Below are 72,089 nucleotides of genomic sequence, written 5' to 3'. Positions count from 1 at the left end.
AAAAGAAATATATTTTTTGGGACACACTATAAGTAAATATGGATTATCCACAACACAAGATAAAGTGGAAGCAATTTTAAAAGCTCCAATTCCAAGGGATATTACCAGTTTGAAGTCATTTTTGGGCCTAGTAAATTATTATGGGAAATTTATTGAACATTTGAGTTCAAAATTATACCCTCTACACTGTTTGTTAAAAAAAAATTCCGTATGGAAGTGGGGTGAAAATCAAAATAAAAGCTTTCAGGACATAAAAAAGGAATTAGTTTCACCCAAAGTACTGGCACATTACGACCCAAAAAAGCCAATAACTTTGGCTTGTGATGCAAGCTCGTATGCAGTGGGGGGAGTTATTTGGCACTTATACGATAACGGAGATGCTCGCCCTATTGCATTCGCTTCGAGAACCTTGACTTCCGCTGAAAAATATTACAGTCAAATGGATAAAGAAGGAGCAGCAATCATATTTTGTTTAAAGAAATTTCATGATTATTTATATGGGAGGCATTTTCTTCTTCTTTGTGACAATAAAGCTTTAGTAAATATTTTTGGTAATAAAAAAGGAATTCCAATCTATGCTGCTAGCAGGTTACAAAGGTGGAGTATTATTTTAGGCACATATAATTACGAAATAAAATACGTTAATTCATCAAAAAATCCTGCAGATGCTCTATCTAGATTACCACTTGAAAATAAAATAGAAACAAAATATGATTATTCCCACATATTTTATTCAGAAGAAAATTTGCCTATTGACTATAAAAAAGTAGCACTTTATACAAAAAAAGATCCCGTTCTTTGCAGAGTGTATGGCTATTGTTTGCACGGGTGGCCCGATGAAAACGAAATTCATGAGAATTTGAAATGATTTTATTCAAAAAAAGATGAATTGCACTTAGAACATGGTTGCATTTCGTGGGGTTTCAGGGTGGTCGTTCCTAGGCGATTACAATCATTTTTATTAGATGAAATTCATATCAGTCATATGGGAGTGAGTAAATGTAAAGCGATGGCAAGATCTTATTTTTGGTGGCCAAAAGTAGACCAAGAGATTGAAAAAATGTGTAAAACTTGTGAAACTTGTAATGCAGTTCAAAATAATCCACCAAAAACAACTCTACATCCGTGGCCCTATGAAAAAACTCCCTGGAGTAGAGTGCATGCAGATTTTTTTGGACCTATTTTTGGAAACAAATATTTGATAATCATAGATTCTTTCAGTAAATGGCCTGTAGTTTTTGAAACAAATCACAGCGATGCTAAAAATATAATAAAAGTTTTGAACAGACTTTTTTCGGATTTTGGGTTACCTTCCAAATTTGTATCGGATAATGGTCCACCTTTCACTTCTAACGAATTTAGGCATTTTTTGAAGTCAAATGGAATTAGACAATCATTTAATACTCCTAAACACCCCCAAAGTAATGGCCAAGTTGAAAATTCGGTAAAAATTTTCAAATTGGCATTGAGAAAGGCTTTCCTAGAAAACAAAGATTCAGACAATTTTTTGTCCAATACGAGCAATATATGTTGTAAAGCTACTTTCGCCAAATTTAAATGGTTCCAACTTTCCAATTGACATTTTCAATTTTCATTTATAACTGAACTTAAAACTGATTTCCGACTGCGCCAGTGTGATAACTTGACTTCTTCAATAAACTATTTGAATAATTTCCTTATTTATCAGGTACAAATAAAACCAAACACGTCCCATTTAATAATGACAATCTATTTCCTTTCAAACCCTTGAGAACATAAAAACCTGAAATTTACAATATATAAAAAAACATATAAAATACTGCCGCCGTGACACTGCAATGTTGGGACTTATACCCCGTGGCACAAATCCAAATAAATCTCAAATATATGTTTGTAATAAATATTCTCTAGGACAATAAAACTATAAAATTCACTATATCCTGCAATGATGAAATTTTCAATGATAACCTCACCTTTTTTTTTATTCAATAAAATTCAATTTTAATTTTCCATCACCACTTAACAGCACTATTTTCCAATTTTAATTTAATTAAAATTCTATGAAAAGTCATAAAAATTTAACTATCTTTTTACATCTTAAGTTTCTTTACATTACATCTATTCATAATTATGAATTTTATTTTAAATCTACCGCTGGTAAAGATCACGTGATTCAAAACCAATGAGATCGTAGAGGGGAAGCGTAGCTACTATGGTGATCGGTGCTCTCACTCACGCCGCCAACTACGTGCAACTTACCTCTTTCTATTTGAAATAAAATTTATTTTCATGTTTGCCGAGAATTATATCCCAAGAAAACTGTCTGGCTTCTTGTAATTAACTTTCTGAATATTTGATTGAGTAGCTGTTAAAATTTCATAATGAATCAAACATTTCATTTTGTTAAAAAAATAATTTTGAGGGAAATTAATTATATGTAAACCCTCTGCCATCTTAAATTATGATTAAAAATTAACTAACCTTTCAATTAAAGTTTGTTGGCCTGTGAATCAAACACTTATTTTGAATTATATTTTTTTACACCTTTCACACAGGTATTCGTACTTCATATTCCACAGATACAAAATTTCAGGGTGCATCAAACACTTCATGAAACATGCGTCACTGGCTCTCTGACTAATATAGCCGAGAGGCAATGATCACTAATAATTAAAGTGAATACGTATATGGTATAAGTGGATACGTATGAGGATACGTATAAGTGGATACAATATTCGGCGTATTTTTTATTAGTTCATCAAAGTGGTTGTGATTTCATTCAGATTTTCATTATTTTGTAAATGAAATATCAATTCGATCATGAAACATTTTTGTATTCAACTCAGTAAGATAACTCTGAAATTTGGAAACACATGGGTTGTTCTATTCGAAAGGGCACTGTAATAACAACATTACATAGGATATCAACATACATTAGAGTAACAAGAATAATAAGACATATTATAGACTGGTTCGATTGAGGTCAGAAAATAATAGAAAATAGTCAAATGGAGATCCCAGAGATTCAATAAGAATACTAGGAGTATATGAAATAATTATGACGTTTTCTGTATTCGAACGACAATAATGAAACAATTCAAGAGAAGTTTTCGTTATGACCAAACAGACAAATCGATAGTTTGGAGTAGCTACACTTTGCCAAATAACATTTTTGACATTGCTTCGACCGGAGGTAAGTTCTGCATAAAACCAGATGATATTATTCGGGGATATAGGGAGGCCAATAGTAATCCATGATTAAGAAAAGAATTTCAACGATAATAAATAGAGCTCAAATATCAGTCAAACTTGTATACGGGCACTTCAACACTCAGATTCTTCTAATAAATCAAGAATAGTCGAATCGAGCAGGAACGAAAACAAGAAGATGTTTGACTTGAAGTCTCATTGGAAATCCAAACATGAAAATTTTCAGTTGATGATTTGCGTATCACAATAAGGTATACCGCTTCGACCAGTTCCTTATCGCCTTTGATGATGTCTGCTGCAATTGAAGACGAAACGTCACCCCTAAAAACCTGCGAATCTCGGCTCTTTAAGTCCGTGAATAGCATATAATCGTTAGCTAAAGTTTTTATTTCACTGATTTTTTTATTTATTCAAATCTACCCTTATATAACAACTAAGAAGATGGTACTCCAGTGAAAAACGAAACCAGCCATCACCGCACACCAACGCCAAGAACGTCGCAGAAGGTGAGTGAACACATAAGGGGGGAAAAGAATAGAGTACAGAAAGGCGTTAAGTGGCCGACTAGGTGCAAACGAGCGGTCCTCTTGTCACGCCCGCGTCACAATAACCGTGTCTGAATCTGAATACGAGACAAAACGGCTTCTTTATGCATACCCCGTCGTTCTGTCAATTACGTTTAATGTGACAAAAGTCTCCCCAGTTAAACATGTTTGCTGAAGTGAAAGGTCGAAAAATATGAAATACACGATTCAGGGTGAGGGTTAGGATAAATTAAATCCCCTCTTAACTGACAGCTCCTGGTTTGTTTTTGATTTTTCAATGTCGCATACTACAATTCAACGCAACATCGATTAATCAGATCACTCCGACATGATTCAAGTAATTCATGGATTTTCATTCAGCGCAACTACAATGTGTCATGTCGTATTCTCGGTATTTTAATTCCATCTTTTTAAAATTAGTGGAGGAGAAGTTTACATTCAGGGGTTCACCTATGATTTTGATATTCAAAATACTATCTGGATTTGTTACTTCTTACTTCAATCAGTTTATCAAGCATTATATCCACGATAATTCGACGAAAAAAATTACATATTATGTGTTCCTCATACTAACTCTTTTCCTAATAAGAAATTACTTTCATCATAGAGCCCTTTTGAATTCATTGATTTTCCAGCATCCATTTCAAAATTGTCATGGGATAATTGGTTTAGATCTAATAAATAAAACAAAGTCCCAAACTCGTGTCAGTAGCATTTACAACTCAATAACGCATACACATAAATAATTTTCATGTTAAAATAGAAGCAAAGTCAATTATATTCATCACAGTATTATTCACAATACCGCGAGTGGACAGACTGAATCTTTCACAACGAAGCCGTTGTGCAATCAGATTGTGGAATATTGCGAATGAATGCACTGCAGGTGAAGAAGGAATCGTACGAGAAGAGCACCATGCTCAGTGCTACCAAAAATTCTCGAGCAACTGTTCTACTGTTTGAGATTCGAAATCTGCTGATAACTCAGTTCACGTTCTATACATATTTGTTGATGATTATACGTAATGGAAATCATTTTGTTCGAAGCACTTATTCATGGATTACATTTTCTATTGGTTTTTGTATCAATCTACAGTATTTTCGACATAATATCCACTTATAACGGTAAAAATTGAATCTTTGGCGTAAAATAAATCCAAAACGAGCACTTTTCCCAATCCTCCAGATTGGAAAATGTGATGAAATGATGTTTACGTGTTCGGAAGTAGACTGTTCTTACCCGCTCTACTATCTAATATATAAATACTGTTGTTGATGATTTTTACCTGAGTTTTTCTTCTTGAATTAACCTCTTCTTCCCGTAAAGGTTTGAAATGTTAAATCTGAAGTTGTCACGGATGAAAACATGCTGAACTGGTTTCCGGGTTTTGATCCGTGTTATGTGCTAGTATCTTCAATCTATCGACGTTTCAACAAAGTCTCATTTGTCATCCTCTGGCTATTATTGTTACGTGTTCGGAAGTCGGCCGACCAGCTCCCTACTATAATGGTGAAATGATACTTACGTGATCGGAAGTAGACTGTCCTTACCTAATAATAAGTTTTGGCTTTCTACTTCTTTATCTTTATACGAAAAAATATGAGAATCTTTCTAAGAAAGGAAGAAAGCAGTAAATTTCAAAAAATTGATTCTATACAAAGATGTGTAAATCATGCGAAGTAGTGCCTTTCAGACACAAACTGAAAAAAAAATCCTCTAGAAACAGATACTTTCATATAAACATTGAATTAGACGAAAAAAAGTTACTTTAGAAACAGCTACTTCAATATAAACACTGAATTATATAAAAAAAATTTTTCTTCATTTCTTATGGAATCATTTATAGGATTGCTACACAATGGAGTGGATGAAAAACGTGAAATTTTACTTACATGGAATACTGTCATTCTCACTGGTGGACATCTGATGTTTAGGAATAAGCCAAATGCCTTATTGTCTCTTCAGCACCAATCTGGATAACATTGTAACATAAAGCACTCATTTGATTAACAAAAATGACTAGAATGAATTGAATCTACTCGGGTTATCGATGACAGTACGTAATGATATTCATTCGCTTAGGCCAGCCATAGGAAGCTTGTTTAAATTGAAAGGGGTATATTTTAAAGGGATAATAGTTTTAAGGAAAAAAGTATTTTGGCCATATACTTCTTCACCTTCAAACAAAAAAAATGTATGAAATTTCCAAACAAAGTAAAAAAGCAATCAGACACAAACTGAAAGAAAAAACCCTCTCGAAACAGCTACTTTCATTAGAATGACAAATATGATTTTTACAAAACTGCATTTTAATGTATTGCATTATTCCCTATGATTCCCAGAAAAAGTTTCTAAGCACTTCTATTGTGCAATATCGTCATTTTTTATTTACGAATCAGAACTCTTCAATATTTTCACAAATTTTCCAGTTAGGTTTTCGAATTTTTTCTACTTTCGGCAGATCTATTGATACTGATTAGTAAAAAACTGACCGCGAGAAAATATTTTTACTGAAACTTAAATATTGAAACATTGGTAGAAATAACCTCTTTGGCGAATAAATTAACTAAGTTTGAATAGAATAATATTTTCATCATCTACTTTTCCATAATTCGACAAATATTGAACACTATCATAAGTACTGACGATACGTTACCGGATATAAAAATTAAAACAGTTATTTAGCTAGTTATTTCCACTGCAGGTTTTTCCGGGTTTTCCTTCAGCAAATGCGCCATTGGAAACAATGAAGTCGCCCCTGAGCGCCAATTAATTTCTATTGTTGTTTCTATTTTTATCGTTGTTTTATAATTTCACAAATAGAAATTTTAATTGAAAATAAAGAAGACGCTACCGTTTTATCAATGATTGTAAACAGTCAGCGTATCATCATATTCAATACACAGTCGAGTTGAACTGACAAAATGAAGTTAGATGTTGCCTTAATAACTGGTCTTTTTTTGTTCCATTTGCCTTTCTTCATGGTTATGGGACAGTGCGATCCAAACAACGAACTATGCTCAATGGAAGAATTGAGGAGAAATTTGATCGACGTTCGCCCAAATAGATGCAGAGAAGGACAGCTGATAGATATCCATGGAAATTGCAGAACTATATCAAGGTCATTGAATTCTACCATAGATGAATCAGAACAAATTAATAAATAATTTGTTAATTTTTTTAATTCAATTATATTCTGATTTTTGAATGTTCGATTAATGTTTGTATAAATTTTGTAGGCTCGCTATTTAAACAACTTCGTTTTGTTTCTGCATGTTTCAAAATTCAAAGATGTTTCACAAAATGAATTTCGTTTTTTCAGGAGTTATATTTATCGATTTAACTGAGAGATCAGAAAAACTGAACACATGAAAAATATAAGGTATGTCCCAAAATATTTGTAATGTATTACATCATAAATGGCAATATTTGTAAATTTCTTTCACCGTATACAGTGATGAGAACTTATTGGTTCGTAAAATTTCTAACCTTCACATCACCTTAGCAACACCAGCTTATCGTAATGACATTTTTTTGTTATATGAGTATGCTCAAAATAGAATTTTGTGGTTTAGAGAAGTGTGGCGACAGTGGGTTTGAGGTAATGTATGTCACAAGTGAATATAATTTAAAACATCCATAATATCGATTCGTTTAACATGTTCATTTTGTATTGGGAAGATGGGCAATATTAGCCCTATCATGCCAACGGGTTTGGATCATATCAATGAATCACCACCCTGTTATAGACGTAGAAGCAAACATGCAAAAATTCCCAAGATAATGTCACGAACTGAATAAATAATTGAAGAAACTATAAACTGCTTTCAGTATTTTACAGGGCGTTCCAACGAAAACTTGACCCCCCTGTAAGTCAGAAACGGACGTGTATTTGAAAATTTCAAAGAGCACGTCTATTTTTATTTCTAGGAGGATCAATCCTGATATGAAAATCATACCTGAAACTTCACACCCCCTGCAGTCAGCAACTACCCCTCCTATTTTTTTCAATGGCATGGGGGGACAAGTGATACATCATTTTAAAGGTCTTTTTTCCCTCTATTACTTCTGTTATTTTTTCCGGAGTTGGTTTATTCGTCATTGAGAAATTGGATATTGAACGTTCTACTAAAAAAAAAACAGAAAATTTGTTGTCGCTGATTTCATTGGGGAAATCAACAAAAGTAATATCAATGGCAACAGAATCAACGGATAAAGTGTTCAAAATGACGTTCATCTAGTTCCATACAATAATACAGTCCACTTTCGAAAGCGTTTCTTGCATTATTGAAGATGTCCGGAGTCAGAAATCGGCATTCCCGAAAAATTATCTGTCGCAGGTCTTCTAGATTTGTAGAATTCATTTAATTAGTAAATGTTTTGAAATACATGCCACCGTTAGTTTTCTCTGCACTGTTAGTTTTTGTTGAATCTAGTTGTCGCAATACAAAATGTAGATAGTTGGCCACTGTCACTTCTTCACGAATTATTATTCAGTTTTCCTTGTTCACTGGATTCCAACATGGTTCATTCTACTGAAGAAAGAATAGAAATTGTTGCAACCTTCTATCGAAATAATGAATGTGCTGAAGTTGATGCAAGAATTTATAATATGAATCATTCAGGCCACAACGTGAGTCATCAATACGGTAAACAATTAATGGATAAGTTTCGAACTCCTGGTTATGTTCACAACAGAAAACATGAAGTATCTCGTCCTGTCATAAATTTCAGAGTTGAAGTTGCAGTTTTAGGACATATACAAATGGATCATAGACAATCTATCAAATAGGTAGCTAGAGAGTCTGGTATATCAGCTATTAGTGTTTTTCAGATTTTGAAAGCCTACAAATTTCATCCTTTCAAAATGAGGCTAACTCAGGAATCAAACGAAGACGATCCTGATCGTCGACTTCAGTTTTGTGGGGTGTTTAGCGAGAAATTGACCAATAACTCAAACCTATTATACTATACATGTTTTTCAGACGAAAGTTCTTTCATGTTGAATGGAGAAGTGAATAGACATAATTGTCGTTACTGGAGTGATGTGAATTCTCATTTGATGATGGAAACACATTCTCGGTAATCATATTGTTGGACCATTCTTCATTGAAGGTAATCTCAATGGAAGCACATACTTGAATCTATTATAGGACTGTGTAGAGCCTATGACTACATGAATTTCAAAAAATGATGTCAATTTAGTAGAAAATGAAATAACATTTCAACAGGATCGTGCATCCCCACATTTTGATATTCGGGTGAGATAGTTTTTGGATAAACGTTCTTCAATGTGTCTGATCGGCATATGGGACTGGTGAGGTAAATCACCTGATCCCACACCCAAGGACTTGTTTCTGTGGAGACACCTGAAGTCGAACGTGTACTCTACTGAGCCTACAAATCTAGAAGACCTGCGATAGAGAATTGTTCGGGAATTCCGGACATTTTGAATAATGTACGGAACGCTTTCGAGAGTAGAGTCTATTATTCTGTTTCCACTGATATTATTTGTTGTTGATTTCCTCATTAAAATGAACGCCAGCAAATTTTTTCTTTTTTCCTCAAATAAAACGTTCAACATTTAATTTCTTAATAACGAATGAAACAATTTCGAAAAAAATCACAGAGGTAATAGGAGGACAAAATACCTTTCAAATGATGTACGTATCACTCGACTCCCCATGCCATTGAAAAAAAATAAAGGGGGTAGTTGCTGACCGCAGGGGGATGAAGTTTCGGATATAATTTTCATATCAGATTGAAATGTTCGATAACACGTCCATTTCTGACTTACAGGGGGAGGTCAAGTTTTCTTTGGAACTCCCTCTATATTTGCTGTGACAATAAAAAAATACATCTATAATACTAATTTTTGGAAATATTGAGTATCAAATTTTGAAAACAAATGAAAAATATATTTCATTTTATGGTTTTTTTCATATTATAGTCTCTTATATTTCATTTTGAAGACATAATTCCCCAAAAAAACGTTGTTAGTCAAAAAGAACTGTATATCTATATAAAAATTAATAGTGAATCGTGTCTGAAACTTTAGAACAAAGAGAGCAACTGAATTTTTCTGTGATTCACAATGGAGTAAGACGTATTTGCACCGAGCTGCTCAGCGTTTATCAAAATTTGAAGAAAAGAGTAAATGATTTCTTGAGAAAAGTTGTATACTGAATGTGATTGCGTAGACAAATATGTACTCGTATACCAGATTCAAATCATCATTGATATTGAATAACGGAGAAAGTTACAATAGGTAGTCGAAAGGGCGAGGATGAACTGCAGCAAGCAGTCAAAACATAGGTGAATTTGTCGAGGAAATCAACACACTGAAAAATGTGAACAAATCATCAACCGGAAAAATTCAAAAGCATGAGCACTCGACTGAGGGTCTTGTAACCAAGATAGACAAATTTGACGGGTTGTCCATAACTAAAAATATTCTGATGTACGATATCGATGAAAATGAATGAGTTTGCCTGAAATATATCACGGATCTGTTTCTGAAAAAAAAATATCTGGATGTATCCCTGTGTAATGCAAAGCATGTGATAGTTCATTCAGTTTTCCACACAATACTACAATACTTACAGTAGAAACAAATATTTGAAGCAGAGTGGTATTTTCATCAATTCAAAATTTAAAAATTTTACTATCACCGTTATGAGTTTCATTATACCTGAAATATCATGTGCTGAGCTTTGCTTTTGGTTATGTGCTTTTGGTTATGTGGAGTGATAAGAGGGATCTCTATGTTGCTAGTAATCTTTGCGTGTCATCCCTTTTGTTCATACTACTAGATCGTTTTTCGATTTCGATAGCCTCATTGATTGCTCGAGAGGAGAAGTTTTCATTGCTTGTGAGTGTTATGGTGTCCTTGGGAACAAACACCGAGCAAAACTATGAAAAAACAGAACGGCTCATCATATCACGTGTTTGGCAGCGCGTCAGCAAGGTACAGGCAAACATGAGGATGAGCAACAATTGTTTGCCGAAAACATACACGGAGTCAGCAATAGAAACCAACCGCCAAGTGTTCATTTCAGTTGTGAGACCTATCATTTATAGACAAGTAAGGCTAGAATATCCCAGGATATTCGACGAATTTTCAACAAGAAATCCTGAGGTACAAATTGATAATTAAATTAGGATATGTCAAAGGAATTATGTGGTATATGGGTAAGTGTTATGTGAAATTACTTTTACAATTGTTCAAATGGTAGTATTTCGGGAATGATGATTCGTGAAAAAGAGTATATACACAATTTTTGTAGACAATTCTATGATTCACAACTATCATCTGACCAATATTCAAGGTAACAGCGTTACCAAGGAAAATGTAAAATCAGTATTTTTTAAGGAGTTGTTACATTTTTACAGATCCAATAATTCCATAAAAATTCATCAAAATTGAACTACGTTTTGTATGAAATAATATACCTAACATAGATTGATGTAACTTCAATAGACCTAATGAGAATTTCTGTCACCGGCTATTGTGCTAACTTTTTTCATATCATGGGATACGCCAATATTGATGCTGATCATTCATTAGGTTGAAATGATTTTATCAATGTGAAATTAAACGCCCACTATTGGAATCTTCCAGTCATTCAAGAAAAAAAATAGAGATTATAACCAGATTGCAACCAAAGTAGAACACGGCAAAACCCTGAAATCAACCAAAACGTTGATGCCAGCCGTGATTGTGAAAATACCTAAGAAGAGATCGTTGGGAAACTGTGATACTCATTACAAAAACGAAGAATTTCATTGAATATATCGTAAGTTATCATTGAATTTTTTCGTATGGGATCAGAAAAAGCCTATGTAGAAAGGATTTCACTAATATGCTGGATATTATTCAATTTTGATAAACTTTTTTTGCGTATTGAAGGTAAATTTCTGGAAATGAATGGTGTCCATCTCAAAAACCCTTATATTCATAAAAAATATTATTTTGTGTTTTCAAAAATAATACTCTCAATATTCATAATGTCTAGCATGATTGTTCATCAAGCATATCATATCTCAATTTATTCGTCTAATCCCATACAAATATCGCTTGAAAAGAAGAAAATGGAATATGGATCCAGCTATTTGCCAGAAAAATGCCATTAAAGTTAATAGTCCTGTATCCAACCAGTGTTACATTTCGGAAATATCTCTGACGTACGTCACTACGTAGGACAAGTTCTGTCGAGATAAGCCCTTGAACAATCATTGTTATTTGACTTAGGGCTTTCAGTAACCGCAGCCTTCAGATGTTTGTCCTCAGATATCCCAATTACTTAAGTGAACTGGGTCGAACGGGAAAAGGAATGATAAATTGAGAATGTAGGTTGACAACGGCAAGAGGAAGAGAGAGTCTCTTAAAAACTCGAGCAATTTTGCTCGAGTGTTTGATCAAAGTTTTTAGTTCGTTTGGTTCGTTGATGAGAAAGTTTATATATTCTGAAAGGCGCTTTCAAAAATTTATTTCACTTTTGTCTCAGTAGGTACTTGATCTGAAATCGCTATGAATGCAATGACCAATCAATTTTTTTCCTGAATAACTAAAAGATTTCAGTAGTGAGCGTTCAATTTTACAGTAATGAAATCATTACAACCCAATGAATGATCAGCATCAATGATCACTTGATATGCAAAAAAAATAGCACAATAGCCAGTATAAAAAATCCGGATTAGATCTATTGAAGTGTTTCCAACCGACGGTAGGTGTATTCCGTAGCTGTAGAGTAGGGAGGGTGAGTGTAAGCCCACGCACTTAGGCCACATGTGACCCTCCCGAGGAGTTGTCCTCCTAGGTCATCGTCCATCCTGTCCTTTCCAGGAAGGTGGACAGGTCGCTGGGAGACATCTCCTTTATATCGACAGGTGTAGGCCAAGACTCGCCGAACACACACTCTCTTATTGACGATAACTCCGAGCACTTGCACAGGACATGCCTGACAGTCTCATCTTCCTGTTCACACATCCTGCATAGAGGTGTGTCCACTAGCCCCATATTATGGGTGTGTTTCCTTAGTTGACAGTGGCCGGTCAGAAATCCTACTGTAAGGCGTAGATTTCTCCTGGTCATCGCCAGATATTTCTTCGGCGCCAGCTTCCCAGGGTCGCCCAAGGTGGTCCTGGCAAGATTACATCCTTTGATTCCATTCCATCCCTTTAAGGATTAAGCATGGGTATAACATTCGACTCGTTTCGCAAATGTCAAAGTCATCAGCCGGTGGGTGCCACGGGGTCCTAAAATTCTCAGTCCAGCCGCTTCCTTGGCTAAAGAGTCGGCAATGCGATTACCTTTACTCCTGTCGTGCCCTTCAACCCACCTCAGGAGAATGTTATTATCTACCGAGGCTTTGGCTAAATCTTGGTGGCACTCTAGTACTAGCCCTGAGGTAACACGCTGTCTGTTCAAAACTGATAGTGCTTGTCTGCTATCAGTGCAGATCGTTATGTTTTTGCCAGAAATTCCTTTCTTGGTTATTTGAGATACTAGCCAGTTCTGTTTGGACCACGCTGGTATTTCTTTCCATTCCCCACGTAATCTTTAGACTAAGTGATCTGGAGTACACTCCACATCCTGAACCTTCTTTGGTTTTTGAGCCGTTAGTATAAATCCGTATCGCATTTGTAGCATCTGAATCTGTGTTCTGCTTGATTTGTATTTTGTAGGGTTTATTGAACACAAACCTGGGTTCAATTGCATCACTTGTTGCCTGCAGCAGAAGTTGCGCAGTAAGCGCTTCTCGCCATAGGCTCAGCCTCAATTGACCCATTCCTACTTCAAAGTTTACACCAGCCGTGCGCAATCGTACCGTGGCCATTAACGCAACCTCCTTAACGTACAGATCCAGAGGGGCAGACCCGTAATTCATTCTATTGCCGCGGTTGGTGTTGTTCTCATGGCCCCTGTGATGTTTGAACAAGCCAGTCGCTGTGTTTGATATAATTTTTGGATGGCCGTTGCTTGTAGAACTCTCGGTCCCCATGCAATGGCTCCATACGTTGACATAGATCTCATTATTCCAGTGTTGATCCAGGTGACCACACGGGGTGAAAGACCCCATGCGCGTCCCACTGTCATCCGACATTCCTCATAAGCCACGTATGCTCTTTTCGCTCCACTCTGTAGATGAGAGTTTCATGTTGGCTTCTTGTCGAGGATAGTACCAAGGTATTTCACCTCTTCAGAGAAGTTTTGTTTGCTCTTGAAGATTTCGGGAGGTGAAAAGGACCATCTCAGTCTTCTTGGAATTGATCGACAGTGAGTGTTCTTCACATCATGTTCTTATTAATTTGAGCCCATCCTGCGCTATACCGCACAGTGTGTTTACAAATTTGCCGGTCTGATAACTACGTCGTCTGCGTATGCCATTGTGTAGAATCCATTTTTGTTGAGGTGATTAATTAGGGTATCCAGAACTATGTTCCAGAGAAGGGGTGATAAGACTCTTCCCTGTGGACATCCCATCATGACCAGTCCTTTTATTGTGATGTCTTCTACATTGATACTTATTGCTCTACTAGAGAGCATCTGGAGTATCCATTCTCCTACTACCAGGGCTACATTCCTGGAGTATATGCCTTCCCGAAGTATATGCATGCTGATTTGGATGAAGTGGGATGTGGATAAGAACTTCATCTCTTATGTACTGCTCACATAGCCTCTTCATGGTTTTTAAGAAAAACGATACGTCACTAATTGAATGCTTCTGGTAGGGTGTAGTCCATCCTTCCTGGTTTGGGTATAAAGACTACTTTTACTTCTCTCCACTTACTGGGAATAAACCTCAGAGCTAGAGATGCAACCAGGTGCATCATAAGAGTGTCCAGTCCCCACTGAAGTAGGGCTGGTCTTATACTGTCAGGTCCTGGTGACTTGAAGGAGGAAAAGTTCGATATAGCCCATCTTATTTTGTCCTCATCAATTACTGCACTAGCATATTGCCAGTCGTATTGTGAGGGTGTTGTTGGTACATCCGTCCAGTTCGTCGTTTCATGAAAGACAGAACCTGGGAAGTGAGTTTCCATAAGAATCTCAGCACTCTCCTGGAGGTTGGCGGCTTTGTCGCCATTTTCCCTCGTCAGGATGCCAATATTCTTGTGGTCATTTGAGAGTGCCTTCTGTAGCCTACAAGCTAGTGGGAAGTCTTCGACTGCCTCACAATAGGCTCTCCAGGCTTCTCTTTGCTTTCGTCTGCAGACTTTTTTGAACTCCCTGAGGTTGACTTGATATATACCTCACTCCTCTTCGGGTCTTGTACGTTTTGCCTTGTGAAAGGTCATTCTTGCTGTCTTCCTGAGGTGTTTTAATTCAGGGCACCACTAGGTATTGGTTGTGCCGTGTGTTTGAACCATCCTCATCGGAAAGGATTCCTTATAGGCAATGTCTATTTTGTTGTGGATAGATACCGTGTACCTTTCCAGTTCTTTATTGTTGCCAGAAGTCAGGACTTCTGTTTCCTGCAGAGCTCCTCTTAAGATTCTTTTGTGGAGAGCTACATCCGTCCTCTTCGGGTCACGGGATTTTACAGTGGTCCTGAAATCCTGGCTCACCTTATAGGTCAGCCAGCGGTGGTCTGACATAAAAATATGGTCCGAGACTTGCCAATCTTGGGTTTTGTTTGATATTTTGGCTGTCGTAACCGTGATATTATTGTTTGCCTGAGGTCGTTAATAAATGTTGGCTCCGTGCCTCTGTTCAAGAATGTTAGATCTTTCTGTATTTTATATTCATATAGTACTTACCTCGGGCGTTGATATCCTTACTGCCCCAGCTCGAGTGGTGAGAGTTTGAGTCGCAACCCAATATGTGCTCCACTCTCTGGTTGAGGCAGTGATACACTAGTACCTCCATTTCTCTGGTCGGTGGTAGAGTGGCTGCACCTGAAGGGAGGTACACCGATGCGATTATCAACGTCATATATTTGCCTTTTCCAACTGGACATTTAACTTTAACCGCAGTGAGGTCTGAGGTGCTGAATTGTGCCATCGGAAACGCTCTGTATTTCCTAGGAGAGTAGACAGCCGTCTTAGGTTTCTGGTTTTTTGGTAAGCTGAAAATTTGACCAGTTAGGCTACTGAAACCAATAATTTTGGCCTTTATTATCCAGGGCTCCTAGATCAAAGCTATTGCCTCCTACAATACATCAAGGTGGCAACATAGTGTTGCCGTTGCCGTCTTTTTGTGTTGGGTGTTGCATTGTGTTATTTTTACTTTTTTCCAACGTCCTTGCCCATGAGACAGTTGTTGGATTCAAAGTTACCTTCAGAGGTCCATCTGCTCCCCCGTTAGGGGGGAGGTGGCCTCGCTGTTTTTGGGTGCCTCCTCCGTCACATCATCGACTGTCATCTGTTCAGATGCTTCGACTTCCTTTTTGGGACCCATGGTGGCCTAGGGGTCAATATCCACTTAAGGTGGCTCGACTTCCAAGGACCTAGGGTCTTCAAAGGTACCCTCTGCACTTTCTTTGGAAAGTGCACCATATTGCTACCGTCAAGTCAGAGTACTGCGCCTTCAACGGCCCAGCACCCTCTTCTTTTCCCTGGATGTCGTCTTGTGGACGTCCTCCGGGATCCAGAGTGAGGCTTTGGTGAACTTTAGGAGCTTATCCACACTAACGACCGCAAGTGATGCCTCCTTCCACGGCTTGATATTTATTATGGCTTTCTTCAGCCACTCTAGCGTCACGTCGTCATCGCAGACTACTCTGATGATTTCACCAGAGTATGTCCACGACTTGAACGTGGGCGGTTTGCTGTTGTTGCTGGAGGCGGAGAAGATGATCTTGTCCAGCTTCTCCAACAGTTGTTTTTTTATGAGACTATCTCTTTCTGCGGTAACTTTACCATACGGGTTAGTCTCATCTATGATGACTACCTTGAGGTGTCTCAAGGCGGCCTCCACGAAGGTTGTGCAGCTTCTTCAACCTTCTTGGGGTTCCCTCCGTGGAGGTACTCGCGTGAGGGCGCTTTCCTGCAGTGGCAACCGGTTCCTTGCCTTTTTTCAAGGCGGAGCTCTTGGGGCCCTCCGCAAGAGGTGTCCTTGTTGTTGGAGATGGAACGGGATAGGGGGAGGGTGCACTCATAGTTGCTGCCACTCCTGCCTCTTTCGCTCTCTTTGTCCTCTTAGCCTCGGCGCCACTAATACGCTTACGCCTTGGCCTACGGTAGGTGTATTATTCCATACAAAACGTATATCACTGGATTTTTTTCCTAACACCAAACCGTTATTTTAACACCTCGAGACGTGTTTCGAAATTACGGTTTAGGGTTGGGAAAAAATTTCAGTAATATTCGATACTATACCAAAGGTTCCAAACAGTGCATCACAAGTACATACAAAATGTGGTTCAATTTTACCGAATTTTGGAGATATCACAACTTGCTGAATGTGTTATGTCATAAATTGGTCAGACAAACATTGTGTCTATACTATTTTTTAAGAATCATCATTCCCGAAATATCACCATTCAAACAGTTGTAAAAGTTTTATTATACATAACACCTACTCATAAGCCACACAGTTCCTTTGACATATCCTAATTTCATTATTCATTTGAACCTCATGATTTCTCGTTGAAAATTTCTCGAAGCTCCTGGACATTCTGGCCTCAGCTCCGGAATGACATCAATATCTATCCAGGTTAATATCTAGGTTTACTATTCAAGAACACCCCCAGCGATGTTGTAGCGTCTCATTTTCAGGATTTTCACGTGAATTTTCTGGGATGATAGGCGGTACCAGCGATGTATTGTTCCTCAATGTTTCTCGATATTGTCTGTCATACGAGGATGATATCGAAACTGTGTTTTGGCATGTATATATTTAAGAAAAATTAATTTAAGTTTCGGCAACACCGCTCTCGGTTTTGATAGAATAAATCTACTCAGTTGAGTTTTTTAGTTTTGAAATTAGAAATATTCGGAACGGCTGGATCGGAAAAGAAATAAGATACGCGCTGGTGATTATGTTGTATAGTATAGACTAATGTGTGCATTGTTCTTTTGTTCAAATAAGTTTTCTTCAACACTGCTTCTCCTAAAACTCCTTGATCCCTCCCTACTTTAGCATAATAGTTTCCCTGAAGCAGTTTGGATCCAACAGCAAAAAAAGAGAAAGGGGTGTAAGTGTCAATCCTGGGTTTATTTAACCATCACTGAGTTATTATTTAATGTATTCTGTGTTTTGAGTTTATCATATCCATTACAGAACATAACATTTGGTCCTATTCGAATCGGATTGATGGTTATAAAATCTTGGATTGTTTTTTCTTTTCTCGAATCAGTTAGCAGTATAAAAAACGGAAGTAGTCAGGTCTTTAGCGGTGTTGTCATATTATTCAGTATATCGTGTATATTTGAATTACGGTCAAATAAAAATATTGAACGGTTTGGTATGATCTGAATTTCGGAAGGTGAAATTTGCAATCGGACATCAAGTTTCCATTGGGAATTATTAAAGTCAAAATGGGTACGGTAGCAGATAGGAAATTTAAAATGTTAACAGCGAAAAAAAATAACTCTTCTCTATTTTGCAGAAACTGTACGATCTATCAAAATCATTGGGAACGGCCCAAGAAGTTGAAGCTTTTAAAATATCATATTTGACTCTAGATACTACTAGAGAAGCTTTGAATTTGGTATTAGATCAGATCAATGAAGTGCAGTTTGAAATAGATGATGAATTTGTACCAGACTATAAGCTTCTTTCAACTATTAATCAATTGTGTTGTCACATTCATATGGCTGCAAAAGGAATTCAAAGACCTCCTGACCAATTAACGCAATCTAATAGTAATAGCGGCAATATTATAGTAGATGATTAACTTCGTTGCCGAAAATTGAATTACCTGAATTTTCGGGAGAAATACGGCAGTGGGAAATATTTCATTCGCTCTTCAAGAGTATGATTCACGATAATGCATCTTTGACAGATTTAGACAAAATTCATTATTTAGTGGGAAGTTTACGAGGACCGGCCTCGGGAATTTGCGCAGGATTTTCTATCACCGGCGATAATTATAATATTTTGTACAAGGCTCTGACCGAAAAGTATGAAAATAAACGGATGTTAGCAGACAGTTATTTACAACAAATTTTTGATTTAAAACCGTTGCAAAGTGAATCGGCAAGAAATTTGGATGTATTTCTAGAAAGATTTGACGTAGCGGTCTCGGCATTGGAAAAATTGAATTTACCAGATTTGACAGACTTCATGTTGTTGTATCAGGCTTTAGCTAAGTTAGATCATAATTCTGTAAAGGTTTTTGAAATGAAACAAGAGAGTTCCAAAATTCTAACTTATGAAGATTTAACAAAATTCATACAAAATCAGGCAAAAATATTACGTCGGGATAAAACAACATCGGTGTCGAATAATAATAATAAGCCGATAAAGACAATCAAAACGTTTGTGGTAAATCAACGGAAAAAAGGAGGAATGATATGCGTTTTCTGTCAGAAAACAGGTCATTACTTGGGTAGATGTGATAAATTCAAGTCTTTGTCACCGGGTACAAAGATATGAAGCGGTTAGGGACAATGGCTGGTGCTACAATTGTTTGTCAAACAAGCACACAGTAAAAAATTGTCCTAACGAGCGGTTGTGTGTGGAGTGTTCCAAAAAACATCACATTTTACTTCATTTGGGAAAACCAAATTCAGTTAGTGGATCGAATGAGGATTCGGCCTCCGGATCAAACATTGAGAGGAGGGAAACGGTTAGTAATGATACACCAACGGTTGATGTGCATTTATGTTCAGAACCTAATGCGGTTTATTTAAAGGATGATTCCAACTATACAACTTTGCTTGCGTCTATGGTTGTTTTCGTGGAAACAAGTTTAATTGCAGTTGCTATAGCTAGATTTATTTTAGATTCGGGTAGTGAAGCCAATTTACTGACAATCGGATGTTGTAAAAGGTTAGGCTTGAAGAATTCAAAAAATTATTCTTCGGTTTAAGGTTTGGGAGGTTCTATTCAGAAAGTTAAGGGAAGTACAATTTTTACAGTTGTTTCACGGTATAATCCACAAAAGAAATATACAGTTAGGGCTCTAGTGCTTGATAAAATCACTAACAAATTGCCAAAATTTGAAGTTGACAGTAGCGCATTTCCCATTTTACAAAAGATGGAATTAGCGGATAATAATTTCGATAAACCTGCGGAAATCGATGGGATTTTGGCAGTGGAAATGTTTGCTAATATATTGGAAGAGGGTCGGATTACGGGGGTATCGGGTTCTCCTGTAGCGGTGAAAACCACTTTAGGTTATGTTGTTATGGGACAATTTCCAATAGTACGACCAAATCAGTCAGTATTTTTCTCAGTGCAGGAGGAAAATTCAATTAATCAACTTGTTCGTAAGTTTTGGGACCTTGAGGAAATAACTAAAGGTTCTGCTATGAATCCCGAAGATATAGAATGTGAAAATATATATACCAGTACCTTTAGTAAGGACTCATCGTGACGATTTACAGTGGCGTTACTGTTCAAATTTCCGCCGGAAGGAAGTTGGGGAAATTCGTGGGATAATGCACAAGTTCGGTTACTTTCTTTGGAAAAAAGACTTGAAAGGGATTCAAAGTTACGGATTGAATACAATAAAGAAATGCTGGATTTCATAGACCAAGGTCATATGAAATTAGTGGATATTGACCCTAATGTATTATATTGGTCATCATCCAGTGATTAAACCAAGTAGTACAAGCACTCCGGTGCGGATAGTGCTAGACGCTAGTGCTCCTACGGATAATAATGTTTTTTTAAATGATATCTTATATCGGGGAGGCAAGTTGCAGGCAAATTTAGTTACTTTACTATTGAATTTTCGGTTGTTCAAGGTAGCATTGACAGCAGATGTTCGGCAGTTATATAGGCAGATCAATGTTATTGAGAATCATTGGCGTTATCAAAGGTTATTGTGGCGTTTTAGTTCAGATCGTCCAATTGACACTTACGAAATAAAAGTTGTAGCTTTTGGAATAAAATCGTCACCTGTTTTGGCTTTACGCACTATCAAACAATTAATTGAAGACAAAAGAGAAAAATTTCCACTGGCGGCGAAATTTGTGTCAAGAGATATCTATATGAATGATTTTTGCACAAGTATAAATTCGGAAAAGGAAGCTGCGCAATTATACAAGGAATCAGTTGATTTATTTCAAGCTGGTTGTTTTGACTTAACAAAATGGGCTACAAATTCAAAGGCACTATTGAATGACATTCCCATAGAAAAGCAGTTAGCAGGAAATGTATTTTTCTCCTCAGATACACAGGTATTAGGTAAACAATGGCATACAAAACTGACGTTTTCAGTTTCAAGGTGCATAAACTGGATCAGAAATGTACAAAACGAACAATGTTGTCGACGGTGGCTAAATGTTATGATCCGATTGGGTTGTTGGCACCTTTCATTTTGTATTTAAGAATATTGATAAAAAATGTTTGGACATTGAAATTGGAATGGAATGAGATGCTTCCAGAGAATATTTTAGAAATTTGGGAAAAGATACGATCGGAATGGGGAGAACTTGAAAAATTTGAAATACCTAGGCATATAGGAGCAATAGAACGAAACCCTGTAATGCTTTTAGCTTTCGCGGATGCTAGTTTCAATACATATGGAGCTGTCGTCTACTTACGCAGTGTACTATCGAATAATGATGTGGAAGTTCAGTTGGTGTGTGCCAAGTCAAAGGTATCTTCGGCCAAACGATTAACCGTTCCACGGTTGGAACTTTTAGCTGCTCTTTTGCTTTCTAATTTGGTTAAATATGTTTTAGAAACCTATGAAGAACGGATTTTCATTACAAAAACTTTAGCTATTTCAGATTCTTCCAGTGTTTTGAGCTGGTTAAAATCTTCTCAATCTAGGGATATATTTGTTGCGAATCGGATCGTTCGAATCCAGGAAAATATACCCGAAGTTTCGTGGTATCACATCGAAGGCATTCAAAACCCGGCCGATTGTTTATCGCGTGGTTTACTTCCTGAACAATTAGTTAGACATCCTCAGTGGTTACATGGACCCGCATGGATAAAATTACCCCCAAATGAATGGCCTTGTTTTCGTGAGGAGGCTAAAAATTTCGGGAAGAAAGATATAATTGTACTGAATAATAATACGGAGATTTTCATCATTCTCTACTAGATTTATTAGAACAGTATTCATCGTGGAATAAAATTTTACGAATAATAGTATGGGTTTTAAGATTTTTGAAAATTATTCCTAATAAGAAAATTATTTCATCAAAGGATCTCCATACTGCGGAGTTGGTTCTAATAAAACTGGTTCAAATTAAACATTTGGATTTTGAAATTCAGATGTTGAAGTCAAATAGATCTGGCTCATCTAGGTTAATCAAATTACATCCTTTTTTGCAGAATGGGTTGCTGAGGGTGGGGGGTAGATTAGCTAATTCAAATTTGAATTTTTGTCAGAAACATCCTTTGATTCTTCCAGCTAAAGATATTTTGACTAAAAAATTGGTAGATTTTCATCATAAGATCAATCTTCATACTGGTGCTCACTTATTAGAGGCTATTTTGCGACAGAACTATTGGATTTTAGGAGGAAGAAATTTAATTAGGAGTAGAATACACGAATGTAATCATTGTTTTCGTTTGAAGCCTAAGAATGTAGAACCCCTTATGGCGGACTTACCCGCTGCTAGAGTTAGAGAAGCTCGTGCATTCTTACATACAGGGGTCGCTTACTTCGGGCCACTTAAAATTACATTGGGTAGGAAGCGAAAGGCATCAGTGCATAAAGCTTATGTAAGTTTATTCATTTGTATGGGGGTGAAAGCTATCCATTTGGAATTGATCATTTCTTTATCAACCGATCATTTTTTACAAGCTTTCAGAATATTTATAGCTAGAAGAGGCCCAGTTCGGGTTATTTATTCCGATTGCGAGACGAACTTTGTAGGGGCAAAATCAATTCTTAAAGAATTAAATGAACATATCAACTCTCAAGATTTCGTTAATTCATTTGAAACGGAGTTAGGAATGAACGGAGTCGAATGGAAATTTAATACACCTTTTTCTCCGCATCAAGGTAGTTTGTGGGAGAGTAACGTCAAGGCAGTAAAAATCATATTTATCGGGTAATCGGGGATCAGGTATTCATGTTTGAGGAGCTTTTAACAGTACTGACTCAAATTGAAGCACTATTGAATTCCAGACCTTTATGTCGTTGATCCGCAGATCCCATGGCCCCAGAAGCATTAACTCCAGCACATTTTCTCACATTGGTTCCTTTTCGGGGTATTCCTTCAGAGGACGTGACAGCGGTGCCTATTAATAGACTCAATCGATTCCAGTTGATCGATAAAATGGTACAGGATTTTTGGAAACGCTGGAGGACGGAATATTTGACGAGTCTACAAATGCGTTCGAAATGGACTAAAGATATTCCTAATATAACTGTGGGTTCAGAACTTATCCTGAAAACGGATAACGCTCCACCCTTACATTGGCCCTTAGCCGTGGTTTCAGACATACATCCAGGAAAGGATGGCAGTGTGCGGAATGTCACTTTAAAAACCAGCAAAGGAACATTTAAACGTCCTGTTGTAAAAATATGTCCTTTGCCCACCCAATAAACAAAAATTATCTTCTTATTCAATTTTTTTTTTATTTTATACTGATGTTTGATTGGATTTTTTGACTTCTTAAGTTCTTTGTTTTTTCGAAAAGTCTGAAAAAAATCAATTTTTCAGAGTGGGGGGTATGTTTTGGCATGTATATATTTAAGGAAAATTAATTTAAGTTTTGGCAACACCGCTCTCGGTTTTGATAGAATAAATCTACTCAGTTGAGTTTTTTAGTTTTGAAATTAGAAATATTCGGAACGGCTGGATCGGAAAAGAAATAAGATACGCGCTGGTGATTCTGTTGTATAGTATAGGCTAATGTGTGCATTGTTCTTTTGTTCAAATAAGTTTTCTTCAACACTGCTTCTCCTGAAACTCCTTGATCCCTCCCTACTTTACCATAATAGTTTCCCTGAAGCAGTTTGGATCCAACAGCAAAAATCGAGAAAGGGGTAAGTCTCAATCTTGGGTTTATTTTACCATCACTGAGTTATTATTTAATATATTCTGTGTTTTGAGTTTATCATATCCATTACAGAACATAACACTATGTGAAGTGGCGATAAGCATTCAAAGCGTAACATCTTGTATCAGAAGTTGTGTGGCAAATGAAATGATATTATTCAAACGTTCATCACTCAACAAAGTGAGAGCATTTTGAAAATTAATTTCTTGTCGAACTACATTCTACATATTTTTGTGGAGTAGTTGATAGAATTCGGGATTTGAAAGTTCTGGGTTCAAATATCACTGACGATTGGAATTTTACGAAATATTCCACCACCCAATTATCAATATTTTTAAAATGATATAAAATAGAGTAGAGAGATGAAAATTTCCATGTTTTTTACCACTTTTATTTGTAACTAACGTTACTGCAGTTCCGTCCTATACGGGCATTCTCAAACTTATACAATAAACTGACAATGATTCATTACATTCGCCAATATATACCATCCCTGTAGGTACTAATAGAAATTGAGGTACTTGACTTGATTGGGTACCTGAATTTACAGTTGACAATGCGGATGTGCCAATTCAAAAACTGGAGAGTAAGTTAAATCAATTCGATCATTTAACAGGTTGCACCCGCAATGTTTATGCTTATGAATTTCCGAAGATTCTATATAATTGAGTTTGCAACCGATCCTTGCATAGTGCAGAATTTCCGTATCGGAAATATACTTCCCTTACCTTCAACACCCGTCAAATGATAGGTACAACCCCCCATTTTTTTAATGGAAAGTATAGGATTGTAATATATCGTTTGAAACGTCTCTTCATTCTCTATTCAAAAATGTTATCGCTTCCAAGTTTATTGTAACAATTGAGATCAAATGAATTAGAATCACGTGGTTACCGAAATTTGATAAAATACACTCAAAACTTATTGCAATATACTCAAAATTTATTTCATATTGAGGTATTGATATGATAAGAAAGTAAGCAAAAACCATAGTTTTTAGATGGTATCCTTTAAAAACTGTAAATGATTCTCGTGCAACGTTGATTTGAATAAAACGCCGTGCCAACTTGTTTTGTATGTTACAACATTAGCATTTTAATATAGGTTAATAGTTTGGTAACTTCAAGACTGACTAATGGTTAGATTAACGAAATTACCGGTAATGACAGTTTCACAAATGATTGGTTTCGGAGATAAAACCCGAACACAATAGGAAGTAGTTCGCCTATTTCATGAGAAATATCTTAATTTACCACCCATATCGCAAGGAACAATAAGCTTAATAGAGAAACAGTTTTGCTAGCTTGGTCATGTGGGGCAGATAAAAAAGCAGCTGCCAATGCAATGAGTGATGAACTCAAATTGGATGTGATGCTTGATATTGAGGAAAACTCACATACATAGGGTAGACAGGCATCCACTATATTCAATGTAAGCCATACATCGATAGTAAACATATCAAAAGAAAATAAAATGCATTCCTATAAAATAATACCTACTCAGGAACTCATGGAAGTCGATTTTGATAGAAGAACTTATTTTTGTGAGCAAATGATGGACAATTTGGATAACAATATAATCCAATTAGAAGATGTTATGTTTTCTGATGAGTGTACTTTGCCTCTTAACGGTAATGCTAATCGGCAAAATTGCCGCTACTGGTCAATGGAATATCCTCACTGGATGAGAGAAGAACACACGCAATACCCTCAAAAACAATTTTTGTGAACAATTATCTGATCTACTTTTTTCATTCAACCCATCTCTCCTACTATACTTGCCGTTAACAAAAGAAATAAAAACAATTTCAATAATAATTTCAGCACATATGAGATCGCATTCACAAAATTGATTCAGTTTTTGATATACCTTTTTAAGCTTTGTGCAAATTATTGTAACCTAGCCACTTTTTTCGCAAATTTTGATTGGACTATAACGGGTCAATATTAACTCGAATAAATATATTCTGGTAATTGTTGACAATTGCACTTAATGGGTTGGTTCAACTTTAAATGAACAAACCAGCAGTCTGAAAGTGAGAATAGCGTTAATGGAATGAATTATAATTCATCAAATAAGTTTAAAAATTCCACGGAAAAAATTGCTTTTGAATACTGTATTTGCAATTGAAATACTTTCAAATGAATTCATTTATACAAGAGTCAAAACTTTTCAGGCGACGACAAAAACGACGTCGTATAAATATAACTGCAATATGTAAAAACGTGTCGAAAGAATTTCATATTTGGATTTGAATAATGTGGAAATCATCTTTAAAATATTCATGAAGACTATCATGTAGTAACACATGAAGAGTTTAAATTACAAACGAATTGACATGCAAAACAATTGAAAAATATTAGTGATACAAAACTAGTGCTGATGAGATATATTGGCAAGTAATCACACTGTTATTTTTGATATGTATGATAGATGGATAGATAATTTATTTCACCACGTTACATGGTAAAATGTTTGTAGCGAGTCAAAAAGTAGCATTAAAGTAATTTGTAAAACAATCAAAATGTTATAAAAACAAACGAGAAACACAAATACAAAAATATAAAAACAAAAATTGACTATGTATGTTGACATTATAAACATTTAAAATGATTCACGTATTCTTCGACAGAGTAGAAGCAAAAATTCAAAAGATAATTTATTATCTTAACTGACAGCTCCTCCTCGTTTTTGATTTTTCAATATCGTCGCATTCTACAATTCAACGCAACATCGAATAATCAGATCACTTCGTCATGATTCAAGTAATTCATGGAATTTTATTCAGCGCAACTACAAGTGTGATGTCGTATTCACGGTACTTCAATTCCATCTTTTTGAAATTAGTGGAAGAGAAGTTTACGTTCAGGGGTTCACCTATGATTTTGATATTCAAAATACTGTTAGAAATCCCATGATAAGCGACCACTCAATAGATGTATAAATTCGTTTTCATATCAATTATAGTTTTTATGTGGTAGAGGAATCAGGGAGTTGAGTCATAGGTACGACAAAGAAAGCGATACCATTTGTAACGTACGGAAGTGAAATATTTTGGGAAGTGAATTGTGTTTCAATTATTAGTTTTGCAACAACTCACAAATGGGAAACAGAATCACGTACACGCTTTTTGCATTATCGAGTAAAATTGTTAAGTGTGTGATCATGCCGAAAAACAAACGAAAACGAAGTTATATTTCTTCAAGTTCCTCTGACTCTACTAGTTGAAGTTCGATTTCTTCAGCAAGCTCCAAATCTAGAGAAAATCGCCAAAGAAGTCGTGGAGGAAAAACTACAAACGGATCATCCCGAGGCTCCAGAAAGTCGAGACATTCGAGGAGATCCAAAATAGTAAGACTATCTGAGAAACAATTAGTTGAATTGGGGGTGAGTACTGCACTTCATTCTTCACGTGAAAGGAATACCAGTAACGTCTTAGCAAAAGTAATACCAGATTTTGACCCTAGCAAAGAAAATATTTTCGAGTGAATAACTAATATTGACGAGCATGCTAAGTGCTATGGGTGGGATGAAAATAGCCCTTAATAAACTGAAAGATACTGCTGAAAGTTGGTACCATGATTTCATTAAAGATGCAATCGAATAGGCAAAACATATGTCAAATAAGCGAAATAATCAATTCCAATATGGAAAAATGTAATCAACAATTGCTATAAGAATACGGTAATATCCTTTCAGTTTCTTTTAATAATTTAAAGCAGATGAACTGCGAAATTATGAAAATAATGCTAAGAACTGACAACCCTATTTCTAGAAATCCGTATAGGGTGGCCGAAGCCGAGAAATTGGTATTAAATGATATCATTGCTGAATTGATAAAAACAAATATCATCCAAGAAAGTCGGTCACCGTATGCTAGCCCAGTTCTTTCAGTAAAAAAGAAAAAATTCAGGTGAAAATCATGTATGCGTTGATTATAGGGCATTAAATGCAATAACAGTTGAAGATAAGTTTCCATTACCCAGAATAGAAGAGCTAATTGATCGATTACGTAACTGCAAATATTTTACTAGTTTAGATTTCCAATCGGGTTACCATCAAATACAAATGCATCCATAGTTAGCATCCATAGAATAGCATTCATAACTCCGTACATGTACATGTGTACTTGGTAAATCTCATGGAAGCAAGAAAGTCAGCACAAGAAGTACTGCGTCATCAAGACGTCAAAAGCAATGTGAAATCAAAATTCAGATAAAAAAGAAACAACTGGAAATTAAAAATCAGCAAAAGGTTTTGAAAAAACCACAAGAAATCTTGGATTTGGAACCTGCAATCAAACTAGCCCAAATTGAATAAATTGAGGTAGTATCTACTTACCAGGATAAAATTGGATCAGATGGATACAGGGAGTCAGTGGCAAGCTATGTTCCTAACGTACAAAAGTGGATGACGGAAAGAACTCCGTGGGATGGTAATGACTAAGCGGGTATTTTCACACCAAAATATGAGCAAGATCAGAAAAATAAGACCAGGGTAGGTGATTTTTATTTACAAAATCCACAATCCAAAAAAAAGTCATAAATGCATACGTCAATGTCAAGTGACAGACAATGACATTCGGAAAATTTTGGTTAGACAAGGTGTACCGAAAGACTTGCCAATTTTCAGTGGAGATCCTATCAACGCAGCCTATCAACCGTAAACTGCTACCGCAGTTGTCGATAGATTGGTCAAACCACCAACACTGACATAAAAATTTGGCAAGTTGACTTGGGTGTCACACCAATAGGTGGTTCCACTTATGTTTCGCTTGCGTTTACGCAGCTATTTTTATCAAGTACTTTCTTGGTTTTTTCTCATTTTGTATTCAATCGAGGACCGCCTACCCGGTACTGACGATGTCCAATAGGCTGAAACAGCTGTATACCGGTGGCTCTTGAATTGAAATCAATATGGGAATGATCAAAGAGTACTTATCTATTCATTTTTTGATTTTCATGGAATTATTTTCCAGCAGCTTGACTGCATTAACCTTTCTAGATTTTATAGATTTTATATATATATATATATATATATATATATATATATATATATATATATATATATATATATATATATATATATATATATATATATAACCTACCACCTGAATGGGGTTGGCCAAATGATATACACTGTCCGCCACTCGCGATGGAATACCCCATTTTTACGGTAGAACATATTAGGGGGGGGGGGCAAAATAGGTACAAAATTCCTTCAGATTCGTGATCAGGACTACCAACTCACTACGAATACACTTTTTTCCTGAAAAAATTTCAGTCCTGAAAAATCCGAATTTGTCTCACATCTTATCGTAATATCCGTAATATTCGAGGTGGAACGATGAAACTCTCAGGACTGATGAAAATGCCCGAAATGCACCTACCACCTGAATGGGGTTGACCAAAGTGATATACACTGTCCGCCACTCGAGATGGAACACCCCATTTTTACGGCAAAACATATTGGGGGGCAAAATAGGTTCAAAATTTCTTCAGATTCGTGATCAGGACTACCAACTCACTACTATTACACTTTATCCCTGAAAAAATTTCAGTCCTGCAAAATCCGAATTAGTTTCACTTCTCATGGAAACACCCCCGTATCTTCCGTAATAATTGAAGTAGATTTTTTTTTGGTTTTGACATCAATACATGAACGAACTTGTTTAAGAGAAACTCGACTTTTGTTTTTACATAAATAATTATTTTTCATTTTGTTGTCAGGAAAGTTATTCCTTCTCAATGAGAGAGAAAATGGTAATTTTGTAAGAGAAACGGAAATATGTAATCAGTGAGGTTTTAGGATGGTTAATGTTAGTTCATATTCTCATTTTTCCATTATTTAAAAAAAACAAGGATATTTTGTGGCGAAATATGTCATGTAGTTCAAAATTCTTTCGAAGTACTACTTTCAAAATCACATTTTCAATTAAAAAACAAAACAATCAATTTCAAATGATTTAACTGTTGACAATTTTATATTTTCGTGCCTTCTATGGAATTTCCCTCCAATCGAACACATTTTTCTAAGCGCCTTCTATCATTTCCTCCAACTCTTCTCAGTTCTCTATGTGTGATTTCTCTACACGCATGTATAATTCTTGCACGAAGATCTTCGTTATTCGTTGGCCTATCCTTATGAACTTTGATTTTCGAGTTTCCCCATGAATGAAAATCCAGTGGAATTGAATCTGGGGATCATGGTGGCCATACCTACTACGGGAGGGCTATTGGGACCTATCCATTTCATAGGTAGATTCCTATTCAACCAAACCCTTGTTATGCCACTATTGTGAACTGGTGAACCATCTAACTGAAAAATCAGGCTGTGTCTCACATCCAAAGGTAGTTCTTCCAACACATCGGAAAATGCATTTCGAATAGTCGTCCGTTTAAATTTTGATCGAAAAAAAATGGCTTGATAATATTTTCGTTCAGGATAACACACCACACATTAACTTTCTGAGATATTTGGTCTCTACAATTCACCACCCAATTTGGATTTTGTTCAGCCCAAAACCTCATGTTCTGGGAAGATACAACACCATTTGTGGTGAAGGTAGCCCATCACTGTATAAGATATACTTTAAAAAATTCCTGTCATTGAGATAATTTCCCTGCATCCATAAACAATACTCCATACGGCGAATTTCATCTCCTTCGTGCAAAGTATGTGAAAGTTTGGGTTTGAACGCATGCATTTTATGCCTCTTTAGACACCTACATATTTTACTGCGGCTCATATTGAGTTGAAGCGATGAGTTTCTCAAACTATTCTAGGATCAGCTTGATGAGCCGCCAATATCGTATCATCATCAATATGCTGTTTTACAATTTTTCTGTCCTTTGTTACTTGGCCGGTGCTCACGAATAGATTATAAATTTATTGTATAGTTCCAGGGTGTACAGCTACCTCTAGCGGGTGTCTTCTATTAAATTCAGCGGTCGCTTCACAATAAGACCTCTCCCCTTCACCAACAATCAAAACAATTTCAATTTTTGCTTGCTTGAAGTGACAGACGTGCCATGTTGAACTTTGTCAATCAAAATGAGCTGATATCAGTTGAAATGGGAACTTCAGAAATAATAAAATATGAACAGGAACTCACGAACAGAAAACAACTGGAACACAGGAACAATATCCAACAGAAATACAGGAACAATAAACACAATGGAAATAAAAACACGGCAGAAACAACAGGAACAACGGTGATTCAAAGAAAAACAATACTAGAAACAACAAATGCAATGAAAACTGATCTGGGGGTTATTATAACAAGATCTTTCAACAATATTATCAGATTGACAGTAAATATCAACGAGCAACTCGGGGCACCGCATGATTCAATGAAACTGATGTAATTCAATTCCTTCAAATGATTTCAGACAACATTTCAGCAAGTAGGTAAAATAATGTAAATTCTACCTGTTCACCGAGTGCGATGTTTTCTTTAAAAATTAACAGTTGCTTCGGTGTTGCAATGAGTATGAAGAATAATTTTGTTTCGGAAGGTAAAATGTTTCCTCAATATTTTGATAAAGGACCCTGCATATTTCTTATGAGAAATGGCTTGCCTTGAATTTTGCCGAAATTTTGATAGGTTGTAGTTCTTGATGTGCTGATTCAAATTGTCCACAGCCAAAGCTAAGAATTGTAGAGTTTTCGAGATGTGAACCATTGAATATAGATTTTTTCCATTTTTTGCAGTTTTTCTCATCAATCGAGAGCTCTCACTTCTGGTTGGGATAGAATTTGGATGTTCAGTAACCAGAATTAGTTTTACGAATAATCTTCTTCAGTTATAATAGATGCCGCCATCGATAATATTTTATACACTGCTTCACACTATCTCGATAATCTGGGAATGTGGTGCTGTGACATTTTCCTCAGATAGGCTCAAAATGGATGATAGCATCTCACAGCATCTCTATCTTTCATATCTGAGAGTACTCTCCAGATAGAGATAGGGATTCAGATTGGAAGCGAACTATTTTGCGCCGTAATATGTTTTACCTAAAAATTTTGTGTTCCATCGCGAGTGGCGGATAGTGTATATATTTTTGGCCAACCATTCAGGAGGTAGGTGCATTCTGATCATTTACATCAGTCCTGAGAATTTCATCGTTCCACATAGAATATTACGGAAGATACGGGGGTGTTTCCAAATTCGGATTTTTCCGGATTGAAATTTTTCCAGGAAAAAAGTGTATTCGTAGTAAGTTGGTAGTCCTGATCACGAATCTGAAGAAATTTTGAATCTATTTTGCCCCCTAATATGTTTTACCGTAAAAATGGGGCGTTCCATTCGCTTCCCAAACCTTAACCCCTTCATTCTATCTGGAGAGTACTCTTAGGTATGAAAGATACAAATGCTGTGAGATGCTATCATCCATTTTGACCCTATCTGAGGAAAATGTCACAGCACTACATTTTCAGATTATCGAGATAGTGTGAAGCAGTGTATGAAAAATTATTGATGGCGGCATCTATTATAACTGAAGAAAATTATTCGTAAAACTAATTCTGGTTGCTGAACATCCAAATTCTATCCCAATCAGAAGTGAGAGCTCTCGATTGATGCAAAAAATGAAAAAAATCTATATTCAAAGGTTCACATCTCGAAAACTGTACAATTCTCAGCTTTGGCTGAGGACACTTTCAATCAGCACATCAAGAACTACAACCTACCAAAATTTTGGCAAAATTCGAGGCAAGCCATTTCTCATAACGAATGTGCGGGGTCCTTTATCAAAATATTGAGAAAACATTTTACCATCCGAAACAAAATCAATCTTCATGCATTGCAACACAGAAACAACTGTTAATTTTTAAAGAAAAAATCGCACTCGGTGAACAGGTAGAATTCAGATTATTTTACGTATTTGCTGAATTGTTGTCTGAAATCATTTGAAAGGATTGAATTACACAGTTTCATTGAATCATGCGGTGCCCTGAAATCACCATGGAAAACAGTTGCTCGTTGATATTTACTGTCAATCTGATAATATTGTTGAAAGATCTTGTTGTATTAACCCCAGATCAGTTTTCATTGCATTTGTTGTTTCTAGTATTGTTGTTCTTTGAATCACTGTTGTTCCTGTTGTTTCTGCCGTGTTTTTGTTTCCATTGTGTTTATTGTTCCTGTATGTCTGTTGGATATTGTTCCTGTGTTCCAGTTGTTTTCTGTTCGTGAGTTCCTGTTCATATTTTAATATTTCTGAAGTTCCCATTTCAACTGATATCAGCTCATTTTGATTGACAAAGTTCAACATGGCACGTCTGTCACTTCAAGTAAAAATTGAAATTGTTTTGATTGTTGGTGAAAGGGAGAGGTCTTATTGTGAAGCGACCGCTGAATTTAATAGAAGACACCCGCTAGAGGTAGCTGTACACCCCTGAACTATACATTAAATATATAATCTATTCATGAGCACCGGCCAAGTAACAAAGGACAGAAAGATCGTAAAACATCATATTGATGATGATACGATATTGACGGCTCATCAAGCTGATCCTAGAATTAGTTTGAGAAACTCATCGCTTCAACTCAATATGAGCCGCAGTAAAATATGAAGGTGTTTAAAGAGGCATAAAACGCATGCGTTCAAACCCAAATTTTCACATACTTTGCACGAAGGAGATGAAATTCGCCGTATGGAGTATTGTTTATGGATGCAGGAAAATTATCTCAATGACAGGAATTTTTTAAAGTATATCTTATACAGTGATGATGCTACCTTTACCATAAATGGTGTTGTATCTTTCCAGAACATGAAGTTTTGGGCTGAGCAAAATCTAAATTGGGTGGTGAATTGTAGAGACGAAATATCTCAGAAAGTAAATGTGTGGTGTGGTATCCTGAACGAAAATATTATCGAGCCATTTTTTTTCGATCAAAATTCAAACGGACGACTATTCGTTGATTTTCTCGAAAATGCATTTTCCGATGTGTTAGAAAAACTACCTTTGTATGTGAGACACAGCATGATTTTTCAGTTAGATGGTTCACCAGTTCACAATAGTGGCATAACAAGGGTTTGGTTGAATAGGAATCTACCTATGAAATGGATAGGTCCCAAAAGCCCTCTCACACTTCTATTGTGCAATATTGTCATTTTTTGTTTACGAATCAGAACTCTTTAATATTTTCACAAATGTTCCAGTTAGGTTCTTCGATTTTTTTTCAAATTTCGACAGATCTTCTGATACTGATTAGTAGATCACTGATTTGGGGGAAATATTTTTACTGAAACTTAAATATTGGAACAACAGCAGAAATAACCTCTTTGGCGAATGATTTAACTAAGTTTGAATGGATTAATATTTTCATAATCTTCTTTTCCATAATTAGACATAATTGGACACCTTCATAAGTACTGACGATACGTTACCGGATATAAAAATCAAAACAGTTCTCTAGCTAGTTATTTCCACTGCGGGTTTTTCGAGTTTTCCTGCAGCTGAAAAAGCAAATGCGCCACTGGAATCAATGAAGTCGCCCCGGAGTGCCAATTAATTTTTATTATTGTTTTCATTTTTATCGGTGTTTTATAATCCCACATATAATTTTATATTTCACAAATGAAAATGTTAATTAAAAATGAAGAAAACGCTACCGTGTTATCAATTGTAAACAGTCAGTTTACCATATTCAATACACAGTCGAGTTGAACTGACAAAATGAAGTTAGCCGTTGCCTTAATAACTGGTCTTTTTTTGTTCCATTTGCCTTTCTTCATGGTTATGGGACAGTGCGATGCAAACAACGAACTATGCTCAATGGAAGGATTGAAGAGACATTTGATCGACGTTCGCCCAAATAAATGCAGAGAAGGACAGCGGAGAGATATCAATGGAAATTGTAGAACTATATCAAGGTCGTTGATTTCTACCATAGATGAATCTGAATGAATTAATAAATAATTTGTAATTTTTTTTTAATTCAATTATATTCTGAATTTTGAATGTTCGATTAATGTTTGTATAAATTTTGTAGGCTCGCTAATTAAATTGACAAAAGTCAAAGATATTTCAGAAATGAATTTTGTTTTTTGAGGAGTTATATTTATCGATTTCTTTGAGAGATCAGGAAAACTGAACACATAAAAAATATAAGGTAAGTCCCAAAAAATTTGCAATATATTCCATCATAAATGGATCTAGTTGCATATTTCTTTTACCGTATACAGGGATGAGAACTTATTGGTCCATAAAATTTCTAACGTTCACATCACCTTAGCAACACCAGCTTATCGTGATGATATTTTTTCTTGTTATATGAGTATGTTCCAAATAGAATATTGTGGTTCAGAGAAGTGTGGCGATAGTGTGTTGGAAGTAATATATGTCACAAGTAAATATAATTTGAAACATCCATAATATTGATTTGTTCAACATGTTCATTTTGTATTTGGGTATTTGGTATTTGGGTTTATATTTAGAGCATTATTGGCTCTAACCGGCCAACGGGTTTGGATCAAATCAGTGAATCACCACCCTGTTATAGACGTAGAAGCAAACATGCAAAAATTCCCAAGATAATATCACGAACTTATCAATCAAAGAAACTATAAACAGCTTTCAATATTTTACAGGGCGTTCCAACGAAAACTTGATCCCCCCGTAAGACACAAACGGATACGTATTTGAAAATTTAAAAGAACACGCCTATTTTTATTTCTGCGAGGATCAATTCTTATATGAAAATCATACCTGAAACATCAACCCCCGCAGTCATCAACAACTCCCCCTTCTTTGGACATAGACTCTTCTACTTCTGTATAAGTCTCGATTTTCCAGTGTTCCTTGACAAGATCATGTAGAATGTCGAGGTCGTCCTTCACCTTGCCATCTGTATAACAAACGAAATTTTTAGGTACACTTTGATCATTATTCCTGAAATTACCATGTATGACCCATCTAAGAGGTATTTTACTGGCTGTAGGCCCATTCCAAGGTCCTGATATAACATTTGTACTCACCAGTAGTTGCCAATTATCTTGCCCAATCAAAATTTTTGGTTGAGCGTCAACTAATGACTTGAATCTGTTGTCTATATATGGATAACGTTCAGAAATCTCACCAACATTCACCGTTTACCCTGGTGAAAATAAACCTTTGATTGTTCGAACGTGACGCACATAGAAATTTAAATTCGGATCTGAGTGTGAAGATATTTTTAAACTGACAACTTTTGAATTATTCTGTTCTTCCACTTGCTTATTTGTTCATTGTAATTGAAGAGGTTGTTTAGGACCTGTCAAATTCTTTATCATCAAAATCCTCGTCGATTAATGAAACTGTTGAAGCATCGTCAAGAAGGGAAAATGTTTCGACTGATTGTTTTCCTTTATAGATCATCATGGGTGAAATTTTGAGTAATTCTTTTCTGTTTGTCAATATGTAACAATTAGTATTAAGATCTGTATTTTTTTGAATATTTGTCTCTTGACTAGATTAGATTAGATTAATATGGGGCTTATGTGCTGAACAGCTACTACACTGCGACCTTTGCAGATCTATTGTGTGTGCCCTCATGTATGCTTGAGTTCCTTGTCTAGGCCCGTCCTTGTAGCTAGACTCCATAGGCCAGACCTCAAGTTTCCCATATATTGAGAGGGTTGTGGTTTTTCCTCCCCCAATGTTGCAAACCTCATTCTTTTATAATTTCACATATAACTTTAAATTTCACAAATAAAAATGTTAATTAAAAATTAAGAAAATGCTACCGTTTTATCAATTGTAAACAATCAGTGTATCACCATATTCAATACACAGTCGAGTTGAACTGACAAAATGAAGTTAGCTGTTGCCTTAATAACTGGTCTTTTTTTGTTCCATTTGCCTTTCTTCATGGTTAGGGTACAGTGCGATCCAAACAACGAACTATGCTCGATGGAAGGATTGAAGAGAAATTTGATCGACGTTCGACCAAATAGATGCACAGAAGGACAGCGGATAGATATCCATGGAAATTTTAGAACTATATCAAGTTCGTTGATCTCCACCATAGATGAATCTGAATGAATTAATTAATGATTTGTTGATTTTTTTAATTCAACTATATTCTGATTTTTGATTGTTCGATTATTGTTTGTTTAAATTTTGTAGGCTCTCTAATTAAATTGACAAAAGTCAAGATATTTCACAAATAAATTTAGTTTTTGCAGGAGTTATATTTCTGTATCTGTACATCTGTATTTTTTTGAATATTTGTCTCTTGACTATAATCTGTTTATAACAGTTCATGATGAGGCTTTTGACAGCCATTGATATTGCACAATTATATTTTTTTTACAGTTTTTATGCTATGAAATGGAAAAGACAAGTAAAACATATTCGTTTTGATATTATGAAGGACCATCTTTCGTCTGTTAAAAAAGCTTTGAATTTTGGACAAACATTCAAATGATGAATTTCATTTCTACAACACAAAAAAGCTTTGGAAACGGTTTTTGTTGTCAGGGTTACATCTTTACGTATTTTATTCTTTGAATTACAACCTTTGTCGTCAGAAGTACATGGAATCAAAATTTGGCATGCTGCATTTGCTTTTGATTCTAACCAGGTAGTAAATTCAATCAATTGACATTTGGTTTTTTTATTTGATATATATTCCCAATTGAGTTTTTGTGAAGTTAATAACTTGTTCACTAATTCCTTCAACAATATTGGATTGCGCAAATGGTCTTCTTCATTTAATGTCTCAATGGTTGCAACAAGACTCTTTACTTCATCTGAGAACTCTACTGACATATCTAGTTTTTCATTCCTAACATTGGGAAACTTTCTAACCCAGTCTAATAAAAGTGAGATAATATGTTCTGAACGTCCAAAACGGTTTTGTAAAAGGTCAATTACTCTGTCAACATTTAGTGGCAATATTAGTAGAGACAGTTAATTTTTTTGCATTACCTTTGAGAAATTTTCGAAGTCGACATTGATTTTCTTCATTGAAGTAGCCACATATAGATGTAGAATGTTTGTATTGCTGAATAAAATGTGGCCATTTTATAGGATCGCCCCTGAAAATTGGCAAGTCTTTCGGTACACCTTGTCTAACCAAAATTTTCCGAATGTCATTGTCTGTCACTTGACATTGACGTATGCATTTATGACTTTTTATCAATTTGTAGATTTTGTAAATGAAAATCACCTACCTTGGTCTTATTTTTCTGATCTTGCTCATATTTTGGTGTGAAAATACCTGCTTAGTCATTACCATCCCACGGAGTTCTTTCTGTCATCTACTTTTGTACGTTAGGAACATAGCTTGCCAGTGACTCCCTGTATCCATCTGATCCAATTTCATCCTGCTAAGTAGATACTGACTCAATTTCTTCAATTTGGGCTAGTTTGATTGCAGGTTCCAAATCTTAGATTTATCGTTCTTGTGCTGACTTTCTTGCTTTCATGAGATTTACCATGTACAGAATAATTCTTCCTGCTGTCTGCATTCATTTATTCTTAGGTAGATTTGTCATTTGGATCTACCACCGATCTATCAGAAAAAATTTGCACATGCACCTTTTTCGGTCTGTTCATCCCCTCATCTGCTTCAGCATTTTTTTCTGCGTCTCTCTGATTTCTTTTTTCGTCGAGTCGTTTACTTTTTCTCAATTCAGACATAATTCTTACTTTGTATCACCAAATTGCTGTTCTTTATAGGCAATAAAGGACCATATATTTTGACTTTACCTGTAAATTAGGTGTTATTGGAAATATCCAGCCTCGAAGAACCAAATTGAAATCCAAAATTTTTGTCTATCAAACTGTTTTTATTTTTTTTTTCAACAACGTCACAGATAACTTATACATATTATCAAAGATTTACAAAACATCAAATATAATTATACAGAATGCAACGATTTTAAAATAAATAAACGAAATAAACTCCAACATTTGCCATTCAAATTGATGAGTTCGATAACATTTGTCATTAATTTTTTAATGACTAATCGTGTACCGTTGCACAACCGTGGTAAGTTCAAATTACGTTGTATGTGTACATTGGGAAATATCTGGTCAATGAGAGCATCTTGTGCAGCAATAATTGTGCAGAAATCGGTCTTGTTTTGTATCTTTTCCATCACCAATATCTTACAGTTGTTTTGAAAATGTTTCAGCGGATGGATCTTGAAGTATTTGAACACGCATATCAAACAATTTGATATGCACTGGCTTAAATGGTATTATTAATATAGTGTTACCAATAAATAAAACGCAATACGTTCAACACAGTAACCGTTGTTGACGGGAGCTTGCGATTCTCGTTAAGTACTGTTGAGGTTATATCAAGTAAAAGTATGTGCTACTTTTACTGTGTGCGTAAGCAGCGACACCTGGTGGAGGCCGACTGGTATCAGCTGATAAGAATAGCTGATGAATTATCACTTGCGCTGTTATCGACCGAGTTCAAAAATTAATAAATTAAGATTATTTATTGAACAATACCAATTAGGAGTATAAAAAATTGATAACAACCTACAAAATTTCATTAAATCGGTTCAGCCGTTTGGTGACAAACACTGTGACACGTGAATTTTATATATTAGATTAGATACTGCCAGACTCATTTCAACGGTGGTAATCTTCACCAGATGCTTTGAAGCATCCAAAAAAGTAATGTTACTCTTCTTACAATCTCAGTCTTGATTTTCATATATGATACTCGGGAAACTAATTTATTAATTTTCATAAGCAGCCAGACGAATCGGAGGCACCTAACGCCCCCTCAGACACACGCAAAGCTCTCTAGGTTTATGAGCGCGAGCGTAAGTGTTAGGTAGTTTTATAACATAGTTTTTCGAAATTGGTTATTAGTAATCTAATGGGTCTTTAGTAATAATGAAGTAAAATATTCACGCTTACTCATACTAATGATTACCGCATAATTAGAAAAATTATAAACAAACCGTTGTTGAGTTGGCAAAATGTTTTCCATTGAACATACTTGGGAAATTTATGATTTAAACAGCATCAACTCAATGGAATTCAAGTTTATTTTCATTTTTTCATATGCAAAAAAATGAAATTCATCAATGGTAATTTCGATTTCTTTTTGATTCACATAGTCAACATCATTGATGATTGATAATTCATCATTCATCTAATGTTGGTTTTGAATATCTTCATCATCATCTTCAGCAACTTCATTATCTTCTTCTGAATAAAATAATATTACTGAGAATCAAATAGTTACAATTTCTTGTAAATAATTCAGTAATAGTATAATATGAGATTCACTAACAAAGCTCAGTATTTGGTCCCCATCGAACTAGTTGAAATTATATTGAGTATAATGTCCACCCATTATTTTCAGGACTCAAAATAGTAGGCTCTCTCATATGAGCATTACTTCAGAGACTAGCGATGTAATTAGCTCGTTTCAACAGCTGTAAAAGCTCATTTTTGTTCGATGGAAAGTTGCTCGCATCGAAGTTCTTAACATTTTTTCTGTTGAACTCTTTACTGACGTCAAACACCATGTGAGAATTCAAGAATAGTTAGATATAGAATATAGGAATAAGTTAAATATTGTCAAATGATTTGAAACCTTTTTCATCGTGTGAAGTAAGAAAAATCTATGAATTGCAACAGTATAAGATGGTGGATTGTGTTCGATGTCCTTTTCCAAACATTTCTTCAAAATGGATTTTTGAGTCTTACAAATAGTATTATTCACACAATGGAATAATACTGAAAATACCCGACACAAAACAGTATACCAAACACCAAGTCGCTCACACATACACTGTAGGCTAGAATAGACAGTAAATGCAGAAGAAAAATAGATGCTCATAGATATCTTTCCCACGCTCAATCGGACAAATAATGACCCTGTGATCATACACATAGCGGGCTTTTGTGAGATTATAGGTGAAATTGCATCATTTTTTCGAAAGCTTTGAAACGTCTGGTGGAAATGACCGCCGCCAAAACGACTCTGACAGTATTGATTATTAATTTTCGAAAATATTTTATGAAACATTTTCTTCAATGTAATTACAATTTTTACTTACCTTCAGCACCTGATAGCTTCAAACTGGCCGTAGGCCCAAGCTAGTAGCATTCATAGTATGTACTGATACTACGTTATTCTATAGATTTCATTTCTGAGAATATAAGTAATGTCTGGGAGCCCTCCTGCTCGAAGACGAGTGTCTCCGGTTAGTGTTGGTTCCCAGTGAATCTGAAAATGAGATCAATTTGAAGACTGGTTAATAAATTTATTTACCGGAGCCGCCTGACAGCGACTCTCGGGGGGTTGTCTTTGGTTCTGCTTCGTTGGCCTTCTGTGTTTGTCCCTTTCTCGGAATCTGGGGTCATTTGTCTTCTGTATGTCGCTGGGCACTGGCCCCAGGCAGTGCCCAGGATTATCGGTAATATTACGGTCTTTATTATCACCAGCTTCACTTTCACTCCCATGTTGCTTCTTCGACCTATTATTGATAATAGGTTTTGTGGAGCAGATCTCGTCATTCCTATTCTCTGCCGTACGTGAGACCTGAACGTTAATCTTTTGTCTAGGTTGTCTAGCTTCGTTGATCCACGTCTGGGAGCCCTGGGATCTTGGACTATAATGTATCTGCGTAGCCAGCGATATCTACCTGCATGACATCAGCGTCCAGAATACAAATAGAAGGTGCAAGCGAATAAGTTCATCTCTCAGTCATATAATCTCTCAGTCATGAAGCCATTTGTCTTTCTGATAAAATCAGCTACAGGGTAAGGGGGCTAGGCTCCAACCTGATTGAACTGAGGATGAGCTTGGTTGAAGAGTTTGATACAAATCCAAATGAGGAAAAGTACAGATATAATACTCTATAAATCATACAACGAACACGTACTACCAAGTGCAATGATAGGTAACATCTAGTTTGGGTTACAAGATCCTTTTTTCAAATTTTGTCCGAGGGCACCGAAAATTGATCCAGGGCTCATTCGATTTGGAATGACTTCTAGCTACTTCCTAAAAAATATCAAGAGGAACTCGAAAAATTTGCAAAACTTATAAACAATTCAGTTGAAGAAAGGGGGGGAGGTTTGGAAAAAGATGATAAATAATAGGGTTAGAGCATTTTGTTTGAAATGTTATTTGTTTATTATTAAAAGGAGAGCAAAAAAAGATTTGAAGTGTCTTCGTCGTATCTCGAATAGTTGATGAGTTATAAAGATTCAAACGCCATAAAAAACTGATTTGTCGAAAAATTTGATAAGAAATAAGATAAGAGCATTTGTTCAAAATCTTTTAAACCCTCTTCTGTAAAGAAAAGCAGTTTCATAAAGATAATTCTGATTTCATTGCAAAACTTAATCAATTACAAATTCGAAATGTGAGGGGAAATAACAATCATTAAAACGGTTTTGAATCAAAACGCAAATCCGGAGCAGTTTGTAGAAAGAGCTCTCAATGAAGTTGGTAAAAGCAATACACAACATATACATATCCCACAATTATCACAGAACCAACAACACTACACACGCACCTCACAACTAACGTCTGGTTCATCTAAGGAATTGAGACGCATCGGTTATAGATATAGCTTGTGTAGCTTGTATCACCTAACATTTCGAGGATCCTTCTCTTATAATGGTGTCCTGGCTTCATAATCGAATTCACAATCACTCTCCGTGCTAGATTATAGGAGTGAACTCAATATTTACTTACTGGAACACAAATTGCTTCAACTCCTCTGGCAATTAAATAATTTTGATGTAAATGAGTATTTCATTCAGTATAATTTTCATTAGTTTTTTCATTATTGTCGGTACTGACAGAAATGATTCCGGTGTGTTTGGCACTGAACTATATCTAGGATTCACGTGTGTTGTGCATGTATGATATTTTTCATTTAATTTTTTTTTTCTCGAGGTTGAATGGAAGAGCGGCTTCTGATTGAGTCGTTCGTGTCTTTCTGCCTTTTGATAGATACATGGGTGGATTGTATATATTGTATTTCATGCATAATATTTATTTTTTCCTTACCTATCAATAAAAACAATTATCATTATTATACGAAGTATGCGCTGGTCAGGCCCTATCCTCCGAAGCCCCGATAAATTCGGGAGGGCGCGCCAGCATTATCAACCAACGATCACTCTCCACACCGTGCAGTAAGTGATCATTGGGTCAGAGAATCATGTGCCCTGAGCAAGCGCAGTGAGCCAAGAATGACAACCTTCTGCATCTGCCTGGCTGAGATTTCTATCTTGGTGCGGCATGCCGGTATGATTTTAAGATCCGAGAGTAGAAAGAGCATCATTCCACCAAGAAATCCAGTAATCCGAATAACCATCTTGACAGAGTGGTCTGGATAGAGTCTGCGGAATTCAAAGAGAAAATCTCGATATGTTATTCATTTATCCCCCCCTTTTTGGACGATATTCGTCCCGCCAGAAGCTGAAAACTCCACGACAAATATTGTCTTGCTCTGGTGGTCGAAATGGAATACATCAGGCTCATTAGCTTGTATGAGCCTTAGAGTGGGAAAGGAATAGTTACAATAAATTTGGCACTTCACTTTTCCCACAACAAATTCAATATCCTCCGGAGCGCAGAAGACCATAAGTGTCTCATCAATACCGTAAGAGTGCCTTATATGATGACATAGCAGTCTAAATGCCGCGATATGTCGATGGATGTAGGACGAGACCGCATATGCTGGATATGCTGATAGCAAGTGCATCAAGGTCTCGGGCGCCTCGCGGCAGGACTTGCACATTGTGTCAGGAACCTCTATACCCATCACGCTACTGCGGTAGACTGAGGTGTTGAAGACACCATCCTGGCAAGCCTTGATGAACCCCTCAGTTTCCGACTTCAGCCACTCGACCTGAGGAAATCAAAAGCCAAGGTCTTCAATGTTATTGAAGAAAACCCTATTCATTGGCTCATCCTCGTGTTTCCGCAGACGTGAGGTGATCTCTGTGGCTTTTATATGAGCTTTTTTCTGAACGGGTTTCAACTCGGTGACAGAGTTGTGGTCACCTCGTTCAGTGTCAAGAACTAAACCATCAGCTGCTCATGCAGCTTCTATTCCTGCTCTCTCATGATCACGGATCATGCAGAGAAGGGGATCCGAACTCCTGACGACTTCACATGCTATGTCCAGTAGTATTCTGTTATGTAGACACTCCAAACTCAGAAGTACACGGTCTCACTATTGTCGTGTGAAGTACAGCCGTAAAACGGAAGATTTGGGATGCAAACTCCTATAGAGATGCATCATTTTTCGGGTCTTCAGGTCGAGTGCATACAGCTCCTCCCGAGTCCACTTCACTATTCCAAATGACAAATCTCCACTTTTGGGGATGAGAACGGTCCGTTTCTCGACAAACCAACCCGGAGTCGACTGCTTCACGTCCAGTCATGAGTTGAAAACTCTGGCCAGATGGTGGTGGATACTTGTTAGTTTTTTCCACCAATAAGTTTTCAGTCCGACTTGGCCTGGAGTTCTTGGAACCCACAAGGGTTCTTCGAACGATATCCGGACTTATCGGATTGCGCAGTTCATTGAGCTCAGGATACCACCTGATCAGCGGTCGGCGGATTATCCACAAGACGTGGAGGCTCTTGGAATAAGCGAGAAGGTTTCTCGCGGAATCTAAGGTTTTCCCCTATACTTCTCGCTCGCCTCACTAGTGACTTTTTAGCAGCCACTAGAATTCGTATCCTATAAAGGCAGTGCTGGTTGGTGGTCAGCAGCACGCTCCGCAAACTACGTTGTAGTTTGGCGGCCTATTCGTCACACTGCGGGCGTAAAACAAAAAGTATGTTTTTTTATTAACCTGCTGCCGCACCCCTATTAACGACAACCCTCAGACGTCAAAATTTGTGCGAGCTGAGGATTGATGGAGTCTTACTATTTAACGTGTGATTCCTAACGCACATTGGATACCAGACGCGTGTTGTCCCGACGACGTGATTTTAGCCTCCATCTTGCGTACACGCAATTCAATCTCCCGAATCGCAAGGTCGAGATTTCATTCTTTCGATTCGGAAAGCGATCGGACGACGCTATACACGGCGGTGTTGATTTGTCAGATGTCAGCCTCTTCTGTTAGAACACTATGAATCTCCGCATCCAAACAAGCCAGTTCTTGTGTTTTCAGGGACCTAATTATGTGAAGCGCCCTGCGTGTTCTGATTGACTTCATTGGTCCAACGGCTGTTAGAACTGTCACTTCTACAACATCGTTAGCAGGCTGAGAAGGAACTATATATCACTGCCGCCGAAGATAGGATTCGTAATCTCTAAGATTTTTGGCGGAAAAGGCGGCATACTCCGAATGTGTTTCACACCACAGAGCATGCAATCTCACCATGTATCCTCTTCGCGCAGGCTAACTTCTTTCATACCGTAAGGCTATCTTTCAGCTCATGCGTCCACTCAAAACGTCCGCTGTCATTGTCAGGGTTGTCATCGGTAGGCAAATCATCGTTATGGGCCCCACCACCTTGTCTATGACCCCTCAGAGCGGGTCGATTGTGAGGGCCCCTTCCTCGATCACTAGGAACCAAGTATTGAGTCATTTTTTTTTCACCGTAGTGTACGCTGGTCTGGCCCTATCCCCCGAAGCCCCGATACATTCGGGAGGGCGCGCCAGCATTATCAACCAATGACCCCTCCCCACACTGTTGGGTAAGTGATAATTGGGTTCGAGAATCATGTGCCCTGAGCAAGCGCAGTGAACCAAAAATGACTGCCCTGCACCTTGTGTCAGGAACCTCTATACCCATCACGTGACTGCGGTAGACTAAGGTGTTCACGACACTATCCTAGCAAGCCATGATGAACACCTCAGTTTACGACTTCAGCCCACTCGACCTGAGGAAAGCGACCTGTCAGGCGCTTTGATAAGCCAAGGTCTTCGGTGTTATTGAAGACGACCCTATGCATTGGCTTATCCATGTTTTTTCTGCAGAATTATCAATAACACCAGCGCATTAACACCTTTTTTGACACAAACTAAATCCAAAACTACGATTGGAAAATCAGAAATTTGCATTTACAATTTACCTTATTCCTGTTGAAACCATTAGACCACTAGATGTGAGAAAATATGAACATCGTGAATGTATAAGGAGAAAACAGATGACATGATTGAAGATAGCGAAGAATATTCTGAAATCAACTGTTGATCACGCTTCAGAATTGAGTGAAATGAATATTATCACCAAAGAAACTCACGAAAAAATCAGAAAACTTTGAGAATCCTCATATATACTCTCAGAAAGTAACAAGTGTATTTCAAATAGCTCTGCGATTATGGATCGTATCTGGTTGCTATTACTGTAAAGAGAGGTTGAAAACGAAATTATGAACCTCAACTGAATACTCCAAAAACATCCAGTATATGTATTCATGTAGAGTACCGCTTGAGTTTTTGATGAATTCCAAGTTCTGAAAATGGAAGAAATAAAATCCGAAACGTCGACTACTGAAAAAAGCTAGGTATGAATATTTTTTTCAATCAATTTTTCCAATATGTAGGCAAAATTAATAAATACGACAAGTTACTGCATAATTGGACTCTCCAGTGGTTTATACTTTATTACGCAGTAACTTTCCGTGTTGAACTTTTCAGTTTGTCTTTCATTACGCTTCGGCAGATTCTCTTTTGATTTTGATTTGGTGATTTTTCAGATTTTTCAATGTTGTTTATTCAAAAAATAGAAATACAATGAATTACAAGTGTTTCCGAAAACGATCACTGTGAATTTTCCAGTGAGGTGTATGAAACGATTGTTCAACATTCAATCAAATCCACATGACATGTTATCATGACACATGACATGTTATCGCAGGTTGTACTATACTATTATTACAAAATAAGGACACTAAATTCTCAGAAATGACTATGATGTTTTTGCTTCAATCTGCTTATCTACTAAATAGATAAGAAAAAATCAATGTTCATCGTATTGCTAGTATTTAAAAACTTAATCTACAAAAAAATAATCAAATTATTTGATCATTAAAAAAATATACAGTGTGTCTACGAATGGAATTGCTAAGAGGAGAGAAATCTTCATTATTAATTTTATTACAAAAAGCCATTCTTATGAAAAAAATCATAATGAAAATCTGAGATCGGATGTACAGGGTGTTAGTAAAGTAATGGAACTTGAAAATGTTTCATGAGGAAAGTAGGTATTATATTACATAAAGTTTTGTGAAATGATAAATGATGTTTATAATAATCTGAACTGACGCATGAATTCACATTTTGAGACCAAAATTCCAGTTTTTACATTTAGATTAATCATATGGTTTTGGCGATAATTTGCTGCATTTTACAAAAAACTATCAAGAGAGTCGTTTTAGCAAAAGTTTGGATACAATTTATGTAAAATTGATCACTTTTTGTTTTCTTTTTATCATATGTCCAATGCATTTTTCTATGACTCGTGTGTGATATTTTCTATAGCAGTAGCTAGTAGGCCTTTCACCTCATCCATTTTGAGAGTCGAGTTTTTCGTCGCCACTTGATTTTTTAGTTGAGCCCATATTAGTTCGATTCAGTTCAGCTCACAATGGCGAGGAGGGAGGCGGTGTACTTATGTTTCTGTCACGAGCCATACTTCTTCAACTGAAGTACACGTTTCCTTGCAATATTGAGTAACTGGACTTTTAACATATTATCGTCGAATGGTATATTTTTTGAGAGAGTCAGTTGATATCAGCTTTTCGCCAATAAATTGTTAGTGACTGCTCCAATTGCTCCATTCAGAAAAAAAACCGAATGACTGTCCATATGAATTATTATGAGTCTCCGTCCTCCTGTTGAGAGGCATTCAATGAAAGTTGATCGATAACTTCTTACTTTTAAATTTCGCTATAACTTTAAGACAGTATGGCCTTCTTGTAACCAATTCTCACCTGGATAATGAATATTTCTACCTTCAAAACGATACTATCGGATTTTTTCAAGTAATTTCTCCCACACAAAACCATTTATTCGCTTTCTATAAGAGTACTTTTCATACCTCTTTTCATAAATGCTTCAATGTGCGCAATGAAACACGTGATATTTTGGGCATTGATCCTCGTCTAGTGTCAGTGTTTTTAGAAACATCATCCCATTTACCTTAATTTTATTTAAAGGTTTTGAAAATTCGTCGTTATGCAACATATTTTCACAACGTCCACGGAACCCACAATACACGTTTTATATAATATTTTTTGTCCTTCAGATACATTCAGGCGTCTGCGTTTGCTTTGATTGCTTTCATTTTCGATATTGCTAACAGTACTCAGCACAAAATCGAACTGATTTATTTTCTGAGGATTTTCAATTCTCAATCCAATTCCTTGATTTTCATCTTATATAAAATTTCTTCATTTATTCACTGTTAATCCTTTTCCTAGAAATGTCGGTACCTAATTTTGTGACGTCGAATACATTATAACTTCTTACGACTCGATTAAGTTGATAGAAACTGTATTATTCTTCTTCAATTCTTATCTAAGGTAGGTATTATACGAAAATATATTTATTTATTTTATTATTATATTATTGAAAAGGGTATTTCCGTTTCTAGAGTTTTCAAAAGAGGAAATTCCATAACTGTGTTGAAACAGACCCAAATCTTCAAAACTAATTCATAATAGTAATAAAAAAAAGGTATCTCATCTACGTATTATTCAACGAATGTTAGCCTAACCGCGCTCAGCTGATTGGCCAATATTCATATTCTCTCTCTATATGTTACATCAAATCAAATCTGCCATTTTTTCCATCCCACAACGTTGCCATTTATTAATTTCAGTTGCAGAATATAATGAATTTCTTTATATTCATTTAATAAACATTCCATTAACAAGTTTTTTAAAAAATAAAATATGTTGTGTGCTATTCCATGATCATTCAGATGTGTGTATGATTCAAATAGAAGATGATAAAATAATATAGAATCACAACCTGACAACAATATTTTTGTTTTAATGCAATAATATTTCTGGAAATTCATTGCCTACTGTTATGGAATTTTAGTGTGGAGTGGCGCCCATTTGCTACTTACCAGAATTATTTCCCAGGCTACTATTCAACATTTTTGAGGAGGTATAAGAGCCACAATTCATAATATTTTTTCATTTGGTGCAAAATTCAATCCATGAGTTGGTAATAACTATCCGAAACTTCATATTATACAAAATTCTACATCTCAGAATCAATAGTGACATAATTTCATATCTGCCGTTGTTTTAGTTCTCTTATAAAAAAATTTCGCTTGACGAGTAAATTATTGTTCACCTTGTATAAAAAGTATTTCCGCTCAAACTACATTTTCTGTGAAATACTTCATGAATGTTGAAATGAAAATTACTGGATTGGTATTGGGAGAAAACTCCACCAATATTCATTTAAAGAATTTACATTTCAAAAAATTTATGAAATCAAATATGAAAAAACATAAATGAAATTCAATAAATTCAATGCATTGAAATATGTGTTGATACCTATTGACTCGAGTGAGAGCATCAGTCCATACGCTTTTGAAAATCAGCTGAGGCGGGCTCTGAACAGTGAAAAAGGTACACTGAAAATCCACTGAAACGAAAACAATAGCCCAATTAACTTTTGTATTCGGTCTCCACTGACATTTCCCCCAATTTTTGATGACTTCACCGAAGTAACGCTCGATGGTCTTTATTTTCCATGTGGAAACTGCCAGCTGGCTGGAAATCGCTGAAAAGTTTTTCGGACGATTCGGTAGGTCGCTTTTCTCTGGCAAAGTTTAATTGTTTCATCGTAGTTAATGATTTGTTTTGTTTCGGGTTCGTGTTTGCTCTAGGGCTTCCAACTTTTTAGTCGGTATGTAATTTAACATGTGTTCCAGTGAATAATCCTTCACACTAGGAAGTTAGTATTCGGAATATAGGGTAGTCTGTTCAATCAGCCAAGGATAGAAAAATTATCCAAAATTTCAATATATTACGATGATATTGGCCGATACTTAATGAAAATCCATAACTAACGTATTCAAAAAACACTTTATTGTGAGATTTTCTCTAAACGACTTTACAAAAACGCAACACGTGCTTCGCCATACAATGGCTTCTTCGGGCGTTCTTTTCTAACTAATTCTACATATTCAATACTTGATATAACTCATTCTGAAATTTGAAGTACCTCCATTTCAAGTAGCTGATTTTCACCTAAGTTTTTAATGTAATAAATTATCTGAGCTTATGTCCCAGTTTCCAAATTTGAAAAAATATTTAGTAACGGGGAGTTATTCAATTCTGATTGATCATTCCGTAAATTACGTGAATTCCTGAACCTATTGATTTCTGATCATTCTAGAAAATTGAGTTTCAAACTTTTCTCTTCTAAATGTAACACACCATAATGATGATTGAACTCATGTCCTTCGGCTAGAAGGTGGTTTCCAAATGTGGAATTGGTCTTTCTATTTACATTACTACGTCTATGCTCTTTAATTCTTTGGGAAAATGTTCTCCCTGTTTGTCCAATATACACTTTGGGCAAGAGCCACAGGCCAGCTTATATACTCCTGATCTATTCAACACCAAAGTGTTGTCTTCATTGTTTTTAATGCATTTACTCAGACTATTATTCGTTCTGTAGGCTACGTTAACGCATTCTTTCTTCAAAAACGGGCAATATTATTGGTTGGTCCATCCAAATATGACAACGTCCTATAATTGACGTTATCGCATCTTCAATTTGTTCGACCAGGTCCATGTCTCGCTTTTCTAGTTTTTCGGAAAGAATGGAGTATTTAATATCTACCATATAACAGCTGTTAACAGCGATTTGTTTGATCAAACTCAGCTCTCTCTGGAAATTACTCTCTGACAGTGTAATATTCAATAGTATGTGAAGCATAATATTTAATGCAGCAACTTTATGCTGGTAAGGGTGTGTGGATTCATGTTTATTGTTATTTTTCGTGATGGTTGAGGCAAGGTAATTCATTGAAATACTTACCTTCCGCTCAGTGGTGAATTTTATTGACGAGTGGATGGAATTGACATATTCAATGAACTTACCTATTTGCCTATCTGAAACAATAAAACAGACTAAGATATTATCTCTGTACCAGTACAAGAAACTGTAAGTTAACTGTTTATTATGGATTTCATATTCTATGTTATCCATGAAAATTTCAGCCAGCAAGGGACTCAAAGGGTTCCTATAATGGGGAACCCTTTGAGCCATTGTATGGCGAAACACGTGTTGCATTTTTGTGAAATCGTTTAGTGAAAATTTCACTATGAAGTGTTTTTTGAATACGTCAATATATTATTATTCACAGGAGTTCTACACAATATACTGAATGAAAGTTAAAAATTTCACTAACATGGAACACCCCCCAACCAGCAAAGTTGTTTTATAATTCCATGGTGTTGCAACAGTTTTATTTTATTAATATTTTATAATTACTTCCAAAATGCTAATTGATTGTATTAGATGATCGGTGAACACAATACAGTTGAAGGCAATAAAAGTGTTTTATAAATTTGTCATAGAAACGTTTATGAAATAAAATTAAAAAACCATTATAAAATAGTCAGGAAATTATCACAGAAACGTTTTTAAAACTAACTTATAAAACTTATTTTCCTATAAAAGTAAATTGTTATGTAGCAGTGTTATAAGACTTTTCTGCGAGATTTTTATTTCAAGCTTATTTTATAACTGTTTCCTGTAGCTTTAATGAAATTATTTTATAAGAATGCTTTCAGACACTATTTTATTTTCATTACTATATTGTCACTTCAATGATAATTTCCCAACTATTTTATAGTATGGTATATTCACAACAATTCAAAAACACTAATAAAACTGTTATAAAATTGAATTGCTTTTGCTAATATATATTTGCTGCCACCAAGAATAAAATGCAGCAATTAAGAACAACCAGCTGACATCGATTCCTAATCACAGCTTTGAAAAAAATCTTCAAAATTTCAGTTGTGTTTAGTAAGAATATTTCCATTTAGTTATTCAAATGGGACACCATCGATATCGTGGTGGAAATTAATTCTTCAGCGACTTCTAAATATTTGATTTTTATTGAGTATAGGTACCCAGTAAGTAAATTCAATATTTTCAAGGCATTGGGTTCAGTAAATCAACCTTATTATTCACAATTTGGAGGACTGTAAAATACAAAGGGTTTGCACTTTCAAGTTTCAGTTTTTAGTTATCTATTTAGAAAACTTGAATATTTTGTTCTGAGTGAAGCAGTTTCGTGTTACAACCCTTTGAATGATGACAAATTCAGGTACAGCAAGATATGCTTTACAGAAAGTATTCAGAAGTAACTCCTCGAGTAACTAATACCTACTGTCATATAGACAGTATCCCATAAAAGATACATCACTCTGGCTTTTTCACACTTTCTGTGACAACTTGTTTGAATGAAAATAACCCTGCTTGCTTTTTGGGTTGCATAAAATTGATAATTTTTTCTTGTTCTGTATCGTCATTCTTCAGCATTCGTTCTAATAGTTCTTCTTCAGCAATTTGGTAGGTCATCAAATGACTTCGTTTCAGTTTATACATCATTGTAAACCAACTGGCTTCTGGCATAGAATTGTGGGTTCGTATAAGCTTATCAGCATCAATTTTGGGCCATGAGAGTTGATTATTATTTACCCATGACGAAGGAACTATGGTGAACATATATACCTAAAACGTAGATAAAATGAGTCAAATCCAGCTTCAAAAAAAACTATCAACTGAAAATATAGGCCTGAATTATCAAATATCTGGTCAATTATTGAAAATAATTAAAAGATATATTCTGACATCAAAAACTTACCCCTCACTTCCTCTAAACGCATGATAAATTATATATTAACAATATTTCATCGGCGATCATATAGGTTATGTCTAATATTCATCATGTATTTAGCATTAGACAACGAATATTTATCATAAAAAAGGTAATATGTGATGAATATAAGTAATTTATATTATAAGAGTCACCAAAGTGTCGTTTATTAGCAAAAATGTTGCCAACTAACTTATAACAATCACAATAGTTGTGTACCGACAGCAGAGCCACAGCGGAGCAGAAAGGCAAACACATATTAACAGGGCCGTATTCTTAGTATTCTGTGTAAGAAAACATCAAAATAACGGGGTGCTTAGTTGTGTTGGTTGGATGGGAGTTCAGTTTTAGCAGCTAAACCATACAAGGTGATTCACGGAATTGCATCAATTTGGGAGTATCTAGGTTTCCAATAATTTTGTGATTTGAGCGTATGCGTTCGCGTTCAAATTCGATTGTATGGGTGCGCTATCCGCTTTCTATAATTAATTCGTGACAGTGTTCATATCCATAGGTATTCGTTAGTGTAAATGCCTTTGATGTTGGGATGTTGATTGATTGACGTATGAATAATTTTTGTGACGACTGGTTCGAATACTTTATTTGTAACAAATATTTTTTTATAATTTTTTGTTTAGTAAAAGAAGGGATAATGGTTGGTTTGGGCTAGTTTGGTTGAGTTCAAGTTATTTCAGAAAATCCATCTATTAAAAAAAGACGGTCGGAAATTTTAATAGTGGATCTAGAACAGTTTGGTGTTGGGAGAAAACTCCAGTAATATGAGGTAAAACTCTTGCAAAATACTTCTATATTTTCAATACATCGTAGCTTAGGGCCAAAAAAATTTTGAAAACTCATTACTATAAATTATAATTCATTGATATATTTTGTCAATAACTAATAATCAGTTTTTATTGTTACTGTATTCAATTCTAATTCATCCTCAATTTTAGACAATATGATATGCATATATTAGTGTATTAATTTATACTTTCAATTTGATCATAATTCCATTGTGTGGATACTGTAGTGGATTTTTCTGTTTCTATCCGAAATATATAAATAAAAATAAATGATGACTCAGTGGCGGCCATTTTGAGCATTTATTGGGGGGTATATAATAGTTTTAGATTCAGTTCGAAGTGCTTCAAATAGACGAAGAAATGACTTGGTGTTCCATAAAAAAACTTTCTGAAAGCTTTTTGAGTCGCCTTGTATATTGTAAATATTAAAAAATACTTCAAACTATCCTACCTGACCTAGTGCTTCAATTTGTTTCTTGCGAAAAACAGGAAAAGTTTATTATAATGGTTAAAACCCATCGTTTAGCCTTTATAATCGATGAAACATTTTAGCCAAAACATCAAATACAGATAATATTTATCCGAACTATATGTGAGAAATCTTTTATTCATACAAGCCCTTTTGTAGGAACTTATAGCTTTAAAAGTAGTCCGACTCTGCCGCAATACCATCACTCCCAGAACTAAGAGTTTCTCAACAGTTTTATAGGGGTAACATAGTAGCTAAAATACGTTGAAATGCTCGCTACTGATACCAATTTATTTTATAGAACGACGCCATTTTAAATGATAGCGATCCGGAATACTGAAATTAGATGAGTTGAAAATATGAAATACCGCACATATAGTGATATTTACAGCTGAAATGTACATAAATATTATAACATTATATTATTTAGAAAAAAGTGAGTTGAGTTTGCGACCAGAAAATTATTATGTCGAATGAGTGAATTTTTGTATAATTAATAATTTTAGCGACAACATTTATAAATGAGTGGCGCGCTTAAATTTTGCTAATAATAGGCTATATATTTGTCAATAAAATTTCATTTGCAGTAAAAATATCAATCTTCGAAACACAAACAATGTCTTTATAAGTTTTATGAGTGCAGAAGTGAAATTTTAAAATGGCTTTAACCTTTCTATTTGTTAGTTTTCAGTTGGTGACATATCTATTATATTTTCCTAGTGTCCAATGCAAAATTACTTCTTGCGTCTTCAAGAAAACATTTTTAACACTTTTTTATTTCATTGTTATCGTTTTCGACTGTATTATATTTTATAACGCCTACTTGGAACTACTAAAAAACTCTTATAAAATTGTCTCCTGATCATTTTATGTGTCGCTTAAATATGTTGCAAAGGTTCAATAAGGGAAGTCTTTATAAAACTACTTTTTAAGAGTTTTAGACAAATTTTATAGTAACTGCCAAAATGTTCATAAAACTGTTTTGTAGTGTTTGTAAAAGGCCTTACAAAATATTGATAATGACTATAATGCTTTATAAAACGGTGCCAATTTCCTATTTATAGCAGTTTTATAAACAATTCGAAAACATTTCTGTGAGGAATGCAGTTTTATAATTTGTTTCTCCGAAACGTTTCCGCAACTATTATAAAATACGAAATTGCTAGTTGGGCCGTCATACTCACTGTAAGTGAAACTTTTACATTCCATTTAATATTTTGTGTAGAAATCCCATGAATGATATCTGATTTATTTCCATAACGAATGTTTGGGATACAAAGTGAGTAGGAAATGTATTCACTTGAAAGGGTACATTTTTAAAAGAGATCAATTCTTGAGCAATTTTTTTTGTCTTTCTACTTCTCTTGATACAAAACATGTGGGAATATTCTAAAGAAAGAAAAGAATCAATGAATTTCAAAAATTAACTCAATACATAGATGTGTAGATCATGCAAAGAAGTAACTTCAAGGCATAAACTGAAAAAAAACAGCTATTTTCATATTATATTTATATTATAATTAATAATGATTTATCACAACTTACCAATAAAAAAAGATAATAAAGGGTACTTTCAGAACAGAAGAATCTCATCTACTAATTTCGTTCAACTATGAATTTTTCTTAACTCTCTTTCGATAAAAATCAAAATATAGAAATTTGTTATCCATATGCAGAAACAACCATCAAGTTATAAACGTTCCATATTTTTGGTGAAAAATGTTTTCAATTGATTACTCATCCTCCATATAATTAAAACTGTTAATTGGGTTCTCTCATTGAATATTGGCATTTTTCACAAGAGCGAATTAACCGGTGAAGTGAAAGCGAAGCAATTCAGTGAAATCTCGCAATTTCGATGACGAGACGTGATGAAATAATAAAAAGCAAACTGCCATTCTGGCACTGATTGAATAATTCAGAACGCGGCGAAGCACGCTCCTTCCGTTATTTGACTTTTAACACATTTCAACCACATCGAATCGAAGGTTCGCCTAATATAAACGGAAAGTTTAAAACAACAAGTTAAGAAGCTTTCATATCGAACTTTCGTCATTTCATTACCTGCTCCACTGCCTAGAATTCGAGTTGGAAATTATGTTTTTTTTTATTCTATGCACACAACGAAAAGTGATGGTAATAGAATTTCTTACTGAGAAGTGAATGAGTTACGGATATAATCTTAATGAAGATATTCCTTGCACACCAAGGTCAATAGATGGAAATTTTAATTTCGAAAGCAAATGCTTTCCAATAAAAATCAGTTTCATTAAGAATCATTCCAAAATATCTTGTATATAGTTCTTTCTTTCAACATTTAAATTTTTTTTGGAACGGAACACATCACACATTTACTTTTCAAGCCTTCGAGTTTTGATTACGATAAGATTCACTGATACTGTATTGTTTCGAATATTGAAAATAAAAAAAAAAATAAAATGCTATCTATTCAAAAACAAACAAGAACTCAATATGACCTACTACGTACCGATAATAAAGAACAAACATTGAACCTGCTGAAATACCTGGATATCTATAAACGCAAACAATCAAATCTCCTATCGAACGACCAACTCTTGAAATAAGTTCACGTATAGTGAGTGGCTATAATTCAAAACATCCATGGGAATACTCATAATCAACTCCTGCATTCAAAATCCGTAATTTTCAAGGTTGTGGAATGAATCTCTCATTTATCCTTTGCAAAAATGTAATCCTTCAACAGATTTTTCACACTTTCGTTCTATTTCAGTGTTATCCAAAGTGTGTTATAGAAATCACTCGAGAGGTTCATGAACTGACATTTTTCAGAAAACTATCACTACCCTGGCTAATACCACGAAGGGCGTTGGATTGTATCAGACAGTTGTCAATGCAGGATTCTCTACACAAGAAATTCCTGCGTATGCTTTTGGCGATACAACTACCGGAATCCTGATTTGAACCTATTTACCAAATCATAACCTGTATCAATTGAGGCCTATAGTATATATATAATGTTTTGTAAAGTAGTACCAGTCCAACTGAAAAGATTACTGTTATAGTGTAACAAGTATTGAAGATAAAGTTTATATTGTGAAATTTTCTAATTATTATTGTTACGTTTTTCCTGTTTGATGCAGCAGCCAACGTACTTTTCTTAACACCAGCTGAATTTGGTTTTTTAAAACCCCGACGCTCCAGTTCGGCTGGACGTAATCGACAATTCCGCCTCAAATGTCCTTTTCTGCCGCACTTATAGCATTTAAGTCACCCTCTTGCATCAGGTACAGTTCCATTCATTAAATATTCCTTTAGAAGTTCCTGTAGAACTACCATGAGTCGATCTGTTGTTTTGTCTTATTTTTCATTTATGGCCCTCACTAGAACTTTTCGTTGTTGTCGCGATGCATTTTTGGCAGCCTCAAATTCTAGGGCATAAATGATGGCTTCATTCGATTTTTCATGACGCGTCATTTCCAATGACTGCTGCAGATTTTCCTCTGCAAGTTTTTCCATCTCGTTGTAATCAAAACTTCCTGTTTTCATTACAAGATGATCATTTGGTGATCGAAACACGTGTCGATGTGTTAAAATAAAGGTTTGGTGTTCGGGGAAATAAGTGAAGTAATATTCTTTAAAATTCCAATATTTTACCTATTTCCTAAAAGTAATTAGTATTGTAACGTAGTTAATTGTTCATTCGAAATCTACCTGTTTTGCCAAATTTAATCATTTATCTAACAAGTTTTGAATAGAACTGGCCAAATCCCGTGAAGGGCGGCACTGATGTCTAAGGACTTCATGCCATCATATCATCAGTCATGAACCCATTGGTCCCTCTTGAGACCAATAATCAGCCGAAAGGGTAGGGGAGCTGGACTCCAAGCCTGAATGGCTTGGAGTCCAGACATTCTGAGAACTGGCCAATACTTGATGAAAATCCATATTAAAACTTATAACAGTGTATTGTTTGATTTTTCACTATAAACGGTTTAAAAAAAACCGCGACACGTGTTTCGCTGTACAATAATTTTCTCAAGCGTTTGAGAAACCTATTTTATAGCGAAACACGTGTCGCGGTATTTATGAAACTCTTTATATTGAAAATCATTCAATAAACTATATTCATGAGTTCTAACAAGTTCTGTTATTCCCTATTGTTATACAAAAGATATTGTAGAATACTTTGGTGTAGCCGTAACTGATGAAGCTACCGTATAGCAAAATGCGTTTTAAGTGAAATCAATTGTAGAAATCAAAATCATCGAATATATGATGAAAATTTGTGCGACCTAAAGACTAACGGGGTCTTACCTATTAACGTGTGATTCCTAACACGGGTTGGACTATAGCCAGTGAAAGTCGATAGTTCAGCCTGGGGATTGAACCAGCGACCAACAGGCGGTAGATTCGAGTGAGTGAACAAAGCACCCACGTCGAACCGCTCGGCTACCGACCGACCTGAAGACAAACACATTAATATCGAAATTTCTAGAAATATTCGTTTTTATCTGCCATATGGCAATTTCAACAACCCGATAAGGTTTGTGAATTTACTTTTTGTTTATAGAAACGAAAAAAATGTCAATACGACAATGAACATCATTGTTCAGTTAGAATATTCCCATTTAGTTTTACTAGTAGTACTAGTTTACTAGTAGAAAGGTACCACGTCAACAATCTATAAAATTGTCAATTCTCGTCCATTGGACGAGACCGAAAGGATTTTCAATGAACGTTTTACAAATCGTCCTATCTGTAGAAAATATTTGAGGGAACTTGTATCAAAATTCACAACTACCGGTAGTGTACATAACAAAAAGCCACCAGGTCATCCGTCCATTCCGGTGAGATGGTAGTAAATCCTGAACAGTCAACTTATTTCGTCGCGAATGTTTGTGAGGTGTCTCCTTCTACTGTATGGAGACTTTTGAAGAGGAATAGGTATCATCCATACAAAATTAAAATGGTACACCGATCAACTGAAGATAACCCTGATCGAAGAACAAAAGTCTGCGAAATCATGACGAAAACCATCTCCACAATATATGTTTGAGTGAAGAATGTACTTTTTTTTTGAACGGCAATGTTCACAGACAAAATTGTCGTTATTTGAAAGACACCAACCCTCACGTTTTCCGGGAAACACATACCCAATATCCAGAAAAAATTAACGTTAGGGAGGGAATATTGGGAAACCATATTGTAGGACCTCTATTTATTGATCACAATTTAACTGGGGAACTGTATTTGAATATGCTGGAAACTACTGTTGACCCTCTCATCTTTGAAATCGTCGAAGCGAATCCTAATGAATTCGATATGAATATTGTATTCCAACAAGATGGAGCACCACCACATTACTCCAGTCAAGTAACAAACTATTTTTATACTACTTTTCCCGGTCATTGGATTGACCGTCAAAGTCCTAAAGAATGGCCAGTTCGCTCGCCAGATTTGACACCTTTGGACTTCTTTTATGGGGCCATTCGAAGCAAAAAGGTGTATGAAATTGAACCTGCTTCAATATTGGATATACGGCAGAGAATAATAAATATTTGTAGATATATTGATAAGTTTTATCTGTCAATTTCACTTCAAAATAAAGTATTCATGCATTGATTTTATTATCCCAAATTTTTTGAGTTAACCCGTTCAAAAAATAACAAGGGGGGGAACATTGAACAAATGCACTGTATACCTACTTTGTATTGTATATGAAATGTTTCAAATGTCATTCCCAAATATTCTTTGATATTATGAAAAACATGGTTGTGGTTTCGAAGAATTCTTCAAATGTGATTGAGATGTGGTAGATGCTTTTTATACTGGTATGTAGTAGTCCAGTTCGCGTTCTTCTATAATTAAAATTTGGTAGCCTGAATACTTCATTCATTTTCATATGCATATGTAGGTCAGAAGAAACGAGATATTTCGAAAACTCAGCTGTATGAGTGAATATTCGTCCATCCTCATCGTTTTCACGAATGGCATAAACGCTATAGTTTGTACATTCATTAAAAACTCAGACTAAATTCAAAAGTTCAACAGTGTTCTGTCTTTGTTTACGCGTGAACTCTTTCCATCAGTCTCTAGTCTCATCTTGTTAGTCGAAGCGAATATGGACTTCAATTATCTCAACATCAAGTACACGGAAATTGTGTTAGTTACGGCACGAGATACATGTTATACAGCTCATGTTTCAAGATTGAATCAACTTCTTTTATGTGGAAAAACATTCCGATAAAGCCACAGAAAGTGTTCTTCATTATATTCTCGGTGGGATTGTGCGGACGTATCTGGAACTATAATAATAAAAATATTCTTTTTCAACACAAAAATAAAACAAAAGGCAAAGTTCAGAGTTGCAGCACTCAACCTACATTACCACCTTTCTCTTTTGTTCGTTGAATGGGATTTTTTGGACAGATAAGTAGAGAATTGGAATCTTGACCGAAGGACAGAAGAGGAGAGAGAATCACTAAACAAGCTGAATCTAAATAATATACTTGTGACGATCATCTTTTGAATTGATTTTATTTATGGATATTTATAAAATTCATATCAGACATAATTCATGTGAAAGAAGTGACAAAAGATGCGAAAATTTTTTTTTCGAACTAGTAGTAAATGCTCACAATTTGAAAATTCCAGTGATTGAGAGTTTGTTTATTATAACCCGATAATATAGACATAAATGTAACGATTTTTTTCATGTTCAATCAGCCTATCTCTCGAGTTCGAAAGATATCCACTCAAAACGGAAATGGAATCTGAGAATAATATACAGTGTGACCCATTTTTAATGGAAACACCCCCCTAAAATTTGAAGTTGTGAATCGATTTTAATAATTTTTTTTCAAATATCAAGTACTAAAAGGTCTACCTTAGGACGAAATTTGAAATGTTTATCAAAGTTTCAGGGCATACTACGATATTTTTTCTTAGTCGAAAATCGGGATTTTTTATTAGCGATTTTTTTATTGAAAAAAATCACTACGCCACTGGATTCAGAGTGCCTCTGAACAGGTGTGACTAAAATTTCATGAGAAAATATTCATTATTAACAAAGTTATGACAACTCAAAAATTCGAAAACTCACACAGCTAACAGTCACAATATATCATTTTTTTATGATTTCAACAATGAAGTACCACCAGATAAAAAAAAAAACATATAGCGTAAATATTTTTTAATGAAAATAACGGAATTACATTCACACAATTCAACTAACAATGAAGCAAAAAATTTTAATAAACGTAACTAATAACTAATTATTGAAATGTTTCGATTCAGTGCAACAATTGATTCTAACTCATATTCTAGTAGCATCTACTAATCCACCACGTATTTCGATACATGTGTCGTAGCGCTTACGAATGTTTCTGATTACGTTCCTTAGTTCTTGAGGGCTAATATCTGCACATACCTATCGAATTCTTGCACAAAGTTCATTTCTATCTCTTGAGCGGTTTTTGTGAACCTTTTGTGTGGGAAGTCCCCAGAGAAAAAAATCCAAAACTGTGAGGTCTGGAGATCTGGGTGGCCACTCTATAAACGGACTACCACGGCCTATCCATCGGTTTGGAAAATATTCGTTGAGCCATTCCCTCACAGCTCTGGCATAATGAACTGAACACCCATTTAACTGGACGATCAAATTTGATCGTTCATTGATTAGCGGCTCGTGAATAGCATCCCAAAACTCTGTGTTTGAAAATTCTAGAAACCTCTGCGCATTCATGTTTTCCTCAAAAAAGAAAGGACCAATAATTCGTTCCTTCAATATCCCACACCAGACGTTGATTTTTTGGGAATACTGGCTTTTACAGTTTATTAACCAGTTAGGATTATCCGCTGCCCAATAGCGACAATTCTGTGATGACACTACTCCATTTGTAGTGAAAGTGGCTTCGTCGGTATATAAAATATTTTTTAGGAAATTTCTATTGTTTAAATATTCCCCTTGGGCCCATAAACAATATTCCAGGCGTCTTGTTTTGTCGCCTTCTTGAAGTGTGTGTAAAACTTTTGACTTGAAAGGTTTAATATTCTTCGCCTTGAGACATCTCCGAATAGTTTCTAATGGAATATTCAAATCTGAAGTGGCATTCCTTATACTGGCATTGGGATTATTTCCGAAATAATCTAAAATGATTTGATCATTCCTGTGATTACTGTTTCGTCTTTGTACAGGATTACTTTTTAACATCATTTTTGATACTGGCAACTAAGATTTAAATTGAAATATTAGGTCTTAGTTTTAGTTAATTTGCGTGAAAACTTGAATGAAATTCTGTTATTTTCATTGAAAATATTTACGCTATTTGTTTTTTTTTTCATCTGGCGGCACTTTATTGTTGAAATGATAAAAAAATATTCTCATGGTTATATCTGTTGATATAGGGTGTCTTTTGTGACTGTTAGCTGTGTAAATTTTTGAGTTGTCATAACTTTGTTAATAATGAATATTTTTTAATGAAATTTTGGTCACACCTGGTTAGGGGCACTCTGAATCCAGTGGCAGGGTGATTTTTTAATAAAAAAATCGCTAATAAAAAATCCCGAATTTCGACTAAGAAAAAATATCGTAGTATGCTCTGAAACTTTAATAAACATTTCAAATTTTGTCCCAAGGTAGACCTTTCAGTACTTAACATTTCAAAAAGAAATTTATTTAAATCGGTTCATAACTTCAAATTTTAGGGAGGTGTTTCCATTGAAAATGGGCAACACTGTATAAGAGAAAAATAAGTTTCTGGCTTCATCTACAATAATCACTTTCATTTGTTGACCTTCGCTGAAGATAAATTGGGGAAAAATAGCTGGGGAACAATGGAAAGCTATATACTGTGGTTGATGGGAAGAGAACTCTACTGAAAGCAGAAGAAATTATAGTAAATTTATGTAAATAGCCGGATACACAAAATTGACACATGTATTTTTTTTCTTTTCTACTTTAAAGGAATATTGTTTGTTATTTCTTGTAAATATATATTTATATTTTTTTCTTTTTTTCTCAATTCATATTATATAATTTTTTCTTTTCTCGATATTGCATATATAGAAATATTGCAGGTGAAAACATGAGGGAAATAAATGTTGCATTTCTCAACACTTGGTCCTCGATTGGCCATTTTGCAGAATTCAAATCCCTTTTATTGATAGAGGAATTCGATATTATTGGAGCGTCAGAAACGTGGCTGTCAGATAACATTTTGACTAATATGCTGAATATTATGGGATATACATTCATTCGTAAAGACAGAGGTTCAAGAGGTGGAGGCGTTGGTATGCATCTCAAAAATAACTTCAAATTTGAAATTTTGAAATATCAATCATGTAACTATCTGGAACAAATTTGGGTTCAATTTGAATTCAAAAAGCAAATTTACAAGGTTGGGTCACTTTATCGATCACCGAAAGGCAACATGAGTAATTTTTTTAATGGTCTAGAGAATTTGTTGTTAGAACTAACGATATCTTATGATAAATTCATTTTTGGGGGTTATATCAATATAAACTGTTTAAATTCAAATGGTCAGATAACTGCCTCAATATTAAATATTAAATTTAGTAAAATAGTAATATTGTCAATTCTTGTTTAGTGGAAAGTATTTTTCCTGATATCTAGAATGACCTCCGCCCGGTTAGTATACTACGAAGTCTGTCGAAGGTAATTGAAAAAATCATGAACTTTAAAATAAGACATCATCTTGAAAAATATACTATATTGCCTTCTGAACAATCAGGGTTCAGACCGGGACACAGTTGTGCTACAGCCTTACTTAAAATGGTTGATGATATTATTAGAGAGACAGATACAGGAAAAACAATTGTTCTTATTCTCTTAGATTATTCGAAAGCATCATCTTGAAAAATATACTATATTGGCTTCTGAACAATCAGGGTTCAGACCGGGACACAGTTGTGCTACAGCCTTACTTAAAATGGTTGATGATATTATTAGAGAGACAGATACAGGAAAAACAACTGTTCTTATTCTCTTAGATTATTCGAAAGCATTTGATACGATAAACCAAGAAATTTCACTCTCTATTCAACACTTTATAGGTTTTTCGGACAGTGTTATTAGTCTTATGTGTAATTATCTATAGGACAGGAGTCAATATGTGGAGACAGCTGTGGTCAGTCAGCAAGAAGTAAAGTAACTTGTGGGGTTCCACAAGGGTCAATTTTTGACCTCGCAATATTCAGTATATACACAAGTAATTTCATTTCGAGTATTACAACTTGTATAGTCCACTTTCATGCTGATGATACACAGCTGTATCACTCATTTGTTCCAGAAGATTGGTTTGAGACTCAAATAGTTATATCTGAAGATATAAACCGATTAGTAGAGGTATCACATGAGCATAAGTTGAAAATCAACGCACTCAAGTCTGAAGCAATGATATTTGGAAAAAACAAACATCGCATTGAAACCATTATGAGTGTTGGAATTGTTCATGATATTATTTTGATGTTAATATTTTCTCTCCCTTTATGAATAATTTTGTTTTCTGATTTGTTTTGTAACTATTGTATCCAGTTATTCAGTTGTTGAATATCAATAAAAGGTCATTACGAGGAAGTCAAAACGTATTTTAAAACGATTGAATAATAAGAATCCATCCCATTTACAACAATGAGAAGTGAAATTCAAAATGAAGAGTTAAGTATTGTTTACAAGTGATGCAAGGAATTTAGGTTTACACTTAGATACAGAACTTCGATTTAGAAAACATATCAACTCTTTTCTCCAAAATGCTTATTGTTGATTGAAAATGCTTTACCCTCATAGACATGTTCTTTCACAATCTCTTAAAAAAACGTTAAGTGATACATACACTTGTCCTGAGTCACTTCAACTTCTGTGACGTTCTGTATGGATCATAACGATATCAATCGTATATAAAAAATACATAAATCATGTCTCAGATTGATCTACGATATTTGCAAATATGATCCAATATCTCACAAACTGAAATCCGCAAAGTAGTTAAAAATGCAAGATCGTCGGAAACTTCATTTTCTCATTTCAACCCACGCAGTAGTCTCAATAAACAGTGTCACCCATATCTTTAAATTAAAATAAAATATCGGACAGATATTAATAACCTTAATTTACTTCATAGGGGTCATATCTCGCTTCCACCTAACAAAACTTCTCTTTTCCGAAGAAGCTTCAACTACAATGTCTTCAAGCTTTATAATGAGATCGACCCATCACTTCGTACTATGAAACAATCTCTTGGCCATGAATGTATAACAATGTTTCCACAGATAATATTTATTTATACTTCAACATTTTTAAAATGAAAATAAAAATGATTTGCACGCGAACAATTATGACTATACTTATAAGCTGGGGTTGAACTAAAACTTTTTCAAATTGTTTTCAACTCAATTTTGCATTCCTGTTTTTATTATTTTCTATACGTATATATACTTTTTGTTTCGTCATTCGGGAGAGGGTGCCAGCATTATCAACCAACGACCACTCGCTACACCGCGAGGTAAGTGATCATTGGGTCCGAGAATCATGCGACCCGAGCAAGCACAGTGAGCCAAGAATGACCGCCTTCTGCATCTGTCCGGCTAAGGCCCTGCACCTTGTGTCAGAAACCTCTATACCCATCCCGCGACTGCTGTAGATTAAGGTGTTGAAGACATCATCCTGGCAAGCCGTGATGAACCCCCCAGTTTCCGTCTTTGGCCCACTCGACCTGAGGAAAACGAAAGTCCGGCGCTTTGATAAGCCAAGGTCTCCAATGTTATTGAAGAAGACCCTTTGTGTTTCCGCAGAAGTGAGGTGATCTCCAATTGCTCCAATTCCTGCTCTCTCATGGTCACGGACCATGTAGAGAAGGGGATCCGAATTCCTGACGAAGTTTTATCAATTTCCATTGCTTCCAAATGCTTCAGTTTCAAACCTTTATTTTCTATGTGCAAATTTTCGAACTCTTCGGTAAAGATACGATTTTTTTCTTCTAGAAGATGATTTAAATACGTTGAATTCGTTTTCTTATTTACATAGCTCGTATGATGTTCCTGGATTCAATTTCTAAATGTTCTGCCAGTTTGACTGATATATACCTTAGGGTACGTTCCACATTTTAATTCTGATTCAATTTAGTTAAAATGATTCACACTGGTGGTGCAGTCACAAAAGAAACCACTGGTCTAATTGGATAACTCTGTTTGTGCAGTTTTATGAGTGAATTTAATTGGGGCATTTGGGGGTTCATGAATGTTAATACAAAATTGTTCCTTTCACTAAAATGTATATTTGAATTTTTCAAAAAATTTTTTGAGGTTAGAGTAAGATTGGAACGGAAATCAACTTTGATCTTTTCCGACAGTTCCAAAGACCAGATCTGTCGAAGTTTGTGCTGATATTTGCGGAGGAGAGAGTTCTTCACTGCTGTTACCTCTTGTGAGTGGCGTTGTTCCACCCCGAGATAAGTATACGCCTCTACGGCATCCAAGTGGTGTAGGATGCTTCCATCTATGAGCTGCACATCCTCTATGTAGTGCCCGCATCGTCCTCTTTTGAGATGGACCATTGCACATTTGTCTATCCCAAATTTCATACGGATAGCATGCATGTACTCTTCCACCACTCTCAAGGACTGATGGAGATCCTTCTTTCCAGAAGCATAAAGTTTAAGATCATTCATATGAAACAAATGGGTGACCTTGTGCCACCGGTTTCCGGGAGTGCTGCAGTTATACCCTCGAGTATTTCTGAACGGATAAAGTAACCGGTATTTTCAAAAATATACCATGCTCGATAGGTAGAATTGAAATGAAATGAATCTGTTGTAAAGACTTTTTTCACACCTGAACATATATACTGTCTACGACAAACAAGTTATCATCATAAATTGTTTGTCGGAACAGTATCAGTCCTCTCCTCATGATGCTAAATTGATTAGCAAAACACAAGTATGAGAAACATATGTTTTCAGTAGATACACTCAATTGACATTTTGAATCTCAATGATGAATGTGTAATAATTGCCATTATAAGGGCAATGGAAAAGGTTAATTTATTCCCTTGAAAATAAGAATTCATTTTTTGAATAGCATCTCTCTGCAGGGTCAGTTCAATATTTAGATAAGCATTTTCGCGATTACATTTTAACGGTCACGTTGAACCCAGTGGCAGAAAATGCTCTCATGATGACTCAGCGTCTGGAGGAATATAATATATGATTGTAAGACTTTGTCGGTTTTGCCGCCGCCATGTAAGTTAGAGTAACCCAAATAACCGTATACATTACATGTGCCCATAATCACGTTTCTTGGGAACGGTTGAGAAACCGCAGACCTAAGGTTTTGCGGTTAATTTTGTTGACTCGGAAAAGAGCGGCCATAACTAGATGGGCCGAATCACAGCTTATCAAAAATAAAGGTTGACCAATAACGTTCGATGAAAAATGATACAAGTTTTAAATGGGAAGGGTAATGGGAAATAATCTAGCAAGACCGTAGGGAATGACCATTCACGGGAAGTTAAGAGGAAGGACTTATTTTTGTTGAAGACGGTACTGGGGGTACGGAGGTTTTTGCGGGCGACCGGAAAAAAAGGAATTTGGACAGTAGTTAGAGGAACACGGTGGTCAGCGGGAGATGAGTAGCTAGCGGGACGTGCATCGGAAGACGCTGAGGAAAAAAAAAAGAGTAATTAGCGGGACTCCGGGCGATACAGGGTACTTAGCGAGACTCCGGGCGATTAATTGTAGTCAGGGGGACACGGGAGTAAGCGGAATAAGCGGTAGTTAGTGGTACACGCTCCGAAAACAAAACACGGGAATAAATAAAAGAAATAGTTGGAAATAGTGATTTCTGGATAAACTGGGGGCGACGGAGTGAATCTTGCGGTATAGTGGCGTTAGGCCGGTTAGGTAAATAAAACTTGGTGTTTTGTTTGGGGCATTAGCCAGGATTACAGAATCAGGACTGGACAGGACGGACAGACCACGGGCGCAGCTAGGGTAATCGAATACACAAGGATAGGTAGAGTATCGTGAGTCAATTTTAAATTGTACTAACACCCATGTTGTCTTATTGAGAGAGGTTGTCACTTTGAATTTTATTTTTGTGTGTTATTGGTTATTTTGAGGCATTGACGTTGAAAAGAAAGACAAGGAAATTATACCACTTCCTTTTTGTTTCAGAGTAAAACTCTCATTGATAAATAATTGATAGGTAGTCAATATTAGTACGGCGGCCAGGCAAGCCTATAAAAAGTTTCAAGTATAAGGTTGAAGCCTACTTTAACAAGCAATACCATTCAATGTGTTTCGAGCTGATAACGAGTTATCTAATTTTTGTTTATTATTTATTGTAGGAGGGATTTGTGTTACAAATAATTTTGTTTCTTCGGGTTTCTTGCATTGTTTTACATTCAAGGGGTTTATATGGTTTTTTTTTTTCTTTGTTTCATTTATTTGTGTATATATTTACTCTATATACTATGGTAAAGTGTGGAGGCTCATAATTGCCAATTTACTGCAATCTATAGCTATTATTCATTTTTAGTGACAATTATTTTTTTTTTTTGATAATATATCTATAACCGCACCTATTATCTTTTATTGGCTCGTTAAATTGAGTAAGCCCCTGTCCTATTGAATAATTAATCGGCCTTCAGCTGACAAAGTTAAACTTCAACCTCAACAGGAGGAACGTAAAAAGGGAAACCCTCAGTGTAGCTGAGGTTCAAAAGACCAACCTTCGTGCGTTTGGCACGAATCCAGCAGCCCTACGGAATGGTGAGATATTGGTGACAGCGAAAGCCTTTTATTATTTTATTTTTATTGGTGACAGTTGGTGGAAATTAAATAATTAATTTGATACTAATTGCCGAAATAGTCTGGAATAACACCCCAGGTATTACATTTGGTGACCTAGCGGTGGGATAAGCAGAGATTGTCTCTGCTAGAAACTTAATTATACTGAGTGGCCGAGATTCAAAAGAATTATTTGAGCAGTGAGAATTTATGTATTTTTTTAAAGCTATTAAATAGGACAAGGCGGTTTCAAATATTGAAATTTATAGACACTTATTATAAGTATTGGGAAGAAATGAATTGAGTTGATAGCGTTGACGTGAAGTATTTGTTTATATGTGGACAGCCTGAAGTGATAGGAAATTTAAGGTCTCACAGAGTAGACAAAATTATTAGTTACGTTGATTTGAATTTATTTGAGAAGGAAATAAAGCAGTAATCAGTCAATATTAGTGGGTTGAGGATATATACTGGGTGTATCCGCTAAAGCATCAGGGAAAATAATTTTATTTTTGTTTTGCTATGTAAAGTATACAGGGGGAGAGATATAAGTTGGGTTTAGAGTTGAAAAATTTGAGAGGGCACTGATAACTTTTGTTCTGGGTATGATAATAGGCTTTAAAGTAGTTTAATAAAGTCGGTGAAAGAAAGTTAGAAGATAGGAAGCTCTGTGGGGTTTCAAATACATTAAACTTGAGTTAAAATTCCTGACAGCAACGGCAAATAAAATTCATTTTGGTTGAATGAAATATTTTTGAATTGAGGAAAAATATAGAGTGAAGCTGAATAAAATATAAATCGATATTTTATGTTTATTGTCTTAATTTAGACGAGGTTACTGGGAATTAGATTTGTTCTCTCAGAATTGTTGGAATAGTCTAGAAACATTATGGTTGCCTAGTAAAAAGTTAACAAGGTACTGGGTGACATAAATACAAGTTTTTGACGGTGTTCGTCAGATTACTGTAAGTGAAAAGTACATACAGAGGGAGTCATTGAATGTTTACGTTGTGGTTTAGAGTTGAGTTATTGTATATAATATACAGGGGAGTTAAAAAAAGTAATTTTCTGGGGTCCATTTATTCAGGTTGGTTGTTTTAATCATTTTATTTTATTTTTCTTGGGTTATATCGGTTAGTGGGTCAAACCTACATGGGACGCAGAGTTAAATTTGAATGAGTTTGTAGGGTTCTTGATTTTTTTTTATTATTTTAGTAAGTTCGGGAGTAAATATTGAAAGGTTAAGTTGGTAAGTAAATTATTGAGAAGGTCGTATAAGACTATTGGGTGAAAATCAGGTGTACTATAGTAAGAGATGTTAAACTTGAGTATTTTTTTATATATAAATACAGTACAAAGAATTGGGAATATAACATTTGTTAAAAGTCATTGCTATCTAAAAGGAAGGGAAGATCAAGTAGAAGTTTTAATTGCATTTAAGAACACAGAAAATTAGCTCAGGCTGTATTTCAGGCGTCGAAGAAGCCACAAAGGTAGAAGATTTTTTTTGTTGAATTTTGTGTATTGTGTTGTATAGAGATATTTTTATTTTGAATAAAATGGTGAACACCTCTCAAAATACTACTAACGCTCCAAATATGAATATGTCACCTATCATGGCAAGGGCACCCGCCATGTACTCACTAGGAATGAGAGCGACTACTCTGGAAGATTTTTCGGGAAAGAACGCCGGAAAATATTTCGACAAACTCGAGATGCCAGCAAAACTAGACAAGTGGTCGGAAGACCAAACTTTGTTTAAATTCAAACTGATTGGCGAGGCCTATAATTTTTTCAAGTCCGAACCGGATTTGGACACATTAACTTTTTTTGAATTAAAATCGCGGATGCTCTCCAAATTCGCACCTTTTAGGCTACCGGGGGAAAGCCAATATAATCTAAGCAGGTGTTATCAGCGACATGACGAGGATGTCTCATCTTTTTGTACGCGGTTACGGATTTCGGGGGCTAATTTACTAAAAGAAGATTTGCAAGGGGCTACTACCGTACAAAAGGCGGGAATTAGAAAAAAGAATAAAGATTTGATACTGAGTCAATTTAAAATGGGATTAAGGAAGGATTTAATGAAGGATACTGGGATTTTACTGCTACAAGAACCTGATTTGAACTTAGAAAAAGCAGAACGGCTGGTTAAACTCCAGGAAACGACGATACTTATGTTACAGGGAAGGAACAGCAACCTAAAAATCTCAGGAGTGGAAAATGAAATTGAAGGAACGCCGCTAAGGAAGCGGGACGTTTACGATAAGGAACGTTCAACAAATACGGGGCCTAGGAAATTCCTTTCGCCAAGAAATTCACAAGGATGTTATAATTGTGGACAAAATGGACACTGGGCAAGGGAATGCAGGTCCGGAATCAGGAACAATCCTCCGAGGAATACGGCATGCTTTGTATGTCATCGAGAAGGTCACTGGGTCAAGGAATGCTGGAAAGCGGATAGCAACACGAGAGGAACTAACAGTATACCACAATTCGGAAGAACAGAAAATAATGGAAGAGATAGAGTTCCACGGACGGAGACTCGGAATCTCAGAGAATGGAGACCTTCTACGGGGGCGCTACCTAAACAAGAGCCAGTTTCGGGGATACCGAGACAGGGGCCCGTTTCAGAAAACTCACGCAAAAAGAATTTAAACTAAAAAGGCCGACCGCTTTCTGCCAGGACGGAGGCCGTAAACAGAAAGGATGGCAGAACACTACAAAAGATAATTTTTTGAGGGAAGATAATGGAACGAAGGGGGAAACAAGAAAAGGACAATGGGTGATGGTCATACCGGAGGTGACAAGAGAATCGGGAAAGCATATACCGCATTTAATACGCATGACGATAAATGGAAAACGGGGAAACTGCCTCGTAGACACGGGAGCTGCTGTGACCCTAGTGAAGCGAGGGCTAGTCAAGGAAGAAGAAATTGATAAACGAGGGGCTGAACATTACCATCTTACAAGTGTAACGAGCCATTTTCTTAAAACATGGGGATCTACAAATCTTTGGATCGAAACGGAAAATAAGCAATGGTGCAGAAAATAGACAGCAATAGTATGTGAGGACAAAACTCTGGGGAATGCTCACATAATTTTAGGAAGAGATTTCCTGTCGGCAACTCAGGCTCACGTTATTTACTGTAAAGAGCAAGGACTTTAACTTGGAAGGACACTAGTGAGATTTCTCTCACACGAGGAAGAAATGTTAGGAAATCAGTTTGGCGAGAAGAGGGTTGGAAAAATTACGGATGCTCCGTACAGGAGAGAGCATATGAAGATTTCAGGGAAGACGGCGTCAAGAAATGGGAGATGCCCAGGATACATCAAAGAAAGAAGAGGAATGTGGAGCAGAAATGGGAGAGACCTGAAAACTTCGAAATTTGAA

Source organism: Leptinotarsa decemlineata, unplaced genomic scaffold, assembly GCF_025532065.1.
Source record: "Leptinotarsa decemlineata unplaced genomic scaffold, Ldec_3_MD MMD2_tig00003308_RagTag_RagTag, whole genome shotgun sequence".
Classification (NCBI taxonomy): Eukaryota; Metazoa; Arthropoda; class Insecta; order Coleoptera; family Chrysomelidae; genus Leptinotarsa; species Leptinotarsa decemlineata.
This window is presented reverse-complemented; position numbering follows the sequence as displayed.